The sequence below is a fragment of the Nicotiana sylvestris genome, chromosome 10 (genome assembly GCF_000393655.2).
Source record: "Nicotiana sylvestris chromosome 10, ASM39365v2, whole genome shotgun sequence".
In the NCBI taxonomy this organism is placed as follows: Eukaryota; Viridiplantae; Streptophyta; class Magnoliopsida; order Solanales; family Solanaceae; genus Nicotiana; species Nicotiana sylvestris.
The window spans coordinates 7,745,775-7,817,863 of record NC_091066.1 but is presented as its reverse complement, the minus strand read 5'-3'; the positions used below and the strand labels follow the sequence as shown (position 1 = coordinate 7,817,863).

The following is a 72,089-nucleotide window of genomic DNA, read 5'->3' as shown; positions in this document are numbered from 1 at the left end:
ACTAGCGCATTATTATTTTGGGTAGGGCCGTAAAATTTGCTAATCGGCCCGTCCCGGAATCTAAATATTTAATACATATATTTTGTGAGGGCCCCGCAATCTGTGCGTTTTCATTTGGCGAGGCTCGTCTCATTTATATTATTGTTTTTTTTATATATATATAGAAGGTAAGCTTAAGCCAACTACAATTCTCTAATTTGCTTGTCTCTAAAAAGGAAATACTAATTTATTAATCTAACAATGGATGGCTAGTAGAATGTATGGCTAATAGAGAGTATCTCAAGCTTGACGAATTACAATTAAACATGAACTTACAGTTAGCACTAAACCGCATGGTAAACAACAGAATAATGACTAACAAAATTATGATAGAACTTATTAAATCAATCCGACTACCAATTCGGCAAGCTAGTCGCGAACATGAAAACTTTTGTACAACTTTCGTCTAGCATGCCAATTTGAGATAGCAATAACATAAGCACAAAACTAAAACTCAGATAGATTTAGACAAGATCTTCAACATAACATGTATTCAAACTCGGACACGATAGTAACCGATAGCAACTCAAACAAAGATTAGAAAAACGAACCTCTAATGATAAACACTGCTGAGGGTTTTACAACTCATTCGTCAAACCGGAATAGAGCCATAGTCGGCGAAATGAAACAACGAGACCAACGAACTGGAACCTCACATCGGCACTCGAACGGACTTCAAACAGGAAACCATGGAAACAGTCATCACAACTCAAACGGAATAGCTCGCGCTAGAAAACTCGAACTCGAACGAACTGAGCATGAACCATGGCTGCTACTGGTTTTTCCAGGTGATCCTTTGAACGCGAGGGGGGGGGGGATGAACGGAGGTTACTGTTTGGTTGTGGCGTTTGGACGTGAGGGAGTGGGGTCGAGGACAGTGACGACGGAGGGAACTGGTGGCGAGACTACGAGCTGGGCAGCAGCAGTGGGTCGTCGGAGCAGGTGGATGGAGATGGGCGATGGAGGGGGTTGTTCGGACAGTGGTTTGGGGTGAGGGTTTTTGGACTGGTTGGTTTGGTTATGGTGGTTTCACGGTGGTGGGGAAGTTCGGAGGTGGTAACGACGATGGTGAATGTTCGGAGGAGCTGGGCGTCGTTTGTCGTGGTGGGTTTGGACGTGGTGTTTGGGTCTATTTATGGTGGTTCCGGCAGCTGGGGCGACGAATGGAGCTGGTGGTTATGGTGGTGAGGCAGACAAGGGTTATGAGGTTGGTCACGGTGGTTGATGAAGAAGAACGTGAAGCTGTCGCTGCTACTCGACGGGGAAGTTTGGAAAGGTGGAGGTTACAGGTAGTGTCGTTTGGGTGGTGACGACGTCGGGGTTGTTGATGGAGGTGGTACGATGGTGGTTTTTGTGGTGGGAAGGGTCTGTTTGGTGGTGGTTTGTTGGTGGACAGTGACGACGAGGGGGGGGGGAAAGCCGGTGGTTGACGTAGGTGATTTTGGGGTCGTCGAGGGGGGGCAGTCCGGGGCGGTTTGAAGGTGGTGGACGCAGCAGGGTCTGTTTATGGTTGTTTGACGGAGGTGGTGGTTTTTGGGTGGTGATGATGGCGGGGTAGCGGGCAGATGGGACGATGGCTGTGGGCTTGTAGGGTTTTTTTTTTGCCTTCGTTCTCCTTCAGGAAGAAGGAGATAAATAGTGCAAAGTTCAAAAAAAAATTTAAAAAAAAATCCCCCCTTTTGCCTTGGCCTTGTACGTGTATTTGACACACAATGCCAAGAAAAATGAGCCCCACGCGTGGTGGGGTTCAAAGTTTGTGTCCCCCACGCGTGGTGGGGTTCCCCATGTGTCGTGGACTCGGTTTATTATGGGCTAGGTCCAAAAATTAGGCCTAAAACCGGGTAGTTTGAATCCGAATATTATTCTTTTGCCCGGACCCGAGAAATAGGAACACGACGTTGCTCAACTAGTCCTATGTAAGCAAAATAACTAACAAAAATAAGACTAATATTTAAACAAAACTATATCTATTTTTTAAGTATATTTTCCAAGATTTAAAATAGCTACAAAATATTAATAAAACTATTTTTGTAATTTTCGTTTTTTATATAAAGATAAAATATAAAGTAATATTTTTTGTATTTTTCAAAAATTATAATGACTACAAAACATTAATAGAACTATATTTTTTGGTTATTTTCGAAATTATATAAAGTACAAAAATAAAGTGCAATTTTTGTATTTTTTCAAGTTTATGAGAAATACATAAACTAAAATTTATATATATATTTTTTGTAATTTTTCCTTTTGCAACGAAATAAAGTAAAAATAGTTAAAATGGCTATATTAGACCCAATTTCACATATTCACGCTAAAAATGTAAAAATTCTCGGGGAGGGTCAAAAATCAGGTGTCTACAGCTGCCCTCTTTGACTGGAAACACGAAGAGTTTTCCGACAAAGAACGACTAGACATGTTTTTGACCCGACCATTACTTGGACGGACTACACTAAGGAGAGGAAGGGAATGTGACCGAGCCCTGGTATCTGAGCTGCCCACATATCCTTGGTTTTACAGGAATCAGGCCACGTGTAGTTCGGAAATGAGAGAGATGGTAGAGTGTACCGAGGTGAAGAGCCGATCGAGGTGCCGTTCCGTTGAGGTTCCGGTCCGCGGTCCTGTCATTACAACAAAAATAAAAACTGAAAAAGACTAACTAAGCCTATCAGCTACTAGTTACAAGTGTGAGCACGTGATTTTTGTTTCGCGCGACAATCGCTCCAAAAGAAATAAAAAATAATAACAATTGGTCCTACTGTACAATTTTTGGATTTTTACATGGCACTTTGTTAATTATTTATGATTTTTTGCCCATTTTATTTTTATTAAAAACAAAATACAAAAAATGTATGTGTCATGCATAATTTGAACCGTAATCCGGTTGTTAAATAGAAAATCATAAATAGGCATCTTTGTCCGTGATTTTGTTCTTGCTTGATTTTACATGTTTTAAAGTATTTTAAGGTGTGTGCAAACAATTGTATTAAGTGTTTATTTAATTTTAATTTGATTTACTTAGCTTTTTGTTTTTAAAATAGAGGAGAAAATAAAATAATGATAAAAAAAAATAAATCTTTTCGGACTTGGGCCAATTTGAATTGGCCCAAACAAACTCAGCCCAAAACCCCTGTGCAACCCAGTCCAGTCCAGCTGACACCAAGGACGTCCAAACGACGTCGTAATGGTTGAGTCTGATTTGAGCCGTTGATCTCTGAATGATCAACGGCCAAGATCACCCCCCCATAACCCACTGATGACCCCGACCCGTTTCCACCCAGACTGACCCAAACCCTCTGAAGATGAAACGACACCGTCCCCTATCAGCCAAGAGATCCTGACCCTTCATCGCACCCCATCCAACGGTTAGGAATCAACCCCTCACTAACTATATAAACTCATAACCTTACCCTGCCCCCCCTATCCGAACCCCAGCTTTAGGTCGCCTTCGTCCTCATCCCCTTCCCCTTCCAAAAACCCTAGCCGCCCCTGTATCCTTCACCATGAAAACCGGCGGCACGGACGCCGGTGACCTCGCCCTTAACACCATAGAACCCCCTTGCCATCCGGAACACGGATCTGTTAACCACATAACTCGAATCCCTTCCCACCTTCTCGAATCTTCGTTTGAAGATTCGAGTCGGAACTTGACTTACACCGTTTAACCCCAGTTTCACACCAGACACTCCCCAGACCCCCCTCGTGACCAAACCATGCTTGGTTTGGTCCGAATCTGATCAGGGAAGCATGAATCCCAGATCTGATTTTTGGAACCTTAGGGTTCCTCGTCACTGGTCCATATCCGTTCAAGCCGAAGAGATTAAGGTCTAATGGACCTTAATCGAAGTGTTTCTCATCTGAGAAACACTTCGATTAAAGTCCGTTCAGCCTTAAGAAAGGTCTGTTCGAATCCAAGTAAGATTTTGATTTTTCGGGGTTTAAGGTAAGTTTTGCTTTCTTTTCTTTATTTGTTTTGGTTCATCTGATTGTTTTAAAGGTCTGTTCATGTTTTGTTTGTGTCCCTGAATTTTATCAACTGTGCCCTGTCCACTTTGCCTGAACCTCTGTTGTTTGATTGAGTCTTTCTATTGGTTCTGATAATGTGTATGTAAGTGTTGTGCAATTAGCTGATTTTCAAATTTGAACTGACTAATTGATTCCTCGAATACCACTTTGTTTAGTCAGTATAATTCAAATCATGTGTCGATACTGTTAAATGTCTGATTTTTGGCTACGATTGTGCATGTTATGATTAATATAGTCGAGTCGACATGTGTCGTCAATTAGTTTCAATTGCCTGAACAATAACAAATCGATTTACTTCTGGACACATTTGTTTGAATCGATTAGGAGCTGAGTTTGTTTACTTATAGTTGTTAATTTGAATCAGAAATGTAAAAAAGAATGTTTGTTTAACTTCTGAATTGGAGGGCATGTGCACTTTCTGCACAACATGTGCATTTGTGCACCACAGGTGCATTTGTGCACAGCCTGTGCCCTGCATAAGGGCTTTTGAATAAAATAATCGACAGCACATGCTGTCAGATATATTCTGCTGCCCATTACCCTGCTTTAGTTAAGAAGTATTAAACCTCTTTCAAAAGGGCAAGTCTGTCAGGGAATATGATGGGTTTCTAATACTTAAATAGCTAAGTGGAACTGAAAAGGGGAGCACATGGGAGGGGTATCTGATTAATCTAACAAGTTGTAAAAGGGGTGATGTTAAGGCTTATAAAAGGGAGGCACATTGAGAGATAAGGGGATATACATAGACAGAGGGAATTGTGAAGAAAAAAAAAAGAGAGAGAGATCAGATATAAGAGGGAGAGGAGAGAGCTGAAATACATAGATATTAATACACACAGAACAGATAGAGAGAGGTTAAGAGATAGAAAGCATACAATCCACAATCAGAAACTGTTTCTTCCTATTGTTGTTTGGGTTTTATTTGTTTAATCTGTTCAAATCAATTCTGATTCTTTGAAGTTCCAATTGAGTCTACTAGTCGAGTATTTTCATTGGTTTACTACTGGTTTTGGTCTGCCTGGAGTTCTGATTCTACTCTATTGTGTGCTGCTGTCATTTGGCCACTCTCTCTTCAACTATAGTTCCATCCCTTGCAATAGAATCTGCTCTGCTGTGTTGTTTTGATTGCTGTTGTTACTCTGATTCCTGCTGTTGCTGATCTTCCCTGTTATTCTCTTCTTGCTCTTTGCATTTCAGCATTCCAGGTACACATTTCAAGTCCCATATTGATGTAACTGAAACAGTTTGAAAGCATGAAATGAAAAAGGTTGAAGAAGTTCAAGTATTAGTTGTAATATTCATGGTACATTAACGAGTCTATAAAAAAATTGATTAGTTTATAATTCAATAGTGTGAAAGTATGTATTGATACTCGGTTGAGTTTAGCCCTTCATGTTAGTTCGTCAGTTGTTTGTTAGTACGGGGTACGTATACTCCGACCTTATACAATGCTGTTTCTGTTTCCTTTAGTTTTTTTTGGGGTTCCATTAGGCAGTACATAGGGTCACATTCAAAGTCCCATTGGTAACAATATCTAGTAGCTAAATCCTTTAATCTAGCCTAAATAAGTTTAGTTAAGTTCAACTCAAGAAATGTTCGGATTAAGTGTTATATTTCGTTAGCTCGTATGCGATTTCTTGTCAGATTAAAGCATTTTTCTATTAAAGTATAACGTTTTCTTAACTTTGTAAATAATTAATCATAAGAATCCGGATCAGGTCAAAGCATATAATTAAATTAGCATGTACCTTTTCTTTTTAATTTTAGGGACAAATGTATTAGAAATGTAGCCACTTTAGGATATCCTTTCTAAAATAGAGACGAGCCTCGCCAAATAAAAAATGCAAAATTGCGGGGGCCCTCGTTAAATAATCATAATAAATATTTAGAATGCAGGCTAGGCCGTTTAGTGAATCTCATGGCCTTCTCAAAAAATAATAACGCGTTAGGCTCTTTAGGCACGATTAATTAAATCATATTCTTAAATTCGGGTGCACATTGATGTGACCCAAATCCAAATCTCAACGAAGTCAAAATGTGTTGACAATCACGGGCGCATTGATTGTGACGTGGTTCGAGATGCATTTTCACGACGTTGCAATTCTATAAAATAAGTGATAATGATAAAAGCGGTTTAAACTTAATAAAAGCATGTAAGTCATAACATTGTATTTAAGTCAGATATTTAGCCATTATAACAATTTAAGCGACCGTGCTAGAACCACGGGATTCGAGGGTGCCTAACACCTTCCCTCGGGTCAACAGAATTCCTTACTTAGAATTTCTGGTTCGCAGACTTCATTTGGAAAAGTCGAAAATTTCCTCGATTCGGGATTCAAGATAAACCGGTGACTTGGGACACCAAAAGCCAAACCTTTCCCAAGTGGCGACTCTGAATTAAATAAATAATCCCATTTCGAATATTGTCACTTAAATTGGAAAAACTCCCCTCGCGCATTTAACCCTTCGGGGCTATCAGCTACTAGTTACAAGGATTCCTATCTTTAAGTCTTCTGAAACTTGATCTTGAGTCTTGAATGGTGCTTCATACAGACTTTGGATTTGAACCTTGATACTTGCTAGTTGTAGGTGCTAGTCCTTGAGCAGACCACCTCTGTTCTCCACTTCCGTGCTTTGGATTCATTTTTCTCTTTTTTTCTTTTTTTTTTCTTTTTGTTGTTGTGACCAGCTTTTGTTGACCATCTCAGCCTGTTGACTCGCATTCTTGAGGCGAGCTTCTGCTATTTATAACTTGGTTGAATGCTGGGGATTTTTGTTGTCGCCTTCTGCTTCCCGGAGCTGGGGATTCCTGTTGTAACCTTCTACCTTCCGGTGGGGTTACTGATTTCCAAAATCTGCAGTATAAGACTAAAAAGTATTCCTCTTGTTATACAGGTGGGCGCCTGAAACATGAAATGTAAAGACTGAAAATGTATTCCTCTCGTTATACAGGTGGGCGCCTGGCTTCAACACTAGAAATCTAAAGACTGAATGTATGCCTCTGTTATATGGGCGGGCTCCCAACTTCAACACTTGAAAGTAAAGACTTAATGTATTCCTCTGTTATTATGGGCGGGCTCCCAATTTCAACACTTGACATCAGACTAGGTCATTTTTTGTTTTTTGGTTATCTTAGGAGAAAGATTCATCAGACTAAGATTTTGATCCTAGGAGAAGGTTCGTCAGACTAGGTCTCTATCTTAGGAGAAAAATTCGTCAGACTAAGATTTTGATCCTAGGAGAAGGTTCATCAGACTAGGTCATTTTTTGTTTTTTGGTTATCTTAGGAGAAAGATTCATCAGACTAAGATTTTGATCCTAGGAGAAGGTTCGTCAGACTAGGTCTCTATCTTAGGAGAAAAATTCGTCAGACTAAGATTTTGATCCTAGGAGAAGGTTCATCAGACTAGGTCATTTTTTGTTTTTTGGTTATCTTAGGAGAAAGATTCATCAGACTAAGATTTTGATCCTAGGAGAAGGTTCGTCAGACTAGGTCTCTATCTTAGGAGAAAAATTCGTCAGACTAAGATTTTGATCCTAGGAGAAGGTTCATCAGACTAGGTCATTTTTTGTTTTTTGGTTATCTTAGGAGAAAGATTCATCAGACTAAGATTTTGATCCTAGGAGAAGGTTCGTCAGACTAGGTCTCTATCTTAGGAGAAAAATTCGTCAGACTAAGATTTTGATCCTAGGAGAAGGTTCATCAGACTAGGTCATTTTTTGTTTTTTGGTTATCTTAGGAGAAAGATTCATCGGACTAAGATTTTGATCCTAGGAGAAGGTTCGTCAGACTAGGTCTCTATCTTAGGAGAAAATTCGTCAGACTAAGATTTTGATCCTAGGAGAAGGTTCATCAGACTATATCTCTATCTTAGGAGAAAGATTCATCAGACTAAGATTTTGATCCTAGGAGAAGGTTCATCAGACTAGGTCTTGTTTTTTTTTTTTCAAAAACAACTTAGGAGGAAATGCATCTCCTATGGGTAAAACTTAACTTAGGAGGAAATGCGTCTCCTATGGGTAAAACATAAACTTAGGAGGAAATGCGTCTCCTATGGGTAAAAACTAAACTTAGGAGGAAATGCATCTCCTATGGGTGAATCTAAAACAAACTTAGGAGGAAATGCATCTCCTATGGGTAAAACTAGACTTAGGAGGAAATGCGTCTCCTATGGGTAAAACATAAACTTAGGAGGAAATGCGTCTCCTATGGGTAAAACATAAACTTAGGAGGAAATGCGTCTCCTATGGGTAAAAGTGAAACAAACTTAGGAGGAAATGCATCTCCTATGGGTAAAAACTTTAATGATTTCAAATTAGGAAGTGCGTCTCCTATTAATGACATATTCATTTAGGAAGTGCGTCTCCTATGCGTGAACCATTTCCTTTTTTTTTTTGAATTATTTACTTACATGTGTTGTCTTCCCTCGAAACTGTTGGGGATTATTTTGATGGGGATGACTTCCCCCTTTTTTTCTCTTTTTTTTCATTATTATCTTTTTTTTTATTATTATTATTCTTTTTTTTGTTTTATTTTTTTTTCCATAGCTTCTTCCTTCGAAGACTACCTCCCTTGAGAGTCGTTTTGCCTTTCCCCGAAAGGAACTGCTGAGGATACCGACTTTCCAACCTTGTGTTGGACTCCTCGCAACTGCTAGGGATAACGCTGTTGGGAAATTATTTACTTACCTGTTGGGGGTAAAATGTTATCAGCTGGGGGTACTTGACTTCCAGAAAATTTTCTAAATGGAAGGAAAATTTTCTGCCCCAGTTTGATAATATCCCTTGTGGCATGCAGTTCTGGCATCAATGCCATCTCTTCTACCTGCTTCAATTCAAACAAAATTCGTTAGTTTAAAACGCGGTGGTTGGTTGTGATACTCCTGCTGGGATGGTTTTCCCTTTCTCCTTCCTTGCGCTGTGTTCCACAGCTTGCTGGGGACGATATTATTCGCTGGGGATAATCCCTTTCTGCTGGGGCTATCCCTCTTCTTTTGTGGCATAGCTCGGAAACTGGCATTTCCCTGACCTTTTAGTCTAGTATGAATTTCGCCAAATCATGCTCACTGCTCTCCTTGCTCTGTTCATGGGCCTTGGCCTTGAGGTTTATAACCTTGGTTTTGGCAAGGATATCCCTCTTGACACTCGTCAATCCTTTGTCAATTCCCTTTTGCTGGGGATATCTTTCTTGACACTGGCCTCGCGCTTGTTCCTTGCTGACTATACCATTTGGATGTATTAGTCAGATCTCATCTTGCATAATTGGAAAGCTGATGGCATATTTTGAAGTCAATTCACACTTGTTTTGACCAAACAGACTCTATTGGGGATTTTTCTATGAAAGGAAAAAGATAAAAGGGGACATGATAAAAAGACAAAGGAAAAGATGACTCTTTAGCAAAAGAAACTATAAATAAAAACCTTATCAAATGCAGATACCGACTCTAATGGTCATGACATGCACATGTGGCCTATCATCTGCCATCAATCGTACTTCAAGACCTTCCCTTGACGATTCCCCATCTGATTCTCAATCTTATTCGACTTGTAGTGCCCGAAGGGTTTTCACTATCAAGTCTCTCTCATTTTTGGTTTTTCTCTCAGCTTTCATCGCCTTATGGTGCATGTGAAGGTTTTCACCGATAAGACTCTCTCATTTGTATCTCTCTCCAGCTGGGGATTTGGAGTGTTGCCGGTACGACTCTTTCTGTTGGGGATTAGAGTCCTTTCTGTTATGGAACAGAATGTTATGTCCGCCGGTAAGACTCTTCATTTGTCTGACTTGGCATCTTTTGAAGACTGATCAGAAGGTCTTTCTTTGGACCGTAATGTGGGTTTTGGATAGGCTAGAAAGAAAGGGTAAAAGGCTCAAAAATGCATTAATTTTGGGTTATTAGTTACAACCTTCGGAATTAGATTTATTTACAACAAACGCAACATTCGCCCCAGTTTCTTGCTTGGGGATATTTTACTTGATTTTTTATTTTTTTATTTTTCAAAACTATGACCGAGCCGTGAAGCGCCTACGTATCCTCTTTGAGGAATCAGGTCAAACGTAGTTCCCAATTCCTCCCTTTTTTCATTTGACTTTTTTTTTTGTTATCATTTTTCTCTTCTTTTCTTTTTTTTCATTTTGTTGTTTTCTTTTCTTTTTTTCTTTTTTTTTTCTTCGTTGCTACTGATTCCGAACGAGGGGTATGAAAGAAGATAAATAAGGCTCAAAAGGGGTTAACGAAGGATAAAGTGTTTAGGTAGCACAATAAAATGCCTTCGTCATTCCAATCTTCAAAACATGCCAAGTGCAAACAACACAATTTAAATTTGTAGTCTCTTCTGATGGTGCTTGACTTGACAATTATATTCAACATCTGTTTGTTCATTTGTCACTTCTAAAGCACCGTTGGGCGACACTCTTATTATCATGAATGACCCTCATGCCAATTTGGCGAATCTTGCTTTTAACGGTTTTCTTTGTGTTTAACTTGCCCCAGTTCCACATGACTCGGGCTTCAAATAATCCAAAACCGTTCTTATTTCCTTTGAATGCTTTGATCACCTTCCTATGGTTTTATGATTAACTTTTAAGATTAGGCCCAAACTGGGTGCGCATGTCATGTCCCTAGAATCGGCATTGAACGAAATGATAGAAGGACTAAACAAAAGACGACTGGAAATAACAAAAGACCGATTTTGTATTAGACTACCGGTGAAATGGTTTGAATAATAAAATAGACAAAACAACCAGAATAAAATCCTAACACCAACTGGACAAACTTTAAACAAACTGCTATGACAAAAATGGAAAGATATGAAAGTTTGACACAGGACAAAATCCGAATTACAATCCTAATAATCCGAACAAAAGAAATGACAACAAAATAAGCCACCAATGCCTCTTTCTTGTTAACCAAGGAACAGAGCGTCCTCCCACTTTATCAAAACTGGCATCTTAGCCACTGAGCTTTGCATCAATACTGCCAAGACCATTACCAGCTTCAATATCATCAACCTCCGTCAACAAGTTCCCACTAGGATTCACGTGCTTTTGTTATCAGGCCTGATCCCCGCAGAGTGTGTATCATGAGGTGCAAGTAAAGGATTCTGAGTGTCATTGTCCGACTTACAACAAACCAACCACCTTAACTTTATTTGTGAAACAAACAGGTTAGAATGGACTCAGTCGGTCCTCATTATTAACAACATCTTTTTTCTTTTTCTTTTTCTTTTTTTGGATGATGTTTTTTTTTCTTTTTTCTTTTTTTTCTCTTTTTCCGTTTTTTCTTTCTCTTTTTTTTTCGATTTTTTTCATTTTTCCTTTTTGATTTTTTTTTCATTTTTTTTGTTGTGGTCGAATCTTATGGAGATTGCCTACGTATCATGACCCCGCATGAATCAGACCTTGCGTAGTTCGGACCGCTGAAAGATAAACAATACTAAACATTTTTCATATTAGAACAAACTGAGTTTCAAAGGTTTGAATATGACCTACAAACTCAAAAATCAAACAACCCACATATTTTAATCAAAAGCTTTACAAACTCAAAAACAAAAGGCTAGCTCCCTTTCTCTGTTCGACAAATGCAACCAAACGGTTATTTTTGCAAATGTGGCCCCTTCCAAATTTCACATGAATTTTGAGGCCGGGGAGGATTATTTTATGACACTTTACAAACTTGTCCGTTCTTTTACGAAAATAGCCTTTCGACAACTGAAAGATACTCTAAGGCTATTTCGGCAAGAACGGTTTAAGACGCGGCCGAAGCTGGCTCGGCTTATTTTATTTTTTCATTTTTTTTACTAAACATCCAAACGGCATTCACCTGACCGTTTACTCTTTGTTTTTTTTCAAATTACGATAAAAACCTTGGGTTGCAAACACGACCTTTCGACGTCTCGGGGACGAAGCTTTTTAAGGCTGTGTGGGTCAACTGGACCAAACTCCTAGACATGACCCAAAAGGTGGCTGTTTACGCAAAGTCAGCCTTCCGGCGTCCCTTTCGGGAACATTCGGCTATTTATGACAAACAACATCTCCTGACTTAGTTATGACTCTTTTATTGTTTTTTCAAAAATAGGAAACTCAATATTGCAAACACGGCCTGTCAACGTCTCGGGGATGAAGATTTTTAAGGCTGTGTGGGTCAACTGGACCAAATCTTAAAATGACCCAAAGGTGGCTGTTTATGCAAAGTCAGCCTTCCGGCGGCCCTTTTCGGGAACATTCGGCTATGTCTTGATAAAACAGCGTCACCCGACTTCTTTATGACAAAAACTAAAATTTGACATGTATTTTTTTTATTATTATTATTATTATTTGTTTTTTGGCTTTTTTAGCAAAAGGTGGGGTTGGACCCGATGAGGGTTGCCTACGTATCTCACATCCGGTGAGAATCAAACCCGCGTAGTTCGGGCAAATAAACTATTTTTGAGAAGACCCTTTTCCATTTTCTATTCTTTTTTTCACAACAATCAAATAGACTATTATTTTCATTCATAACAAACAAACAAATTAACGAAAAACATAAAACATTATTCCCTCTTTTTTTCATTTGTTTTCTTATTCTAAAGAAAAAAAAATGTTTTTTTGGAATTTTTACCTTTAATAAAAGAAATGCTTAAAAAAAATATTTTTTTTGAATTTTGAATTTTTAAAGAAGAATCAAAATATTTTTGAATTTGCTTTTGAACTTTTTTTTTTGGATTATATATATATTTATTTTGGAACAGATAATAAAATCACGTTCAACGCCCGACTCTTTATATTTGTATTTGGCATTTTCATAGACAGCCAAAATAAGATAAAAAAAACATTTTAAACAACCAGACTCTTTTTGATTTGCATTTAATGGCACAACAAACTATTTTCTTTTCAATATTTTTGAAAAAAAAAACAAGACAGAACAATGATGATTTTTTTTTCTATTTTTCCTTTACTTTTAATATAACAAACTAATAAGACATTTTTTTTCATTTTCTCAAAATTTCGGCAGAGTTTCGATACTACTCGGACATTGGTTTCTTTTTCTAATAAGTAGCCACATCTCTACACTGTTATTTTCTCCTCTTTTCCACTATTTTCTAATTTGTGGAAAATGATGACAACATACAAAATCCTTTTTTGAATTTTCATGCTTTGTTTTTATTTGTAATTTTATTTTTTATATTTATTATTTCTTTCAAAAATGTGGCATGGGAGACATAACGATTTCCAAGACTTCTTGGATTCCGCAAATGCTCCCCATGCGCTTTTCCCAACCTATGAAGCGTGGGGGACATATGGGAATTCCAAGACTTCTTGGATTCCACAAATGTTCCCCATGTGCTTTCCCAAAAAGCAAGCGTGGGGGACATAGGGAATTCCAAGGCTTCTTGGATTCCACAAATGTTCCCCATGCTTTGATTAAAATAACATCATGCTGGAAATGACCAAATGACCCATACGCCCTTGACTAAATACAACATGTAGCACATAGGATGCCGAAAGATTGTCTATTATTTTCAGGTTGCTTGTCCTAGACGGACCCAACCCCTATGTTGAGTCCCCTAAGTCAAATGCACATGATGCAAATAAACGTTCCTACTAGGGATCCGGCATGTGGCTTTGTTATACTAGGTTCAAAAACCTGGGTCGGTGTTCTAGACAGTGTACCCGAGCGGACAACTCGAGCTGAGGAAGGAGCTCCTTTCCGGGAACCAAAAGGCCAGCCGGCTTAGAAACTTTCCGAGCCTCTTTTATTCAGGGTATGACACTAACAGAATAGGGAGTCTCAACCAGTAAGCACATCCCCGGAGGTAAGAAGAGAAAGGTTTCGGCACAGTTTATATACAGTTCAAATAATATCAAAGCGGTAAAAGCAGCATTTAGCACATTAGGCTCAAAACATGTAATAATCAGATAATAAATAAAGCCAAATAATAACAATTATTCTAAGCTCGAATTCTTAACCCTGAACCAGTGGTTCTGGGTGTAAAGTCCCCAGCAGAGTCGCCAGAGCTGTCACACCTCCTTTTTCCGCACCCGCGAGGAGGTAAGGGAGTTTTTTCCAATTAAAGGACAATCGAAAGGGGATTTATTTATTTATTTCAGAGTCGCCACTTGGGAGATTTAGGGTGTCCCAAGTCACCAATTTTAATCCCGAATCGAGGAAAAGAATGACTCCATATTACAGTCTGCGTACCAGAAATCCGGATAAGGAATTCTGTTAACCCGGGAGAAGGTGTTAGGCATTCCCGAGTTCCGTGGTTCTAGCACGGTCGCTCAACTGTTATATTCGGCTTGATTATCTGATTTTATACAAGTGTGAACTTATGTGCAAAATTTAACTTTTAACCGCTTTTATCATTTATTTTAAGGAATGTGAACATCGCTTAAAACATGTCTTTGGACTGCGTCACATGAAATGCACCCGCAATCCGGAACATATTTTATTTGACGTTTTGGGATTTGGATTTGGGTCGCATGAAATGCACACCCAAGTTTAAGAAAGTAGATTATTAAACACGCGCCTAAAGAGACTATCGTGTTATTATTTTGGGAAGGCCACGAAATTCGCTAAGCGGCCCTCCTGAATTCTAAGTAATTCAAAACAAGTTTTTACTGAGGGCCCCGCAATTTGTACTTTTTATTCGGCGAGGCTCATCTCATTCTTATTTTTAAAGGAATTTGCAACGTCGTGGACATGCATCTCGAACCACGTTACAATCAATGTACCCGCGATTTAGAGACACATTTCAACTCCGCTGAGATTTGGATTTGGGTCACATAAATGTGCACCCGAGTTAGGGAGAATAAATTACTAAAGGCGCGCCTAAAGCAACTAGCGCATTATTATTTTGGGTAGGGCCGTGAAATTTGCTAATCGACCCGTCCCGGAATCTAAATATTTAATACATATATTTTGTGAGGGCCCCGCAATCTGTGCGTTTTCATTTGGCGAGGCTTGTCTCATTTATATTATTGTTTTTATATATATATATAGAAGGTAAGCTTAAGCCAACTACAATTCTCTAATTTGCTTGTCTCTAAAAAGGAAATACTAATTTATTAATCTAACGATGGATGGCTAGTAGGATGTATGGCTAATAGAGAGTATCTCAAGCTTGACGAATTACAATTAAACATGAACTTACAGTTAGCACTAAACCGCATGGTAAACAACAGAATAATGACTAACAAAATTATGATAGAACTTATTAAATCAATCCGACTACCAATTCGGCAAGCTAGTCACGAACATGAAAACTTTTGTACAACTTTCGTCTAGCATGCCAATTTGAGATAGCAATAACATAAGCACAAAACTAAAACTCAGATAGATTTAGACAAGATCTTCAACATAACATGTATTCAAACTCGGACACGATAGTAACCGATAGCAACTCAAACAAGATTAGAAAAACGAACCTCTAATGATAAACACTGCTGAGGGTTTTACAACTCATTCGTCAAACCGAAATAGAGCCATAGTCGGCGAAATGAAGCAACGAGACCAACGAACTAGAACCTCACATCGGCACTCGAACAGACTTCAAACAGGAAACCATGGAAACAGTCATCACAACTCAAACGGAATAGCTCGCGCTAGAAAACTCGAACTCGAACGGACTGAGCATGAACCATGGCTGCTACTGGTTTTTTCAGGTGATCCTTTGAACGCGAGGGGGGGGCTGAACGGAGGTTACTGTTTGGTTGTGGCGTTTGGACGTGAGGGAGTGGGGTCGAGGACAGTGACGACGGAGGGAACTGGTGGCGAGACTACGAGCTAGGCAGCAGCAGTGGGTCGTTGGAGCAGGTGGATGGAGATGGGCGATGGAGGGGGCTGTTCGGACAGTGGTTTGGGGTGAGGGTTTTTGGACTGGTTGGTTTGGTTATGGTGGTTTCATGGTGGTGGGGAAGTTCGGAGGTGGTAACGACGATGGTGAATGTTCGGAGGAGCTGGGCGTCGTTTGTCGTGGTGGGTTTGGACGTGGTGTTTGGGTCTGTTTATGGTGGTTCCGGCAGCTGGGGCGACGAATGGAGCTGGTGGTTATGGTGGTGAGGCAGACGAGGGTTATGGGGTTGGTCACGGTGGTTGATGAAGAAGAACGTGAAGCTGTCGCTGCTGCTCGACGGGGAAGTTTGGAAAGGTGGAGGTTACGGGTAGTGTCGTTTGGGTGGTGACGACGTCGGGGTTGTTGATGGAGGTGGTACGATGGTGGTTTTTGTGGTGGGAAGGGTCTGTTTGGTGGTGGTTTGTTGGTGGACAGTGACGACGAGGGGGGGGGGAAAGCCGGTGGTTGACGTAGGTGATTTTGGGGTCGTCGAGGGGGGGCAGTCCGGGGCGGTTTGAAGGTGGTGGACGCAGCAGGGTCTGTTTATGGTTGTTTGACGGAGGTGGTGGTTTTTGGGTGGTGATGATGGCGGGGTAGCGGGCAGATGGGACGATGGCTGTGGGCTTGTAGGTTTTTTTTTTGCCTTCGTTCTCCTTCAGGAAGAAGGAGATAAATAGTGCAAAGTTCAAAAAAAAATTTAAAAAAAAATCCCCCCTTTTGCCTTGGCCTTGTCCGTGTATTTAATACACAATGCCAAAAAAAATGAGCCCCACGCGTGGTGGGGTTCGAGGCTTGTGTTCCCCACGCGTGGTGGGGTTCCCCATGTGTCGTGGACTCGGTTTATTATGGGCTAGGTCCAAAAATTAGGCCTAAAACCGGGTAGTTTGAATCTGAATATTATTCTTTTGCCCGGACCCGAGAAATAGGAACACGACGTTGCTCAACTAGTCCTATGTAAGCAAAATAACTAACAAAAATAAGACTAATATTTAAACAAAACTATATCTATTTTTTAAGTATATTTTCCAAGATTTAAAATAGCTACAAAATATTAATAAAACTATTTTTGTAATTTTCGTTTTTTATATAAAGATAAAATATAAAGTAATATTTTTTGTATTTTTCAAAAATTATAATGACTACAAAACATTAATAGAACTATATTTTTTGGTTATTTTTGAAATTATATAAAGTACAAAAATAAAGTGCAATTTTTGTATTTTTTCAAGTTTATGAGAAATACATAAACTAAAATTTATATATATATTTTTTGTAATTTTTCCTTTTGCAACGAAATAAAGTAAAAATAGTTAAAATGGCTATATTAGACCCAATTTCACATATTCACGCTAAAAATGTGAAAATTCTCGGGGAGGGTCAAAAATCAGGTGTCTACACTAAGTTGAGTGATATTTTATTAAGGTATGTATCATTATAATCATTTTGTTTATGGCAGTATATATCATATGCTCACTGTTTGTAGATTACTTGTGCGCTTGGGCATCTTAAATAGTTTAAGTATATTGCAGTGATAAAATAACTATTTCCTTCCGTACTCAACTCTTAGAGGACCTCAAAGTCATCAAACTAGCTATGCACTAATGTCATACTTATAATATTCATGGACTCCTTGGATCAAAACATATCTTTAAGGCATTTTGAAGAACTGTGAGAAATGAATTGACAAGCAATAATTTTTTAGTTTAATTACTTTATATTTATTGGAACATATAAATAATGTTAGTCACGTTCGATTCTATTAACACATATATATCAATAATATAAAGTGAAATGAAACAAGTATGTAATTTCTACTTTATGGCAAGAATAAAATGAAATAGTAGATTGTTAACATGATATAACTCTATTTTCATTTCTTTTACCTTAATCGTTTTGTTTTCATTAATTGTTTATTATTATAATTATTTCTCTAACTTATTCATCTTTTATGATAGTTTTCACTATGTCAAATTTATCAAAACTTGAATTTGTGGCACTTGACATCACCGGGAGGAACTATTTATCATGGGTTCTTGATGCTGAAATTCACCTTGACGCTAAAGGTCTTGGAAATACTATTATACAAGGAAATGAAGCATCAAATCAGGATAAAGCGAAGGCCATGATTTTCCTTCGTCATCATCTACATGAAGGGTTAAAAACTGAATATTTAACCGTAAAAGATCCACTTGAATTATGGATTAATTTGAAGGATCGATATGACCACCTAAAACTTACGGTATTACCGAAAGCTCGGTATGAGTGGATACATTTAAGGTTGCAAGACTTTAAAACCGTAAGTGAGTATAATTCTGCTATTTTTAAAGTAAGTTCTCTATAAAAATTATGTGGAGACACTATCACAGATGAAGACTTATTGGAAAAAATATTTTCTACTTTTCACGCTTCAAATGTGGTGCTACAACAACAATACCGTGAAAAAGGTTTTAAGAAATATTCTGAGTTAATCACATGCCTACTTGTGACTGAGTAGAATAATACTCTATTAATAAAAAAACATGATACTCGTCCCACCGGGTCAGCTCCATTTCCGGAAGTGAATGTTCTAGCAACATATGATAAGTTTGAAAGAAAACAAAATAATTACCGTGGTCGTGGACATGGTCGTAAACATGGACGTGGTAGGGGGCGAAACAATTATCGTCATTATAGTGGAAATAAATTAGAGAACAATAAGGGTTCTCAAATTAATTATTCAAAAGGTAAAGCTAGTATGTGTCACCGATGTGGTATGAGAGGTCATTGAGCACGCATTTGTCGTACGCCAGAACATTTTGTCAAACTTTATCAAGCCTCCCTCAGGAAAAAAGAAAATAATGTGGAGGCACATTTGACCTTCCAAAATAATGATGATGAAGTAGGTCTCTGAAACAAATATGATTCTAAGGCACATCTTGTATATAAAGATGATGATTTTGAAGTCCTAATAAATATTACTCATTTAGAAGTTGGAGACTTCTTTGAGAATATTGATTGAAGAACTAATCATCTTACTGGGGAATGAAACTATAAAAGTTGTTATTTTTATGTTTGCAACTAGTTTATTTTTCTTGAGTGTATTTTCCTAATGCATCACGTGTTGCTAGTTTCTACATTCCTAATGTATTTCTTAATGTTTTTTTTTGCTTGTCTTTAATATTTCTTATGATGTATTATTTATATTTTTTTTTATGAAGAATATGAAAATTCCCCAGTCTTCAATTGGACTCAAGATTAATAAAGATGATATATGTCTTCTGGATAGTGCTACAACACACACTATTTTAAAAGATAAGAGATATTTCTCTTATTTGGTAATGAAAGAAGCGAATGTTAATACAATATCCGATAGTACAAGATTAATTGAAGGTTCTGGAAGAGCCAATTTATTGCTACCAAGAGGAACAAATTTGGCTATTGATGAAGCACTATATTGTAGTAAATCTCAAAGTAACTTATTAAGTTTCAAAGATATTCACCACAATGGCTATCATATTGAGACTACAAATGATGAAAAGATTGAATATCTTTATATTACTACAATAATGTCCGGTAAGAAATATGTGCTTGAAATGTTACCTGCTTTTTCCTTCGGCTCATATTACACAAGTATTAGCAGGATTGAAACACATGCCGTAGTAAACGAGAAGTTTACTAATCAAGATAATTTTATTATTTGGCATGACCGGTTGGGTCATCCTGGTTCTAATATGATGCGTAAAATAATTGAGAATTCACATGGACATGCAATGAAGAATCAAAAGATTCTTCAATTTAAGGAATTCTCTTGTGTTGCATGTTCTCAAGGAAAATTAATTATTAGACCATCAACTATTAAAGTTAGGATGGAATCTCCTGCATTTCTGGAACGTATACAGGGTGATATATGTGGGCTCATTCACCCTCCATGTGGACCATTCAAATATTATATGGTTTTGATAGATGCATCTACAAGATGATCACATATGTGCTTACTATCAACTCGCAATATGGCATTTGCGAGATTGTTGTCTCAAATAATAAAGCTAAGAGAACAATTTCCAGATTATGCAACTAAGACAATTCGTCTTGATAATGCTTGTGAGTTTACATCCCAAGCCTTTAATGATTATTGTATTTCAACCGGGATAATAATTGAGCATCTGATTTCTCATGTTCATACACAAAATGGTCTAGCAGAATCATTGATTAAACACATCCAATTAATTGCTAGACCAATGCTTATGAGAACAAGACTTCCCATTTCAGTATTGGGTCATGCTATTTTGCACGCAACAGCACTTGTGCGGATAAGGCCCACAAGTTATCATAAAGTCTCCCTATTGCAATTGGCTTTTGGTCAGGAGCCAAATATTTTTCATCGTAGGATCTTTGGTTGTGCGATATATGTTCCAATTGCTTCACCACAACGCACAAAGATGGGTCCTCAAAGAAGGTCGGGATATATATTGGATTTGAATCTCCTTCTGTTATAAAATATCTAGAGTCGATGACTGAAGATTTATTTACGGCAAGATTTTCTGATTGCCATTTTGATGAATCAGTATATCCAATATTAGGAGGAGAAAATAAGCAACTGAAAAACAAGATAGATTGGAATGCATTATCACTGTCTCATTTAGATCCTCGAACAAATCAATGTGAACAAGAGGTTCAAATGATTATTCATTTACAAAATATTGCAAATCAATTGCCAGATGCATTCACTTACCTACCAAGGGTGACTAAGTCACATATTGCAGCTGCTAATGCTCCAATTCGAGTTGATATCCCGGCAGGACAATAAATTAAAGCAAATGAGTCTAAGCCATGCTTGAAACGTGGTAGACCAATCGGTTCTAAAGATAAAAATCCTCGAAGAAGAAAATGAGCAAGTGATCAAAATGAACATAACACAGAGGTAGTGGCTCAAGAAGAGCCCCAAGACGTAACAAATGATAAGACCTTAGGGGAGGTCCAAGTACCTGAAAATAATGAGAATGAAGAGATATCATTAAGTTACGTCTCAACCGGAATAAGATGGAACCGAAATAATATTGTTATCAATAACATTTTTGCTTATAATGTTGCTGTTGAAATAACGCAACAAGATGAGGATCTTGAACTAAAATATGTCAATGAATGTAGACAGAGAAATGATTGGCCAAAATGGAAAGACGCTATCCAGGCAGAGTTAACTTCACTTAGAAAACATGAAGTCTTCAGACCCATAGTTCGAACACCTGAAGGCATAAAGCCAGTAGGGTATAAATGGGTTTTTGTGCGAAAACGAAATTATAAAAATGAAGTCGTTAGATATAAAGCGCGACTTGTGGCACAAGGGTTTTCCCAAAAGCCTGAAATTGATTATATGGAGACAAATTCTCCTGTAGTGGATGCTATCACCTTCAGGTATCTTATGCATATAATGGATGTTGTTACAACCTATTTGTATGGATCATTAGACAACAAAATTTTTATGAAAGTACCTGAGGGATTTAAAGTGCTAGAAGCATATAAAAGTTTTCGAGAAACTTGTTCAATAAAGCTTCAGAAATCTTTATACGGATTGAAACAATCAGGTCGTATGTGGTACAATTGCCTGAGTGAATACCTGTTGAAAGAAGGGTACAAGAATGATCCAATTTGTCGTTGTGTCTTTATAAAAAGGTCTGGATATGAATTTGTTATAATCGCCGTGTATGTTGATGATTTAAATATCATTGGAACTCCTGGGGAGCTTCCAAAAACAATAGACTGTTTGAAGAAAGAATTTGAAATGAAAGATCTTGAAAAGACAAAATTTTGTCTTGGTCTACAAACTGAGTATATGAAAGATGGAATATTTGTCCATCAATCAACATACACCAAAAAGATTTAAAGCGATTCTATATGGATAAAGCACATTCATTGAGTACCCCGATGGTTGTGAGATCACTTGATATAAAGAAAGATCCATTCCGACCTCATAAAAATGATGAAGAGCTTCTTGGTACCGAAGTACCATATCTTAGTGCAATTGGGGCATTAATGTATCTTGCCAATAATTCCCGACCAGATATAGCTTTCTCAGTAAGCTTATTGGCAATATTTAGTTCTTCGCCAACACAAAGACACTGGAACGGTATTAAACATATATTCATATACCTCCAAGGGACCATTGATATGGGTTTATTTTATTCAAATGAATCCAAGCCATCATTGATTGGTTATGCAGATACAGGATATTTGTTTGATCCACATAAAGGTCGATCTCAGACAGACTATTTATTTACAAGTGGAGGTACAACCATATCATGGCGTTCGACAAAACAAACTGTGGTTTCTACTTCTTCAAATCATGCAGAGATAATAGTCATTCACGAAGCAAGTCGAGAATGCATTTGGTTGAGATCTATAACTCAACACATTCAGCAAACATGTGGTCTTTCTTTGAAAGAAATATTCCAACAATATTGTATGAAGACAATGCTACATGCATAACTCAATTGAAAGGAGGATATATCAAAGAGATAGAACAAAACACATTTCACCGAAATTCTTTTTCACTCATGATCTTCAGAAGAATGGTGAAATAGATGTACAACAAGTTCGTTCAAGTGATAATTTGGTTGATCTGTTCACTAAGACATTACCAACCTCAATATTTGAAAAGCTGATATATAAGATTGGATTGCGTCGTCTTCGAGACATTAAGTGATTTTTCATCAGGGGGAGTAACTACACGCTGCACTCTTTTCCTTAACCAAGGTTTTGTCCCACTGAGTTTTCCTGGTAAGGTTTTTAATGAGGCAGCAAACAATGCATATTATAAATTACTATGTACATCCCAATTTTTTTTTTTTGTAAATTCTTAATGAGGCACATTATCTTACATGGACATCCAAGGGGGAGTGTTATACATAGTTTGTACATTGGATGCTACATTGGATGTCCATGTTGTGAATAACTTAAAGATTAAATCTCCTACTTTATGTCTATCATCTTTACTTTTTATGCCTATAAAATGCTATGTAATTGCAATGGAAAGATACACCAAAATAAAAGAAGAAAACGCTTCTCCCTTCTTTCTATCTCTTCTTATTTACATTTACTGCATTGCTTTTATTTTATAACATAAACAACTATATTTACTTAGAATTTATAATTTGTCTTTGGAATTGTGGGTAACTGTTGGTCATAATCCAACATTCCACCACTCTGTTCCTCTATAATACAGTTAATAAAATTAATTTTTAAAAAAGGTTTATTACTTGTATGTTGCTCTGATTTACCTAGGTTAAGCAGCGGATTTTAATTTTGCTTTTGTCAGTTAATGTTTGGAATTTATGCAAATAAGATTCTTAAACTCTTGGTGGCTCAATATCAACTGCACTCAATATTAGTAATGGAGTGGTTAAGTCTTTTTATTGTTTATACTTTCTTTTTAGTTAATACAAGAAACTTTTGATACAATTTCGAACTCTAGTCTCTTGTCCATGGAATTGAGCCAAGTGGTCCTCGAAAATACTTATATGCATATTCCAAGTTATATTAATATACTATGATATAAGTAATGAATACTGGAAAAATATGTATTAATTAACTATAGTTAATGATGACAATCTATATGGAAGAACACATATTATTAATTTGACGTAAACACCAAATGAGGTAAGAGCCATGATATGGTGTTAGCTCCTTGCAAAGCCACACCTAAAATGAGTATAAAAATTAGAGTTTAATTTATATATGTTACGAATAGTTTGTACATTGGATACTACTTTGGATGCCCACGTTATGGATAACTTAAATATTAAATTTCCTATTTTATGTCCATCATCTTTACTTTTTATGCCTATAAAAGGCCATGTAATTGCAATGGAAAAATACACCAAAGTGAAAGAAGAAAATACTTTTCCCTTCTTTCTATCTCTTCTTATTTACATTTTACTGCATTACTTTTATTTTATAACGCGTTATCAGCACGAAGCTCTAATTTTATTTTTAACTCCCGCTAAGTTGAGCCATATTTTATTAAGGTATGTATCATTATAATCATCTTATTTATGGAAGTACATATCATATGCTCAGTGTTTGCAGATTACTTGTGCGCTTGAGTATCTTAAATAGTTTAAGTACATTGCAATGATTAAATAACTATTTCCTTCCGTGCTCAACTCTTAGAGGACCTCAAAGTCATCAAACTAGCTATGCACTAATGTCATGGACTCCCTGGATCAAACATATCTTTAAGGCATTTTGAAGAACTGTGAGAAATGAATTGACAAGCAATAAATTTTTAATTACTTTATATTTATTGGAACATATAAATAATGTTAGTCACGTTCAATTCTATTAACACATATATATCAATAATATAAAGTAAAATGAAACAAGTATGCAATTTCTACTTTATGGCAAAAATAAAATGAAATAGTAGATTGTTAACATGATATAGCTCTATTTTCATTTCTTTTACCTAAATCGTTTTGTTTTCATTAATTGTTTATTATTACAATTATTTCTCTAACTTATTCATCTTTTATGATAGTTTTTACTATGTCAAATTTATCAAAACTTGAATTTGTCGCACTTGACAACACCGGAAGGAACTATTTATCATGGGTTCTTGATGCTGAAATTCACCTTGACGCTAAAGGTCTTGGAAATACTATTATACAAGGAAATGAAGCATCAAATCAGGATAAAGCGAAGGCCATGATTTTCCTTCGTCATCATCTACATGAAGGGTTAAAAACTGAATATTTAACCGTAAAAGATCCACTTGAATTATGGATTAATTTGAAGGATCGATATGACCACCTAAAACTTACGGTATTACCGAAAGCTCGGTATGAGTGGATACATTTAAGGTTGCAAGACTTTAAAACCGTAAGTGAGTATAATTCTGCTATCTTTAAAGTAAGTTCTCTATTAAAATTATGTGGAGACACTATCACAGATGAGGACTTATTGGAAAAAATATTTTCTACTTTTCACGCTTCAAATGTGGTGCTACAACAACAATACCGTGAAAAAGGTTTTAAGAAATATTCTGAGTTAATCACATGCCTACTTGTGACTGAGCAGAATAATACTCTATTAATAAAAAAACATGATACTCGTCCCACCGGGTCAGCTCCATTTCCGGAAGTGAATGTTGTAGCAACATATGATAAGTTTGAAAGAAAACAAAATAATTACCGTGGTCGTGGACATGGTCGTAAACGTGGACGTGGCAGGGGGCGAAACAATTATCGTCATTATGGTGGAAATAAATTGGAGAACAATAAGGGTTCTCAAATTAATCATTCAAAAGGTAAAGCTAGTATGTGTCACCGATGTGGTATGAGAGGTCATTGGGCACGCATTTGTCGTACGCCAGAACATTTTGTCAAACTTTATCAAGCCTCCCTCAAGAAAAAAGAAAATAATGTGGAGGCACACTTGACCTTTCAAAATAATGATGATGAAGCAGGTCCCTCAAATAAATATGATTCTAAGGCACATCTTGCATATAAAGATGATGATTTTGAAGGCCTAACAAATATTACTCATTTAGAAGTTGGGGACTTCTTTGAGGATATTGACTGAAGAACTAATCATCTTACTGGGGAATGAAGCTATAAAAGTTGTTATGTTTATGTTTGCAACTAGTTTATTTTTCTTGAGTGTATTTTCCTAATGCATCATGTGTTGCTAGTTTCTACATTTCTAATGTATTTCTTAATGTTTTTTTCCTGCTTGTCTTTCATATTTCTTATGATGTATTATTTGTCTTTTTTATGAAGAATATGAAAATTCCCCAGTCTTCAGTTGGACTCAAGATTAATAAAGATGATATATGTCTTCTGGATAGTGCTACAACACACACTATTTTAAAAGATAAGAGATATTTCTCTTATTTGGTAATGAAAGAAGCGAATGTTAATACAATATCCGGTAGTACAAGATTAATTGAAGGTTCTGGAAGAGCCAATTTATTACTACCAGGAGGAACAAATTTGGCTATTGATGAAGCACTATATTGTAGTAAATCTCAAAGAAACTTATTAAGTTTCAAAGATATTCGCCAAAATGGCTATCATATTGAGACTACAAATGATGAAAAGATTGAATATCTTTATATTACTACAATAATGTCCGGTAAGAAATATGTGCTTGAAATGTTACCTGCTCTTTCCTCCGGCTTATACTACACAAGTATTAGCAGGATTGAAACATGCCATAGTAAACGAGAAGTTTACTAATCAAGATAATTTTATTATTAGGCATGACCGGTTGGGCCATTCTGGTTCTAATATGATGCGTAAAATAATTAAGAATTCACATGGACATGCAATGAAGAATCAGAAGATTCTTCAATTTAAGGAATTCTCTTGTGCTGCGTGTTCTCAAGGAAAATTAATTATTAGACCATCAACTATTAAAGTTAGGATGGAATCCCCTGCATTTCTGGAACGTATACAGGGTGATATATGTGGGCCCATTCACCCTCCATGTGGACCATTCAAATATTATATGGTTTTGGTAGATGCATCTACAAGATGGTCACATGTGTGCTTACTATCAACTCGCAATATGGCATTTGCGAGATTGTTGGCTCAAATAATAAAGCTAAGAGCACAATTTCCAGATTATGCAATTAAGACAATTCGTCTTGATAATGCTGGTGAGTTTACATCCCAAGCCTTTAATGATTATTGTATTTCAACTGGGATAACAATTGAGCATCCGGTTGCTCATGTTCATACACAAAATGGTCTAGCAGAATCATTGATCAAACGCCTCCAATTAATTGCTAGACCAATGCTTATGAGAACAAAACTTCCCATTTCAGTATGGGGTCATGCTATTTTGCACGCAGCAGCACTTGTGCGGATAAGGCCCACAAGTTATCATAAAGTCTCCCCATTGCAATTGGCTTTTGGTCAGGAGCCAAATATTTCCCATCTTAGGATCTTTGGTTGTGCGATATATGTTCCAATTGCTCCACCACAACGCACAAAGATGGGTCCTCAAAGAAGGTTGGGGATATATGTTGGATATGAATCTCCTTCTATTATAAAATATCTAGAGCCGATGATTGGAGATTTATTTACGGCAAGATTTTTTGATTGTCATTTTGATGAATCAATATATCCAACATTAGGGGGAGAAAATAAGCAGCTGAAAAAGAAGATAGATTGAAATGCATTATCACTGTCTCATTTAGATACTCGAACAAATCAATGTGAACAAGAGGCTCAAAAGATTATTCATTTACAAAATATTGCAAATCAATTGCCAGATGCATTCACTGACCTACCAAGGGTGACTAAGTCACATATTCCAGCTGTTAATGCTCCAATTCGAGTTGATATCCCGACAGGATAATTAATTAAAGCAAATGAGTCTAAGCCATGCTTGAAACGTGGTAGACCAATCGGTTCTAAAGATAAAAATCCTCCAAGAAGAAAATGAGCAAGTGATCAAAGTGAACATAACACAGAGGTAGTGGCTCAAGAAGAGCCCTAAGATGTAACAAATGATAAGACCTTAGGAGAGGTCCAGGTACCTGAAAATAATGAAAATGAAGAGATATCAATAAGTTATGTCTCAACCGGGAAAAGATGGAACCGAAATAATATTGTTATCGATAACATTTTTGCTTATAATGTTGATGTTGAAATAATGCAACAAGATGAGGATCTTGAACTAAAATCTGTCAATGAATGTAGACAGAGAAATGATTGGCCAAAATGGAAAGACGCTATCCAGGTAGAATTAACTTCACTTGGAAAACGTGAAGTCTTCGGACCCATAGTTCGAACACCTGAAGGCATAAAGCCAGTAGGGTATAAATGAGTTTTTGTGCGAAAACGAAATGATAAAAATGAAGTCGTTAGATATAAAGCGCGACTTGTGGCACAAGGGTTTTCCCAAAGGCCTGGAATTGATTATATGGAGACATATTCTCCTGTAGTGGATGCTATCACCTTCAGGTATCTCATAAATATGGCAGTGCAAGAAAAACTTGATATGCATCTAATGGATGTTGTTACAGCCTATTTGTATGGATCATTAGACAACGAAATTTTTATGAAAGTACCTGAGGGATTTAAAGTGCCAGAAGCATATAAAAGTTTTCGAGAAACTTGTTCAATAAAGCTTCAGAAATCTTTATACGGATTGAAACAATCAGGTCGTATGTGGTACAATCGCCTGAGTGAATACCTGTTGAAAGAAGGGTACAAGAATGATCCAATTTGTCCTTGTGTCTTTATAAAAAGGTCTGGATCTGAATTTGTTATAATCGCTGTGTATGTTGATGATTTAAATATCATTGGAACTCCTGAGGAGCTTCCAAAAACAGTAGACTGTTTGAAGAAAGAATTTGAAATGAAAGATCTTGGAAAGACAAAATTTTGTCTTGGTCTACAAATTGAGTATATGAAAGATGGAATATTTGTCCATCAATCAACATACACCGAAAAGATTTTAAAGCGATTCTATATGGATAAAGCACATCCATTGAGTACCCCGATGGTTGTGAGATCACTTGATATAAAGAAAGATCCATTCCGACCTCATGAAAATGATGAAGAGCTTCTTGGTGCCGAAGTACCATATCTTAGTGCAATTGGGGCATTAATGTATCTTGCCAATAATTCCCGACCAGATATAGCTTTCTCAGTAAGCTTATTGGCAAGATTTAGTACTTCGCCAACACAAAGACACTGGAATGGTATTAAACATATATTCAGATACCTCCAAGGGACCATTGATATGGGTTTATTTTATTCAAATGAATCCAAGCCATCATTGATTGGTTATGCAGATGCAGGATATTTGTCTGATCCACACAAAGGTCGATCTCAGACAGGCTATTTATTTACAAGTGGAGGTACAACCATATCATGGCGTTCGACAAAACAAACTATGGTTGCTACTTCTTCAAATCATGCAGAGATAATAGCCATTCACGAAGCAAGTCGAGAATGCGTTTGGTTAAGATCTATAACTCAACACATTCAGCAAACATGTGGTCTTTCTTCGAAAGAGAATATTCCAACAATATTGTATGAAGACAATGCTGCATGCATAGCTCAATTGAAAGGAGGATATATCAAAGGAGATAGAACAAAACACATTTCACCGAAATTCTTTTTCACTCATGATCTTCAGAAGAATGGTGAAATAGATGTACAACAAGTTCGTTCAAGTGATAATTTGGCTGATCTGTTCACTAAGGCGTTACCAACGTCAATATTTGAAAAGCTGATATATAAGATTGGTATGCGTTGTCTTCGAGACATTAAGTGATTTTTCATCAGGGGGAGTAACTACACACTGCACTCTTTTCTTTAACCAAGGTTTTGTCCCACTGGGTTTTCCTAGTAAGGTTTTTAATGAGGCAGCAAGCAATGCATATTATAAATAACTATGTACATCCCAATATCTTTTTTGTAAGTTTTTAATGAGGCACATTATGGACATCCAAGGGGGAGTGTTATAAATAGTTTGTACATTGGATACTATTTTGGATACTACATTGGATGTTACATTGGATGCTCATGTTGTGAATAACTTAAAGATTAAATTTCCTACTTTATGTCCATCATCTTTACTTTTTATGCCTATAAAAGGCCATGTAATTGCAATGGAAAAATACACCAAAGTGAAAGAAGAAAACACTTCTCCCTTCTTTCTATCTCTTCTTATTTACATTTTACTGCATTACTTTTATTTTATAACAATATACACATTATTGTTCATATTAAGCTAAATAAGTAACATAAAAAATAAGTTGAGTTACCTGCTATAATTTTTAAAAATACAATAATAGTGTTAAAATCTTTTATACCGTCAATATACAAAAGTTAGATCCAAAAAAATCATATTCTAATGAGGGTGGTTGGGATAGCGCCCAGTGCCGTCTCTAGGAGAAAACCACTAATGCAATTGCTTTGGGCCCCTAGAATTGAAGGGGCCCAAACTTTTCAAATTATATAGTATTAAATATTATAAAATTATTAATAAAAAATACTAGATTTTATACATACTTCTTTGTTTGAAATATGATAAAGGTTATTCAAATAAATAACTCGAGTTTTATAATGACCATGCAATATATGAAAATAAACAATTTGATGACAACTTTGATAATTAAAGAACGAAGTCTATTGTAGTATTATAGTTGATTATTTCTTATAAAAAGTAGATTAAGACATTTTGTCACTTCGAAATAGACTTGAACTATTTTAAATGCATGAAATTATACTGACATTTATTTATTGGTATGATATTATTCAATTATGAGAATTTATAAAAATATTATCTTAACCGTCAATATATATTTCTTGTATAAATATTATCTAAGCCTTGGTGAGTTGAATTCAGTGACGAAGTTAGAAATTTACTCAAGGGTGTTCAAACTTAAAAGAAGTGAAAAAAATTCTCCGATAAAGAGTGGTCAATATATGGTATATACCTCTAAAATCTAATATTTTACCTATATACATAATGTAATTTCCGACGAAGACTTCAAAACATATAGCTTTGCCCCCGGTTGAATTACAAAATATTTTCAATGGTGAGAGCTAGCAAATAAATGAGTGAATGATTAAGATACCCAAACGATGGTTAGTATACCATCGTTACAAAAAAGAAAAAGGAAAATAATATATTAAATTTTATTAAATAAATTTAAGGTCTTTCATTATGGTTTGGTTTTAGACCACCAATATCAGTCGTCTTTAGATAACGCCTCACAAAGTGTCTATGAAAGCTACTATTCCTGTCCTTTAATCTTTCTAGCCTTTTTTGATGGGACATATTCTTTTATTACATTAATCAATGTACCACAAAAACAAATCAAGAATTATTATGGTTTTAAGTTTGTATAATATTTAGCAGAAAAACATAGAGTGACGCTTTGAGCATAACATATTAATTAAGAATTAGAACTCCGTACAAGTGATTAATTAAATAATTGAATTATTGGTACTTTTTGTGACGATTCGTCTAAGGAATTAAATCATTTTGGAGGATATATAAAAGGATTTTATGCCATCTGCAGATGATTTGAGCGTCATTGTGGCGCTATCAAAGTATTTTTTAGGTTCCAAAAGCTATCAAAGTATTTGGCTATAGATTTTATCTATATTTTCGCAAATTTCCAAAACTCAAAACCCAAATCCCAAAAAGCTGGTAGCTGGTTTTGGCCCAAATTATCACTATTATATTTTTTTAAAATTACTTGAAACTTTTGTATTTTATAAAAGAGCCCACAATTTATTATTTTATAACAATGCTGCCTCGTCTTCTCGGTAGTGTATCATATAGTTCATTATAAAAATGATAATTTTGTACCAAATATTTATTTATGTTCAGTAATATGGGTTGCGATAATATAATGAATGTTATTGATAAATGTGTTGTTGGGTATTTGTGATAGTTTTTAGAACTTGTGGGTATAAGTCATGTTTCATGTTTTTAAAAAAAAAAGTGAAATATGCTTTGAAAACTTATGTCCAAACACATTTTCATCTTCAAACTAAACTTTACCCCATCAGATTTTTCAAAACAAATTTGGAAATGTATGGCCAAACGCTAGCTAAGTGTGCGACCATCTCATTCGTAATTTTAAGTTGTTAGAGATATTAAACTTTTAATGTAATTATATTATTATGTATCGACATGCTCCCTCATGTGGTGGAACGCGTGGAAATATTGTCTTTTTGTTGCGGTGAACGGACTTTTAATTAACTTAATTATATTATATATCTAACTCTCAAGACACCTCCTCATGTATGTGCTTGATTCTTTTTCATAAATCAAATATACTTGAAAACATTTCTTTTTTAATTGACGCGCTGAGATGTGAATACCATATTTAAGTTTGTAACTTTTTCATTCAAAAGCTTAAGCTATTAGAGAGAACGCACTTTTGACTTAATTATATTATGTCAGAACCGTAGGAAATGATATATCTTTGTATATCTAAAGCATCATTTTCTATGACATCTGAAGTCCACCTGAATGCCTATTCATAGAAGAGAGTGGTTATTGTTCTATATGTCTCATTCCTGACTGATCAGCAGCATCAAGTTGCATGAATAAAAACTAGTAAGGCAATCATATTCTTTTTTTTCGTTTTTGAAAGGAGTCTAGGCGTAACTGGTAAAGTTGCTACCATGTGACCAAGAGGTCACGTGTTCAGGCCGTGGAAATAGCCTCTAGCCGAGATGTAGGGTAAGACTGCGTACAATAAACCCTTGTGGTCTGGTCCTTCTCCGAACCCTGCGCATAGCGGGAACTTAGTACACCAGACTGCCCTTTTTTCCCCAGGAGTATTGACAATACTTCTAGACTCACAGTTTATGAAGTAATGTTCATAATTCTGATTGTTCATTAGTTACTTGGTAATGTTTTAAGCTTTCAAATGTGTATTTCAACTGATTGCAGTTTTTTCTGATCTATATATCAATCTCTTCAGTTGTATAAATTCCCGTGTCAACTATAGCAGTTGCTGAGTAAATAGTTGGAAAATCGGGCTGCAGTTGAGTGATGGCAGAAGAGAATGCTATCGAAACAGGCATCGATAACAGGGAAACGAGAGTCTTAGAATCCTCAGAAGGTTCTAATTTTCCACGAGAATCGGACAAGACTAAAAAGCAGAAAGACGCTGCTGCTGCTACTGCCGAAGAAGTTGCATACTATAAGCTGTTCGCCTTTGCGGACCCCATAGATCATGCATTGATGGTTATCGGTATGATCACAGCTGTTGGTAGTGGAATCTGTTTTCCCCTGATGGCTGTTCTGTTTGGGGAGTTAGTTGATTCCTTTGGAATGACCGTGGATAACGCAAAAATTGTTGGTAAAGTTTCTAAGGTACAAGCTTTGTTATACTTACCTTTTTAAGCTCCACCATAGAGTGTTATTTCATTTTATTGCTTCCTCTTGTGTCATACTTTTTTCAGGTAGCCCTTAAATTCATGTATCTGGCATTCGGTTCAGGTCTTGCTACATTTACGCGTAAGTATTTTTAACTGCCAGAATGATTTACCTGTTTCTATTCGCATGCCATTGTTAAGTGAAATAACTCAGTACTTACATTAGCATCTTTTCAGAGGTGGCTTGCTGGACGGTCACAGGTGAAAGGCAGGCTGCTCGGATTAGATACTTATATCTGAGAACAGTACTAAGACAAGATATTGGATTTTTTGATCAGAAGGCTAACACTGGTGTGATTATCGAAAGCCTGTGTAGTGATACTCTTACTATTCAAGATGCCATCGGCCAAAAGGTATTCTGAAAGACAAAGCTATGTACATCATTACCATTTGATATATCTAGAAGATTTAGCATGAACTCTATTCACATTAAACTGCAGGTTGGCAAATTTATTCAGGTATCAGCTACATTTTCTGGAGGATTTGTAATAGCTTTTATTAAGGGGTGGCGTCTATCGTTAGTCTTGTTATCTTCAGTTCCTCCACTTGTCATCTCTTCTGCTGTCTTGACAATCCTTCTGGCAAAACTAGCATCACGCGCACAGACTCATTATTCAGAAGCTGCAACTGTGGTTGAACAGACGATAAGCTCAATTAAAACTGTATGAAAAGTTGGAAAGAGTCATTTTTCTTATTTACTTTTCAACTGTTTCATAAGTTTTTTTTCACCAAGCGGCTTGATTTTTCGTTCAGGTTGCATCATATACGGGAGAGAGAAGAGCTATTTCTGAATATCAAAATTCTCTAAACAAAGCTTATCATTCTGGTGTACAAGAGGGTTTGGCTTCAGGGCTCGGGTTCGGTGTTTTTATGTTTGTGTTCTATACAAGTTATGCTTTAGCTATATGGTATGGTGCAAAAATGATTTTGGACCACAACTACACTGGAGGAGATGTAATGAATGTCATTATGGCTACACTAACCGGCTCCTTGTAGGTTCCGTTCTGCCTTTTCTTTGTATGTTTTGCTTCTCTCACTTGGAGCTTCTTTATCTAACATCCAAAACTCTTTGCAAACAAATGGCACGTATGGCATACGAAAGCACACAGTTCCACATGTATTGATGACACCGATATACTAAGCCTTAATGTCATTCGTCTTTTTAACTCCTTTGTTCCTTTTTCTTCTCTTAATTGCAGTTCTTTAGGATATGCATCTCCATGCTTGCGCGCATTTGCTGCTGGAAAGGCTGCAGCATTTAAAATGTTTGAGACGATAAACAGAAAGCCAGCTATAGATCCTTATGATATGAATGGCCAGAAGCTTCACGACATTAGTGGTGACATTGAACTTAAGGATATTTATTTCTGTTATCCAGCAAGACCACAGGAGAGCATATTTGACGGTTTTTCTCTGTCGATACCAAAGGGAACGACAACAGCTCTAGTAGGGCGAAGTGGAAGTGGAAAATCGACAGTGATAAGTCTAATAGTGAGGTTCTATGATCCACAGGCTGGTGAAGTTCTGATTGACGGTATAAATATCAAAGAATTTCAGCTTAGGTGGATCAGGGGGAAAATCGGGCTTGTTAGCCAAGAACCTGTGCTGTTTGGTTCAACAATAAAGGATAATATCGCCTATGGGAAGGACGATGCAACTCTTGCAGAAATTAAAGCTGCTGTTCAACTTGCCAATGCTTCCAAGTTCATTGATAATTTACCTCAGGTCAGGCTTTAGACTTTGGTTGTAAACCATACTTCCACCTGCAATTTTACTGATGAAATTTAATATTGTGACATTAAATTTTTCATCTAAGTTATAGATAACTAATATAGAAGTGGAACCTTGGCATAACTGGTAAAGTTGTTGCCGTGTGACCAGGAGGTCACGGGTTCGAGCCGTGGAAACAGTCTCTTGCAGAAATGCAGGGTAAGGCTGTGTATAATAGACCCTTATGGTCCGACCCTTCTCTGGACCCCGCGCATAGCGGAAGCTTAGTATATCGGGCTGCCCCTTTATAGCTAACAAATTTTCTTCTCGCTACTTAGAAAGTTTAGCTTTGTCCATTATTCCTTCAAATTTAGGGACTAGACACCAGAGTGGGCGATCACGGAAGTCAGCTGTCGGGAGGCCAAAAGCAAAGAATTGCTATTGCAAGAGCAATACTGAAGGATCCCAAAATTCTACTTTTGGATGAAGCTACAAGTGCTCTTGATACAGAATCTGAGAGGATTGTTCAAGAGACATTGGACAGTGTCATGATTAACCGAACTACAGTAATTGTTGCGCATCGCTTAAGTACAGTTAAGAATGCAGATACAATAGCTGTAATCCAAGAGGGAAAGATCATTGAAAAAGGTTTGTGTCATATAAACTATCTTTTCCAGTACACCGGATTCAAGATTATTAGCTAGTTAATTTAAATGAATGTAATTATAAAGATGATAGCAAAAAATGTACAACAACAACAACAACCCAGTGAAATCCCACAAGAGGGGTCTGAGGATGGTAGTGTGTACGCAGACCTTACCCTTACCTTGGAAAGGTAGAAAAATTGTTTCTGATAGACCCTCGGCTCAAGAAAATGAAAAGAAACAGTAGAAACAAGCAATATCAACATAGAGGGCCAGAAAGATAATAGTAACAACGAAAGAAAACAGTAGAAACGAGCTGTAACAACAACAGAATACTAAGAAACTGAGGCGAAAGATAATAGGAAAGCAACATGAACTACTAGAGATCCAAGACAAGAAAAACTACCAGACTAACCCTAAAACCAACGGTACGGAACAGAAATGATAGCAAAAAATGTATGATTATATTTCTTATCCTTTTCAAACTTTCAGGTTCCCACATGGAACTGCTGCAAAATAGGGAAGGAGCATATGTTCAGCTTATACAGTTGCAAGAGCTTAACAAATGTTCAGGAGAACAAGATTCAAATGAACTGGACAAGGAAGAGATAATCTTAACTCCTGAAAACAAATCAAATAAGCAGAATATCCTAACAAGATCAGTAAGTAGAGGCTCGTTCAGGATCGAGAATAGCAGCCATCATTCGTCGTCCATTTCAGTTAGTGCAGCAGAGAAAGAAGTTAGTGAATGTCATGATCTTAATTCAACAACAGCTGTATTAAGGAAGGATAAAGACAACACACTTTGTCGCTTAGCCTTTTTGAACAAACCAGAGATTCCAGAATTATTACTTGGTTGTATAGCTGCAGTGGTTAATGCTATAATATTACCTATTTTTGGGGTACTTCTTTCTAATGTTATCAAGACTTTCTATGAACCAGCTCATGAACTCAGAAAACATTCAAGATTTTGGTCATTGATATTTGTTGGCCTAGGATTGGCTACTTTATTGGCAGCACCCTTGAGGACATTCTTTTTTGCTGTAGCCGGATGTAAGTTAATTAAGCGGATTCGCCTAATGTGCTTCGAGAAAGTAGTTTACATGGAGATAAGTTGGTTCGACAGAAAGGAGAACTCAATTGGTGCAATTAGCACCCGACTATCTACAGATGCCGCATCTGTGCGAGGTATGGTTGGAGAGTCACTTGCTTTGGTTGTGCAGAATACGTCGACAGCTATAGCTGGTTTAGTTATTGGACTTGAAGCAAGCTGGCAATTGGCACTCATAATGATAGTTATGTTGCCTCTAATTGGATTAAATGGATATCTTCACATGAAATATGTCAGTGGTTTCGCCGCTGATGCTAAGGTTAGCTCCAAACTTCCGTACTAACGAAAAGTTGCAAGATGAGTTTTCTTAATGCAATTGAAATTTTTCTGCAGAAATTATACGAGGATGCAAGTCAAGTTGCCAGTGAAGCAGTTGGAAGTATAAGAACAGTAGCTTCTTTCTCTGCTGAAGAGAAAGTGGTGCAACTATACAAAAGAAAATGTGAAGAACCAGTTAGAGCTGGAATAAAAGAAGGGTTATTGAGTGGTGCAGGCTTTGGTTTTTCAATGCTCTGCTTGTATTCTGTCTATGCTGCCAGTTTTTATGCTGGTGCTCGATTGATTGAGTCCGGTAAGGTCACATTTGCTGAGGTTTTTCGGGTAAGTCTTGTGAGCTAAAGATAAGATTTTGTATCAAGTTTCTTCTCTTTGTTGTTTTAATTTTCCTAGTTCTGAATTTCAGGTTTTCTATGGTCTTAGCTTGACAGCTACCGCGATTTCTCAATCAGGTGGCCTTGCTCCTGATTCCACCAAAGCCAAAAGTGGTGCATCTTCTATCTTTGCACTTCTTGACAGGCAATCCAAGATAGACTCAAGTGATAACTCAGGAATGACATTAGAAAATGTGAAGGGAAATATTGAGTTTCGACATGTCAGTTTCAATTATCCAAGTAGACCTGAGGCTCAAGTTCTAAAAGATCTATGCCTAATCATTAGCTCTGGTGAGGTAAATTCTAATGCATTATTCCAACTTTTTTTTGCGGTCTTATGACACGATTTGTCAATGATTCTGATGTAAAAAATGTATTTCTTTATGCTAGACGGTTGCGCTAGTAGGAGAAAGTGGGAGCGGAAAATCAACAGTTATTTCTTTGTTGCAAAGATTTTATGATCCTCATTCAGGCCTAATCACATTAGATGGCATAGAAATTCAAAATCTGAAAGTGAAATGGTTGAGACAGCAAATGGGACTGGTAAGTCAGGAGCCTATATTGTTCAATGACACAATCAGAGCAAATATAGCATATGGAAAAGAAAGTGATGCCACAGAAGCAGAAATATTAGCTGCTGCTGAGTTAGCCAATGCTCACAACTTCATCAGTGGCTTACAACAGGTAACATTTTGTGGAATGAAATTGTAGCTGTTACAAGGGGAGCCTTGACGTAACTGGTGAAGTTGCTGCCATGTGACCAGGAGGTCATGGGTTCGAGCCGTGGAAACAGCCTCTTGCAGAAATGCAAGGTAAAGGCTGCGTATAATAGACCTTCGTGGTCCGACCCGGCGACCCTTCTCCGGACCCTACGCATAGTAGGAGCTTAGTGCACCGTGCTGCCTTTTTTATTGATCAGATTCACTAAAATAGGTTCTTGGTCACCTTTCTTGTGTGTAAGTTCACATACACACTAAGGGATGTTATCCGGCATTGCTTCGAATTTTTTGTGTGTGCTTGTAATAACACTTTTTTCAAAAAATAATATGTATATATACAATAGACCGAATATCTATCTTGGACATGATGTAGACTTTAAACCATCATAGTTCTAGACCAAACCTACTTACAAGATGAATTATGACAATAGGCCGATACTGCTTCTGCAAGCATACGGCATTGCATTATGTCCTATGTTACATGGATTCATTACGTGTACAAATCAAATATGAATGCATGGAGTCTTTTTAACTTTGGGTGTATCTCGAAAAATTTACATGAATATCTAAAGTCATAGCCGTTCAACACGCGTATGTCAAGACATATATATAAAGAATCATCTAAGATAGACTTAATCTATGTCCTTTGCCATTTCATTCTCAACTTCTTGCCTCATAGACTATATGCAATTTGCTTCCTTTTCACCTTAATGTGCAGGGCTATGACACACTAGTTGGTGAAAGAGGAATACAACTATCTGGTGGACAGAAGCAAAGAGTTGCAATTGCAAGAGCAATAGTGAAGTGTCCAAAGATACTACTACTAGATGAGGCCACAAGTGCACTTGACTCTGAGTCTGAGAAAGTAGTTCAAGATGCACTTGATAGAGTAAGGGAAGGCAGAACTACAGTTGTGGTGGCTCATAGGCTATCCACAATTAAAGGAGCGGATGTTATTGCAGTAATCAAAGATGGAGTCATTGTTGAAAAAGGAAATCATGAAACTTTGATTAATAGAGAAGATGGTATTTATGCTTCTCTAATATCAAAGTCTACTAGCACTATGAAGTAGTACATGTTTTTTATATAATAATAGTGTCACGGGTTCAAGCTGTGGAAACAGCATCTTACAGAAATGTAGGATAAGGCTGCGTACAATAGACCCTTGTGGTCCGGCCTTCCCCGGACCCCCCACATAGCGGGAGCTTAGTGCACCAGCCTGCTTTTTTTAGTGTCTAGTCCTTTCTTGAGCCGATGATCTATCGTAAACAAGCTCTTTATCTTCACAAGGTAGGTATAAGATCTGCGTATATACCACTATCCCTAGACCCCACTTGCAGAATTTCGCTGGTTCTATTGTTAAATGGTATTCAGTCTAGTTTATGCATCTATCGATTGTTTCATCGGGCACCTGCTATTTCTAACGAAGCAGTACATATTAAGGTACAAGGAAATGTAATGTTGGCAAGGGAACTACAATTTCTTAATCTCTTTCATTTTCTCTTTTGTTGAGCATATTGTGCAATTATTAATGGAGTATTCCATATTCTTTCTTACTCATGGAGGAATGAAGCATCAATACTTCTCTCTTTTCTTTCATAATAGCTTTTGGGATTGCTTGGACATTTGACTAGTAGGAGAATGAAAGATGGAAGACATGGCTACAACCTTATACTTAAAATGATACTCCTCTCAATTTATGTGACATAGTTTGACTTGACACGGAGTTTAAGAGGAAGAAAAAAAGAAAATTTTTAAAATTTGTGGTCTCAAAAACTTAAAAGATAAAAGTTGGTAGAACCATAATATTTGTGTGGCTATAACAAGCTTTTCATTAAGAGTAAAATGGATAAATTAAATTATTTTTTTAAAATATAAAAATGTGTCGTTCTTTTTAGATAAAAGTAATAAGGAAAGTGCGGCAAATAGATTGAAACGAAAGAAGTATGTATTTAAGTTATATAATAACAGTGTCAATTCATTTTTGACATTGTAAATTCTTAAAATTATAGGCATATAGTAGGTTATCATTCTATCTTTTCATGTCACCAGATCAGACTCTATATCAAGAATTACTTGTTATTGTAAGCTAATGTAACCTGATAGTGTCAAGAATCTAAATATTGTTAGTGCACAAAACCTAAATTCAAATAAAATTACAACTGTCAGAGTCTACTTTCAATCCATCCTGTCAGTCGTTATTTTTTCTTCTATGGTGATACTTATTTTCTATGTTTCTCGGACTAGCTCTGAAAATAACTTTAACCTCACTCTAATTATAGTTTTTGATTTGATAGTAAAAGTAATGTTTAATTTTATTAAAATAGATAAGGAAAGTAATTAAAGAAAAATAGAAATAATTTTATATTGTTTCATAAGTGATTACTTAAAGGACTAATCCTTTTCAAATTTGGAGAATTCTTAAGTCGTCCAAGCAAAGATTTCGTAAAAAGGGGTACTAACCAAAGCCTGGCCTATGAGATATCGATCACTTTTCAAAGTCGACAAAGCATATATAAAAGCGTATATTATATTTTTTTAATTTTTAAATGGCAGTTTCAAATCAAAAAAATGCGTTCGTAAAGAAATATGGAAAAGAAAGGAATATTCGATAGCATTAAAGGCTTTTTCCGTAGCAAAATCTCTTTCTAAAAGTTTTTTTTGTACCCCAAACAAATATAAATAAGTAATAAAAATGTTAGAATAATTTGAATCAACTTGAAAAAATTATTCAATTATTATCTAATTGAATAATTTAACAATTTCCTTTTCATATTAGAAAAAACAAAAACAAAAGGGAACTTAATAAGTTAATATGGTTATTGTTTGATTTTTCAATCCTCTATTAAAGCTCGACATAAAAGTACATTTTAATCACTCAAAATAGAAAAATACAATATTTTTATTGCCTTTTAATTACCTTTTTTTATTTATAATTTTAATCACATTTATCTTTCAATGTCTGAATCATATTTATCTCTACATCTCACTATTATATTAAAATTTTCTAAATAAATTACAGTTAACCTTTTGTTCCCACTTTACGATTTCTTGTTATTAATATCACAACCAAAGAAGCAAGAAAAAAAAAGTAAAAACAGCAATTGCCACGTAATCAGCAAGCATTCCACGTGGCGTACACAAGGCAAAATCCTAGCCGTCGATTTTAATAAATACAATCCAACGGTCGTAAACATAAGAAAAAGCATGGCGGGAAGAAGGAAAAACGTGGGTAACCGAAAATGGTAGCAAGCTCACCTGCGCAAAGCACAAATCCACTGCCACGTAATATTCAACCAACCAATACCTTCCACGTGTCATAAAACAGTTAGTGAAACTTCTCCGTTATTACATCGAACAAGGAATAATTCTTTGTATATATAAAAACCAAAATCTTTGTTCGGTTTGACGGTGAAGCTCAATCAAAAGAACTTCAGCGTCTAAACAAAAAATGGAAGCCTCTACCGGAGTTTTGCGCCGATTTCCTTCCGTCGCCGGCGCTGTTGCCGGAGTTAACAACAACCGCTTTCACCATAACTCTTCTAGTTCAAAATTGTCCATGTTAAGTTTTACAGAAATTAGGGGAAGTTTGAAATCGAAAAAGTTAATGGTTTCTGGGTTTAAAGATGAGGGTTATTTGGAGTATTATAATTCTTCTGGTAGAGGTAGTAGTAGGATTATTAGGTGTGGGAAGAAAGAGAAGAACAAAGAGAATGACGTGGCGTTGAAAAAGACGAAGAAGAAGATGAAATTGCTTAAGGGTTTGTCTAGGGATTTGTCTAATTTGAGTGAGATGGGAATTGGTTTTGGTTTTGGTTCTGATATTGGTTTGGTTGATCAAGTTCAAGGGAAGACTATTTCGGTAAGTTCTTAATGATTTAATTTTCTGTATTTCTCAAATTTGAATTGTGTTGTTATTATCTTGTTTGTTTAAATTAAGTTATGCAATTATTCAATCTGTGTAAAGTTATTGTCTTGTTTGTTGTAATAAATCAGAAGTTAAACTGATCTTGTGAGATGATCAACTTTTTGTTGGTGTTCAGGTTTGAGCAATATATATTAGTATACAAATATATAATTTTACTAAGTTCAAACCTAGTTTTGCACCTATGTTGTCTATAGATCTACAAATCTAAAATCCTAGATTTAGCTTACTGATTTGGTATTTGACACCCAGAGGTAGAAGCCGGATTTTCACCAAGGGGTTCAAAAAATGAAAAAAAGTAAACATGCGAAGAAGTTGAGAGGATTCAATATCTAACATATATACATGGAGGAAAAACAATGTATTTTTTGGCGCCTTCTGCACACCTAGCTCTGCCCCTGTTGACACCCGTATCCCTGTTTTATGATCTTCATAGTTTAATACTCCAAAATATAATTCTGCTCAATCAATTGCTCGAATCGACCAGTTTAGTTGTATTAGGTTTAGACTAGTTAATGGGCACACAAAATTGCACAAGTTAGATAGAAGTGCAAATACACAAGCGGATTCTCAAGTTTGAACTTCACTATGCTGTTAAAATTATGGGTTCAAATCTAATATTTGTTGAGATTTTAGTAGGTTTTTAAATATATATATCTGTGTCAAAAGTTATTATTTCATGTGAAACCGTAGCCCTAAGGCTACATCCACCCTTGCAATTAGATGTGTTAGATGACTAACCAAATATTAATATAATTTCTTTTATTTCTATTCTTGTGGTAGTAAATAAGTTAGAACTATATGGAATATTTCTCTTCCAGTTTGTTTATGTTGCCTTTCCTCTCTATTCAGGAAACGGCAGAGCTATTGTTAGGACAACTTCAACAGCTAAAGGCAGAGGAGAAAGAGTTGAAGAGGAAAAGAAAAGAAGAAAAAGCACTCATGAAAATGAAAGGAGCAAGTCAAGTACAAGGCATAACGAACCGTGAAATGTCATCATCTTCAAGCTCTTCTTCCGAATCAAGTGAATCAAGCGATGATGAATGTCAAAATTTGGTTGACATGAAAAGCCTGAAAATAGAATCTCTTGCCCAAACAATACCGGAGGCATGTGAACGTGCACTCGAGAATGCAACATCAACAATAGAGAATCATATGATTGAGCCTCGGACTCAACATCCGGAAGTGGATACATCAGTAGAGATCTCAAGCAAATCATCAACTTCCAATGAGGACTCAACAGAGAGGATGACGAGTCTAGTAGTACCTGTCCCTACTATTTTAGAGCGAAGCGAGGAACACTGCTTGGAAGCTAGTGACCGCTACATTGGCAATGTAGGCAGCAGCCCTAATGCAGCTGTAGCTGCTACAACAACAGCAGCGGGGACGAAGAAGATTGAAGTATGTATGGGGGGTAAATGCAAGAGATCAGGCGCTGGGGCGATATTAGAGAAATTTCAGCAGATGGTTGGGATTGAAGCTGCAGTCTCAGGATGCAAATGCATGGGAAAATGTAAAGTTGGTCCCAATGTCAGAGTTTCAGGGTGTAGTAGCAGCAGCAGCTCCGCCGCGTTCCTAGCTGGTGATTCTGTCTCTGTTAACTCTGCTCCTAGCAGTAATAGTTCTTTGTGTATTGGGGTTGGTTTAGAGGATGTGAGTTTGATTGCAGCCAATTTGCTTGGTAGATATCCAGAAGTAGGGCTAGCCAATGCCGTGCGTTAAGATGTTCTTTTCTTTCAATGCATTAGGTAGGATATGAAGTGATTTTTAGGATTAGCAATGGGTTTTGGATTGCTTTTTGATAATGTAAATATTATCATTATTTACTACGTTTGCTATATTCCTTTGTAAATAGTATATTATTATTTACTGAGACTTTAGTGATTGTTATGTCATGCTATACTGTACTTTGGTCAATTCATTTTATATGGCACCTTTTTTTTGATCCGTTGTAGCAACATTATTTACTTTTAAATTTTCTCTTCTTTTGGCACTAGTATTTACTAGTAGTTGATATGGGAAAAGTCATTTTTCTTAATGTTTGTGTTCGATCAAATACTGTTGTCAGTGACTTACAGTTTTCGTGTTCAGTCGAATACTATTCATCTAAAATATACCATACGGACCTATTTTTACCTGCTCGTTTTTACAGTTTCACCATGTTAAAGCATACAGAGAACTGATAACACCATCTCTTCCCATTGACTTAATTAAGCATATTTTAAGAATAGGCATGGCTAACAAAATAGGGGAAGGGGAAAAAATGATCAAAAGCATCTCAGGTTTTTTGGGATTAAGGCGTAGTTGATTGATATTAAACGTACATTCTATATCCGAGATATTGAGACAGTAAGGCATAACATAGTTGACAAATTGAAAAGGTGTTAGATAGCCCAAAAAGGAAACATAGCATATTACTACCCTCTATCAAACAAAATGAGGGAATGCTCCGTACTACTGCTAAACAAGTATTCATAGACTAGTCGAATATACACACCACCGATTTCCTCTACTGTGTATATGAGACGGGGGTTTAATATTTGTTCTTTGAGTGCTCATTGCTCACTGATGACAATGTTTTTTCCTGAGCTCATGAGGTGGTGAGTTATTACACCGCTTTATGAAGGAGTCGAGGGTCTTCTGTTTTGAAGGGCTGCTGTAGGACTGATTAGTCGAAACTTCCAAGGACTTCTCGTGGCCATCAAGCATCTGCATACACATTTGTAACTTTATTAGCGAGGGTGCTAGTTTTGTACCTCAAGTATTCAATAGAGAATTAAGTAGAAGACCTGTCCGAGATTTTCCAGCTTGCTCTGAACAACATCCCTGTACAAAAGTCATAAGAATAGCCATTACACCAGAACTTCTACCTTTAGCATGTTCACTCTCAAATAAATTAGAAAGCTCTATTAGTAACAACAGGACGTACCAAATAATGTCATCAACAGTGTCATTTGCCAGCAGATAACACACATTGACAGAGGACACCTAGAAAGGAAGCACATCCATTAAAGTTCTGACTCCTGAATATATTGATTTCTTAGAGAATTAACGCTACTGTAGTCTGCTAACTTAACATGCAGAGACACCCATAATTTAGTCGTTATTTAAACCAAAATTACTGGAATACAGATAGGAAATAGCGAAATACTGCAAATGAATCAGTGTCTTCCAACTTATACTCCTTTTATATTCCTATTTTTGGTTGCATTAAGTGCTAATGAATCGCCGAGGTTCTCCCGGAAACAACCTCTCTACCCTTCCGGGGTAGGGGTAAGGTCTACGCACACTCTACTCTCCCCAGACCCCATTTTACTGGGTATGTTGTTGTTGTTGTTATTGTTGCTGTAAGTGCTAATGAATCACAACAGCTTGCTACAACAGCCAATTAACCAAGCCATGTATACTAGCGGATTTGAAAATAATTCAGGAACGAAAAATATCTTCAAACAATTATCTAACATTATGTTGCTCACCTGGCCAATTCTGTGAGCTCGATCCTCGGCTTGAATAAGGTCACCTGGTGTCCATGATAATTCTGCAAATATCACTGTACTTGCTGCTGTTAATGTTAACCCGACACCCCCAGCTTTGATGGATAGCTATAATACAACAGTTATAACAATATTATTTCCCATTTTGCATAACCTCCCTTTTGCACTTTATTTATAGATCAACCAGGAAACCAGTCATATGGTCAAATTACACAGTTTCTTTGACTAATTATAATAGATCCATGACATTACCACTGCAGCCTTAATTGTTTCTTTTTCCTGGAAATCTGTTACCAATGCTTGTCGTAATGCTGATGGAGTACTGCCATCAATCCTAATACAACCAACCTTCTTCTTCTGCAAAACAAAGGGAACATTCAAATAGTCTACAATTCTCGAATTTCAACTAAAACATGCAAATCTTACAAGTAAATAGTTGTGTATCGATTCAATCATTGGTTGATGATGCGCAAATATCAGGAACTTGCAGTCTGCCTGCATGTTTGAAAAAACTACAGTTATTACACCAAAAAGAACAAGAAGGATATCGAAGCTTATATGAAGAAGCAAGAAGTTGGCATATTGGAGAGGACGTGCAACTGCTCTATAGACAAAACATAAATCATTGTGTTGGATAGAAGGACAGCCACTTTTTGCATGACAGAGCACTCTTTGGTGTAAACAATGGAACTGATGCAAGGACCCTACGAGCATCACTTAACAACTTGAAACTCGCACTTGACTCGAAAATAAGTTTATATGAGAAGTTGAACTCGCACTTGACTCGAAAATAAGTTTATATGAGAAGTTGAACTCGCACTTGACTCGAAAATAAGTTTATATGAGAAGTTGTACATCAGACAAGTTTTAGTTGACATGTGTTGTCATTATTAGTAAGGTCTCAAACACCTAGACCTCAAGTTGCAACTTGGTTGTTTTGAGTAAACTCACATCGAGTTAAAACAGCGCTTCCAATATCCTTATTTATCTGTAGGTTGTGTATCTGATACTGGAGTTCCCTTTCTTCTATCTAATGGAAAGGCAATATCTTTCTAATTTCCAAAGAAATTCAACGGCCAATATTTTCTGATTTTATCTTCCTTTTTGGCTCTTCAACATGAGAATAGTGCTTCCTTTTCCCTTTGTACTCTTCTCCCTTACAGATGGTATTGTCTTTTAATCCAACGTGATGAAAGAGGTAAAGAAAGAACATTCCAATAGAGCAGCTGGAGATGCTTTCACTTTGTATTCTGAATATCTAGGATGTAGAAGAAACCAAGGCCATACCTCAACCATGGTTCCTAGGTAATCCAAAACTGCTGGAATTTTGGCCTCAGCAGAGGCAGTGTAAATCTGCAGCCCAACAAGCAAAGAATAGGGTTTAGAACTTTGGTAAAAACAAAGCAGCCAAATCAAGTTTTTAGAAACAAAAAAAATCCAAAAAATGGCAGTGAGCAATGTAAGAAACCTAGAGCAAATTTGTAAAATGTCATTATTACGCACCAGCAATTAAAGAAATAGGGCGCCCAGAGAAGTCTAAAGCAGCCCCAGAAGTATGGGCAGCATGCAGGTAAAAGATGTCTGAGATTAGGCACTGTTAACACAAGGTGACAGTAATTTAAGACTAACAGAAGATTTCCAGGTTTATTCCAGTATCTCTGTAAATTATAGTAACATTTACCTTCTCCAAATAAAAACTTCATGCACATTAATCTACCCTATCGGGCCAACAGCAATTCAGCTCATATTGTATTAATCGGTGGGTATTCCAGTTGATCAAATAAAACTTAGCCAACATGAACAATGCAAATGATACGGAATTTTTTTTCAAACAACAATACTTTCTATGTGCCAGATACTATGATTGAGACTGCAGACAATTCTTAAGTGGTTTTGCCATTATTTTCTTGGATGGTCTGTTCTTCTAGCATTAACTTTTAGTAGTTGTCAACTTTTTATAGGACAATTGTGCATGGATTTGACAACAAGGTCACAAAGACTCAGCTCCTATTACTCTAGGAGACTGAGGAAGCTCATTATGCTTTCTACATCAATCACATCGCTCATTTTACACAGAAACACTTAGGTGTGTGCCCCTAGCAGCACATTATGCCAGAACAGAATATTGTTGCGTCCCTCAATTTGACTTGAGTTCAATCTGCAAATTTCTCTTATAAACTCCTAATTTATTTGTGGTCTACTTACCTTCCCAGAGGACAAGTTTTTCAATCGGCCTACACACAGGAGCACTATTCTGACAGCAGAAGTTTTCGGAGAAAAGGGATATATTGTGAGTCAAGTGCTCAAGGCGCAAGAGGCAAAGAGAAGCATATCATGCAGTTAAACCAGGATAAGATCAGTATAATTTTCAAGAATCCTTGATATAGCACTCAACTCTCCAAACTGATTAAAAAGAAATAAATAAGTAATCATAATCTAAATTTGCAGATGTACCTTAGTGATGAGGCTCTTCTCTGCAAACTTAAGAGATTTAGCCTCCTCCTCGGACTGAGCTAATTTATATTTCCCCTTAATGACCTCCAACTACAGGATGCAACATTCGATTAAGTAAAAATGCTTCCTCAAAGATCAAGGACTGTCAGGCATCATTATCAAAGAAAGTTCTTTACAATCTTTGAACCGGACTATCAAGCATCATATATTTCTCTAAATCCGTTTCTTTAAATTCAAATTAGCAAAAGGAAGTTTCAAGAAATAATAATAAGTTTCCAGTAAGAAGTACCACAAGAGACGTTAAGGTATTCATAGCTGAAAATTCAAAAGGAGGTTAACTGGAATAAATAAAGGTCATTGAATGCATAAACCAAGATGATTAAAAACAGAAAAAACAGCATTTCTGGTCCAAAGTCCCCTTCAAGTTATTGGGTGGGAAGGGGCCAATAAAGTATAATCACAAAGGTATACAAGAATACCTCACGAAATAAAATATTAACATGTCTCATCTCCTTCTCCCCCAAGTCTAGGAAAACCTGTAACGAAGTGAGAGAGAATGAGATGAAGTCATGTGGCCAGAACCATCAAAATGTAAGTCCAAATTTTATACCTGTTGCCTCCGCTTCTGAGGGAGCTCAGAAAGAACATCTTTTTTCAGTCTCCGAATCATCAGCGTTGCTTTCATTAGACTGTGCAGCTCTTCGTGATTACTTGCACCTTGATAAACTCCAAAGATGCCCTAGAATGTCAGCAAACCTGTTAGAGCACTTCTTTGTTATTGTAAGATGTCAGAAAAGGCTTCTGATGCAGGGGAGTTTTGACTTACACCCTTGCAATAGCGGTTGCCATATTCATGCACATTCTTATATACATTAGGATACAAGGCCTCCAGCTGTCAAGCACACAGTTTTAGATCACAAACCCCCAATAAATAATTTTTTTCCCTTCTATTTGAAACTTGATAGTAGTTAAGAACTGTATGCAGAGTACCAATAAAAAACTTTTTTATCAATATATTGTATACCTGTTTGAATAGTTCAATTGGCCTTGATAAAGCAGGAGTTCCACTGAGCAATATCACATACTGAGCTTTCTGCAGTAGTCAAAATGTAAGTTCATCAGAACCACTCCTTTCCATTTATAGATTTGGTAAAAAATGTTGGAGCTAAGGTCCAATATATGGAAGAAACAAGCGTTTCCATGACCCTATCACCCAGTCAATTCTGTTCCACTTAATCCCTCTTTCATGCTCACCAACTTGGATGGGAGTATTCAACCAATTTCCCACCAAGTTTTCAAAGAGTCATTTGTTCAGAGGCCAACTGATACTTTTGTTTCTTTTCTTTCTTGTTCATTTCGATATGTTTCATACTACAGAAAGATTTAGACAAAGCAGATGTGAAATTTCATCTGAACTTTGTCAACTTGATAACCATGAGTTGAACTTCTCTGTTGTGAACTGTATCTTGAAATATATATTGCATACAGTTCAGGGTGGTGCACTGAACTAATTGATGCGTGCCTCTTTTCCATTTACCATTTTTTTTTTAGATGGATGAAGGTTACTGTAAAAAGTATCAAGAGATGCCTCCATGTATCGAGCACAAGTAACTACAATGATATATATCCATCTTCTTTTTTCTTTTTTTGGAAAAAAGTAATACATCCATCATCATTGAGTGAGAACACTATAGAACAAACCCACCCCTGAACACAGTGAGAATGCACACAGACCTTTTCTTTATAAAAGAAAGGAAGCAGACCTGTAATAAGGGAAGTGAAGCACCGGTTCTTTTTGCTTGGGCATTTTTCAAGAAGTGTGATTCATCTGCAATAACAACCTGAATAAACATATCATCACGGATAACAGTCATTAAGTAGCATGAAAATGCCAACCATTAGGGGAAATCCAACACAAAGCACTTAATATAAACACAATAATCAAGAGGTTAGAGAAGTATCAACATCCAAAGACTGAAGATCTTAAGCCTCTATAACAAAAGGGTATCCAAGCAAATAAGAATGCAATAAAATCCAGATAACAAAAAAGGTCTTTTAACTTTTCAGTCATGTTATATCACTCACAATAATAGACAAATACATATACTGAGCCATGTTGAATACAACGTCAAGGTCCATCAAAAGATAAGGTACTAAGGATTCAAATTGTTCAGGTATTAGAGAATTGAATTACAGCAGATGTCAGATCCTGTAGATAATGTACTGTACTTACCTTAAAAGTTGATGCCATAAGTAGATCTTGAAGCTTAGGGACTATGTCGTACGATACTATGTTGAACACACCATCAAGGTGAACGGACTTCTTAGTGTTTGAAGGCACTATTTTAAATCCTGCCTTATTTGAACCACCCCATTGAGATAAAACCACCTGTGTAATAGAAAAATATTAATTATCTGGGAACTTGAAATGCGACTTGTTTGTAACATTACATTCCTCTCTAGTGGCACTTGCTCTTTAAGGTTCCATTGCACGTAAACATAGAACTGTTAATCAACTTACCTAGTAATTGAATAGCAATGAAAAGCTTCTCATAAGTTACCTCAAAGTAGGCAGTAACATAATTAGATTCTGCGATAACTTAAGGTGCAACATTAGAAAATTTTGAACCAGAGTTAAAAAGATGGCCCATTAGAAACTTGCCTTCTTACATCTATAACATTGTGGTAGACAAAGAAGATAGGGCACGACAAGTATTTCTATAGTGGGGAACAATGATATTTGCAGTCCAATTTGTAGAATGAACTTAGAAGACTAGAAGGCACCTATGGCCTTACAGAAATTTGCCAAGACAAAAGATTGCTCTTAATACCAAATGAAGAAATCATTGATGAAGTGTGCAGTCCAGATCACTGACTACTGATTCACAGAGGAGATTGAACTGAAAGTAGGTGTCAAAAAAAGGGGAGAGCATGGCTATTGCTGGAAATGGAGAACCAAACATGGGGGTCTGACCCTGCGAGCCATTGTCTTCCACGTGGAAACCTTTGGCCACTGTTGTTGCCGCAGCGATAGAGATTCGTGAAATTTGGCGAGAGTAATTTGAAAGCTTTCCTTTATTTATTGTTGAGGGTATTTTATTCAGTACCCATTAACAAGAAACTGCAGTAGAAATATTTACAAAGTAATTTGAAAGTTGAACAAAAAAGCTATGGAGCGAGGTAGAAAAAGCAAAGCCAGTTCACAGAATAGTTTTTATGATGAAAGTTTGAGAAATGAGGAACAATGTCGGATTTATTGATGAAGATAACTAATTTGTGTATAACTTGATTTTAAGAAAAGTTTGAGAAATGAGGAACAATGTCGGATTTATTGATGAAGAGAATTAATTTGTGTATAACTTGATTTTAAGAATACAAAGAAATACTCAAATTATTAGGCAGAAATACAACAAATTAAACCATATTAATTAGGTTAACCAACATTAATTTTTCAGATTGGCACCTCGGGCCCATCCTTGGCTTTCACCTATAACCTTTATGTTTTTTTTCATTTTCTAGTAATTAAAGCTTGTGAGGGGTTGTTCTGATGGTAAGCAACCTCCACTTCCAACCAAGAGGTTGTGAGTTCGAGTCTACCCAAGAGCAAGGTGGGAAGTTCTAGGAGGGAAGGATGCCGAGGGTCTATTTGGAAACAGCCTCTCTACCCCAGGGTAGGGGTAAGGTCTGCGTACACACTACCCTCCCCAGACCCCACTAAGTGGGATTATACTAGGTTGTTGTTGTTGTTGTTGTAGTAATTAAAGCTTGCCGACCCCAACTTGGTTGGGACTGAGTTATAGTTGTTGTCTAGTAAATACAACTTCTCTTTAAGTGATTAACCAATTTAATCATATATGAAGAAAGCTAAATTTTAAGTACAAGCACAAGAAATACTAATTATCTAACATCTTTAATTATCCCAAAATCTAGTGTAATATAGTAAATATCTATAACACCAGACTAAATTAACTTTATTATGATATTTACACCTTATTTCCTTGTGTAACATTCAAAAACGTGAAACTTCTACTTGAAGTGAAATTGAGGATTTAAGAGCTCGGGTGAATTCTTTCATGTAAAAACAAGGAGTGCACAGAGCTAAATTTGAAGTATAACCAACTCCACAAATTGAATTGTAAAATACTAATGCAGCAATTGACATGATACTATACATATTTGTGAAATCATCATATTTAGATCTCAAGATATCGAACAATGCTAAAACATCAAGAAACTCAACCCGTCTACACAAACATTAATTTCATTCAACTGTTCTAAATTTCACTGCGCAATCATCAGCAACTTACTTCTCTATAAAAGAAAAATAGGAAAAAAGTTATCGAACCATACAAGTATTTCCGATGATGGAATATTCAGCCACTGTTGAATCATCTGCATTAAGCACCAAAAACAGTGAGTGCAAGGCAAAACTCCTGATAACATACAAAAATTACCATGACTTACAGAAGCCCAGTGAAGCCGTAAGGAAGATGGAACAAGAACAAGAACTGGCCATGATTCGCGGATGCATGAAACCACAGCGATAGCCTGCAAATGTGAAAAGAAATAAAACATGTATGATACATAGAGATAGGGCAACCAAAGATCCATGTCAAAGAAAATCCCGACCATAAAAAACTTGATTATACGTATGTCACACATTTGGTCATATAATTATGCATATCAGTTACGGATTGAGGTGTGTAAAACACATGCTAACTGAAAATATAAAACCATCTATGTCAAATATAGTTGAGAGAAACAAAAAATGATCACTTTTGACAAGGCATATTTAGGTAACCAATTGGCTATCAACTGTCAACATTGACTCTCAATCAGCTTAAGTTCATAGTTTGAAGGCAAAAAAAGATCTGACAAAGTGATTTTGGGTTGTAATGCAAGAACAAAGTCAGACTAGACATTACACAATAGAAGGAAGGAGCAAAATAACAACATAATCATAACCCAAGACAGGAGAACTAAAGCGGAAATGCAAATATAAATAGCAGCAGAGGAGCAGCAGTAGAAGAAGTACATGACTGTCGAAGCTTGCAGATGAGCCACAATTGTTGACTCAAATTTGAGTAAATTCTCGTCCTATTCACTATTTTTTCTTTAAGAAAGAATTTTTGTCCACAGTTCAACACGCACATATTTGATGCCATGACATTGTGCTTTTGAGCCTGGAACCTATGTTGCGCAGACTCTCCAAAACAGTTGCCGCACCCGTGTCGGATCCTCCAAAAATACACTATTTTTGGAGGATCGGGCAAGCACCCATCTATATTTTCGGAGAGTCCGAGCAACATAGCCTGAAACAGTCATTTTGTTAAAGCACACACGTGAATTTAACACAGCCTAACACTTGCGAGAACGGCTTACCATAGGTTGGCTCTGTTACTATGTAAAATAATATGAACATCCAAACCAATTTTTAAGGTAAGGTGGGGTCCACTAGAACCCTTTATATCATCCATGCCGGACAATTAATAACTCAACTAGCTATCAAGCTAGAACTTAGGGCCTAAAGTGAGACATCATAAGAAAAAAAAATACAATACCATAACCAGTAAAACGTTGTACCCTGAAAGAATAAACATTAAATTTGCTACTAACTTGATATTGCTGTTATATGAAAATATCAGCATGTAGCAGGTAAATGACTAAACCAACATTCAATTTGGCATAGTTTTAGCCAAAACCTGAAGAGTCTTTCCAAGTCCCATCTCATCAGCCAATAGGATACGCCCTCCATGCTGTAATGCAAATCTGAACAGAAAAATGTTATACCTCCTTTTTTAGTCAAAGAACAAAGAACAGCGTGCCCTTCCTACAGATCAAATTGACTAATAAAGGAAAAGCTCAAAAACTTCAAAAGAATTGTATAACATACCTGACCCCTTCACGCTGAAAAGGCATCAGCTTTGATTCAATACTATTTGGAATGAATTCATAATGATCTGGTGAAAAGAGAAAAACTAAATACACATACAAAGCTAGACGAACTGCTCTTGTATACAAAATGAATGTTTTATTGATATATAAAAGCAGGTGCTACATAGATGAGGATAAGATGTCCTATCAAAATCTAGGAAATGGACAGAAAATATGCTAGCACGACCCTTCTAATACGAATTGTATAAGAGCTACCAAAGGTGTTTATGAAGGACTAAGACTATTCGACCCGTTGCATTCAGATTTTGGATTAGATATTCATATTCTTTCACACGGTACGAAAATGTGTGCTAAGCCATTTCTCACACTCGTAAGTCTTGTTACCTGTAAACCCAGAAATCAGTTTATATGTGTGGAAAGGTGTTTTGAGTTACATAATTGTCCCAAATTAATTGGGTAAAGGATCACAAAGGTGTATTAAGGTCTTGACATACTCCACCCATTGCCTAAAGATTTTGGATTGGATGCTCAAATTCTTTCACAATACATACCATGAGAAATGATTGTCTAATAGGTATTGACGGCAATACATGGGCCTAAGATGACACAAGTACCAGCATAAAAGAATTCGTTCAAGGTGGCGTTGAACCAGCTGTTCAACTTGTACATTGTCTAATACTTGAATTTACTATCTACTCTGCACAGTAATCTCAAAGCAAGCACCTAATAGAAAATTGCAGTAAAAATCTAGCTCATTTCTGTTATTTCTTGATAATCTATTTCATGATAAGCATCGCCATGGAATTTCCACGGCAGTATAGCAGAGCAGCAGTGATTTACCTCGAAGGTCAGGCATCGCAGAAGCAGCAGCAATGGCACGTTGTACCAGAGGATCTAAATTCTCCAACTTACATGTTAAAGATGAACCAACATTAGCTTAATTAAATGGAACCAAAGAAGATTCAAGATATTTAAGTACCGGATTCTATGGAAAAAAACATATGCACAAGGTCCACCAAAGCTAACTCCTAATTTTTATTGTATTCTCATCAGAAGTTGGGAAAGTGATTTGAGGAGAGCAAAAGAATTTTCAACTCCTCACCTCCAGATTGGAGCCTGAAATTTCACGAAGAACTTTTCCTGCTATGGACAACGATGACAAAGGAAACATCCATAACCTGCAACATATATATAGAGGGACTCACTGCATTTGAATTTCGAATTCAACCCTGGCAAACATGATTTAAGATACTTGGCCAACTGACAAACTAACGGTTGATAACACAACAAAGCCAAAAACAAAAGTGTTGAATTGTGTAACCATCTTAGCTAAAAGCTTTAGCTGTTAGAGAGAGTACACTTTTATTTACTTAATTAAATCTCCAACACGTCCCCTCACGTGTGGCCTGATCTTTTTTCATGAGCACATGAAAATTCTTTTTGATTATGGCCGGCGGTGAGACTCGCACTCAAGACCTCTGCCTACTCCAATAACATGTTGAATTGTATAACCATCTCAGCTAAAAGCTTAAGTGCTTAGAGAGGGTACACTTTTATTTACTTAATTATATCTCCAACAAAAAGAAAAAATGTGAGTGCTAAGGATGGTGCTATTCAAGAGATGGGAGAATAGTTCTTCCCCGGGGAAAAAAAACATTTTTTCATTTGCCCTTTCTTTTGGCAACACAGAATACAAATATATTTGACATCCACACAATGGTTGTCTTCGGTCATGAGAGAAAAGGATACAATGAAATGTCATTTGCTATCAGTTTGTCTACTTGGATGAAATCTAGTCGCAGAGAACAGGAGTGCTTTTTGTTACTTTTAGACTTTTAATTCCCATATCTCCTCTTTTTCGAAGTTTATTGGAAATGAGGATTGGTGTTGCCAACTACAATTAGCTTGGGACTGAGGTGGAGTTGTTGTGGGGAGGGGGGTATTGCGTAGCAGCAGTTTCGTTGCCTGCTTCGACTATATTTGAAAGGAAAAGGAAATGGGTGGAGGGCGGCATAATAAAGAAAAGGACAAGAATACCTCTCTTTAGCACTCCAACTGGCTTTAGGGATTTTACGGCAAGCTTCAACAAGGATCTGGTAGAAGATAAGATCCACATTGTTTCCAAAAGCCAAAAAGGAAATCTTCAACAGAATGACATGATGCAAGTAGGCCAATAGCTACCTGGTCATATGAAAACTTTGCTGCAATATTTCCACTTGCATGAAGGAAAAATTTAACAGAGCGCTTTTCTTTTAGCTGTTTCACATGATTGCCATCATGAGGTCCAGAATTTCCAGCAGAGCTTGTTCCTTTGTTTTGTCAAGGGTGTTTAATGGACAGGCATACAGGAGTCAGGAGTCAGGAATATCTGAAAATCAGATATAACCACCTTAAGATGGGAGATGCAAACACTCACCAGAGACCTTATCTTCCCCTGATGAAGACTTTATTGTAGGTGCAGCAGATGATGCTTCTTCCTGCAACAGAAAAAAGGCAGTAATGGGAGTACCCAATAAGCTATTAATTCAGTTACAACTACTACTACTCAGTTGCAAACAAGTTGAGTAGGCTATATGAATTCTCACTGATCATGTTTCCCATTAAAATTCATCTCAGGCCATCATGCAAAATAAAAATAAAAATGAAAAGTATTAGAAATTCACTAGATTTCCTACTGGCATAAGAATCTCTAATAGAGCTAAAAGACTCCTAGAAAGTATAGGACCTAACATAGATGTATCAAAATGATTAAAAAATATTCCCAACTAATTGGTATCGCCTGTATAAATATTTTTCTTCTATTGTGTCTTGTCTTGTTGTTGTTCTTACTTGTTGCCATTACTTTTTTTCATCCTTTTTCCAGCCGAGGGTCTATTGGAATCAACTTCTCTGCCCTTCCAGGGTAGGGGTAAGGCTGCATACATCTTACCCTCTCAAGACCACACTTGTGAGATATCACTCACTTGTGAGAAATCACTAGGTTTGTTGTTGTTGTATTGCGTCTTGTCTCTCGTGAAGTCTGCTGATTCTAATAAATTAGTTACTTATCGAAAAAGAAATACTAACAATTTAGTTGGCAAAATATACAAATAATGTCAAGAAAAATCACCATAACACCAATGATATTGAGCAACCGTTTTAGCTATAGGCTCACCAGTGATGCACATATACAGACAGTTACATAACATGGACAGCACAGCTAAATTCTCCAAAGATGTAAGAAAACACAGACTAAACATGCAAATATCTGTAACCTAAGGAGTCAAACAGATGTATTCAACCTAAAACCTTAACGCCATAGCTGGAGTAGATCAATAACTCATTTCAGGTCTCATTCTTTTCGTTGGTCAAGCCAAGCCTGTACAAATATTTTGTTGAAAGGTGGTGGTGGTGTTATAGCAACAATTATGCCCAAAATATTAAAACTCTTGAAGACATAATTAAGTATGAAAGACAGGGAGAAACCCTGAGCAAACAATTTATTTACTTGGTTTAATTCTGAAAATCAAATCAACTCGAACCATATCACCAGCAGAAATCACAAATATATTTTACAGAGTGCAGATAATATGCTTGAAGAAATGCCTAGGAGAAATTAAAATCAAACAACGGTGAAAAATCCCAAATGGGTATGATTAAAAACGAAGTAGAAATGAAACTGAGTAGAAAAAACTGACTCTTTTATATGTAGCTGGAAAGGCAGAAGGGAGTGTAGATTGCAGAGAAGCGGCACTAGTAGTAGCAGTAGAAGAAGATGCGTTGCGCTCAGCTATTTGTTTTAGGGCATCTCTTTCGAGATTGTCCAATTCCTCTACACTCAATTCCCAATCATCCAAATCCATGGTTAATTGGTGTCTCCTGTTGCTTGCTTGCTTCTACTCCAATTTTGAATTCAAGAATTGCTGCCGGGTCTTTTCAAATTTTGGGGTTTTGCACTAGAGATATTTTGCAGAACAATTTGACAAATATGGTCCCTTACCTTTGGAATAGATTTACAATAGTCCCTTATATATACTCTTGAACAGGTTTAGTCCTGTAAATTTGCCAAAAGAAATCACTTCTAGTCTCCATCAAGTATTTAATTTGGAGTGTTTATGGTTCGGTTTGGGACAAAACCAAACAAATTAATTTGATTTTTCAAATACTAAAATTAAACCAATTAAGTTTTATCGGTTTAGTTTTGTCATTTTTATCGGGGTTTTCTTTGTTTCGGTTTTTCTTAAGATATGAAGCATACAGTGCTAGGTGCATATTTTGGCCACTAAATTCTACATAACACTGACAAACAAATTACTCATTGAGAAATTTTATCATTTATCAAAATATCTTAATTATAATTGAATTAAATAGTGATGAATAATTTAATGTCCCAATTAAAGATATGTTATTTCTAACATGAAATAAATTATTGAACTTAACAAAACAAGGACTACCAATCAAACTAGAATATAAAGACAATGAACTAGATTACTATAAGGCATAGAACTGAATTACAAACCAAGAGTGTGTTTACCCTTAAAATTGGATAACAATTAAACTTAAGTGGTTTTAAGGATATGTGATTTCACTTGGCACAAACTGATAAATATGAGAATTAATGTTAGAAATTAACAATAAATAGAGCAAACCAATATGATGAACAATTGTGGCCCTCGAGCTAAACCGCCCTCGAACCAACTGAGTGTGCTATTGAAAAGTATGAACTGAACAACAGAGCTTGTAAGAGAAAAAATATAATATATTGCCTTGTTATGCGTGAATATATATTGATTACAAAATGATTAGGACCCTCTTTATATAGTAGAGGATTCCTATTTATGGTATAATTCTAATTACAGAAGTAAATCTCATGATAGGCCAAATAACCGGTCCTGACTTGATACGTGCCGAGATTTTCGCCACTATTCTTGCCCGATCACGGATATCTCGGCTTTCTGTTATTTGACTAAGAAGGCTTCTTCAATCTCACTCAATCTCTTTCTCGCTTCGGTCTTGATCACGGCTAGGCTCGATCTTGATCGACCATTGATCCACGAGTTTCCCGATCCATCTCCGTACCATGGTCTGATATAATTGAGGCCGAGCCTTGATCTGCCACCCTGAGTTTGTTTAGTCATACAAAATTAGGCAAGCCTGATTTTGATCGTATACAGATAGTCCCCTCATTTTTTGGAGTGTACTGATAAGGAACGAATTGAGTCTTCGAACCTGCCCTTGGTTTACCATGACGTAAGTGTTGTGATGCAAGCGGCAGAGGTTACCGAAACGTCCCGGCGGTTCAGTTCCTCGGGTATTTAAGGCGCGTCAATTGCCGGTCGGCCACTACCAGTATTAAACTGTCGTCTTCAACCTATAAATGCATCGTTTTTTCATCTTTCAAACTTTGGTTACAAATCTCCTTCAGTCTAATCTTCAAAATCTTTGCCTTCTTCAGAGCTCTATATTTTCAGATCTCTGAATTTTCTTACTTTTTTTGTCGCAAAACACTAAGCGTTTTTCCCCCGTTTCATCATTCTCTACTCATAAGAATGACTAAAACTTTAAAAAAACATTCCGTATAAGGAAGCCGCCTCTTCATCAAAGTCCGCCGGGGCCGCAGTCGTGGCGAAACATCCCCTCGAGGACTTCGTTTCGACGAAGTGTGCCACTATTGTTGATTTCAAGGTGGAGAATACACCCTCGACACCGGGTTGATGTGAACCGATGTTGAGGTACATATGTACGATTACAGAAGATCTCCTCGCGAAGGTGAAAGAGGAGTGCAATTAGGTAGGCAAGGATGTAGTAGTTCCTAGCCCCGAAGAATCCATCACAGCTCACGTGGAGGGGTATCTGAGTGTCTATACCTACCCCTTCACAATAGGTCCCTTAGACCCTATCATTGTTGCTTGTCGCAAGAGGTACGATGTCACTTTAGGTCAAATCCATCCATCGTTCTAGAGGATCGTGATCCTCCTCCGATTCTTTGCAAGCAAGATTGAGGGGCATCTTTTTACCCTCGATCACCTCATGCGCCTTTACAGCCCCCGGCTTTATCGTGGAAGCATGATCAAGCTTTACTACCAAGCCACCAAACCCCCATTCTTGAGCATAGACGAGACCCAAGACCGAGGTTGGATGGGCAGATTTGTCTGAATAAAGACTTCGGACCTAATCCCCGCCGAAGACATGTCGTTCCTTGAAAAAATGGAACATGAAGTGTAAGTATTGCTTTGCCTTTGAATATCTATTTTTGTTGTTTTACTTCTTATCTTCCCCTCATCTAAGTTTTTTGCATTACAGTTGTGGCCGTTGTGTCGGAAGTGATCCCCAACCTGAGGCAATGGGTCAAGGGATTAATGTCACAAAAATCTTACTCCAAGAGTGCTTGGATGGAGTTATCAAAGGGTCAATGGGAGGCCTGTAATCATGGTAATCTTCTTTCCTTAGAACGGTTTTCATTCGGGCTTCGTTATCGTACTTATTTATATTTTCCTTTTTGTAGGCCTCGGTAAGGATGTACCAATGAGGCCCCCATTTGCTAAAAAAGAGGTACTTCTTTCATCATCTGCCCCAAAGCAGGGCAAAAAAAAGAAAAGAAAGGAGGCTCCGAGTTCCCCAGGCCCGAAAAAAAAAGGCCGGCTAGGAGGCCCCGTAAGCCCAAGAGGAATATCATCCATGTAACTCTGGAGTCCGTCCAACAGCAAAAGGACGAGACCAAAGACGAAGATGAAGAAGAAGAAAACTCTAGGCTGGTGACTCATGTGCGAGATGGCATCGAGATTCAAGGAATCAATGGACTGGCGGGAGCCGAAACTACTTTGCCCCGACCTGATGAGCCCGAGCGAGAAAAAGTTGAAGATACCTCACCGCGAGGTGGGAGGGCTACCGAAGATGCGATCGATGTTAACGCAGAAATCGGGCTTGAGGCTCCCTAGAACAAAGACGATGTTGCGAAAGACCCACTTGGGGAAATAGAGATCGGGGGTTCCCCTTTGTTCCCTCCAGTTCCTGAATCGATGATACGTGACGCTCAAGCTGTGGAGACTTGTCACGGGGAGGTAGCCCGTGGAAAGGAAGATTTCTTCCAATATTATTTCATTGAGGTAGAAGATGTCACCAGTCTAGGTGATTTGGACGTACCGAGGAAGAGCTCAAGTGAAGCTTCCTCGAGCTTTAAACTGACCAACCAATTCTTAACCCACAGTGTCGATCCTCGGGCGTAAGCAGCCACTCATCATCTTGGTTCTGGAGGATGCTCGAGTTTTCTCTGCCCCCATGGGGGTGGCTAGTTATCTTCGATGCTTGGTTACTAAAGAGGACCAAGCAAAGATAGATGAAGTGGAAGTTGTTTTATTGTTCGACGAAGCCCAGCACGCTCTGAACCGGGTAAGTTCGAGGGGCATTCCCTTATCTCTTTATGACTTTGAGTCATAGATATTTCTAATATTTCCTTCTTTCCTTGAAGGCTTCGGTGTTGCATCATGTGGCTTTTCTTCTAATTCGAGAGGAGCGCAAGGCTGAGGTTCAGGGCCTCACCGAGAAATGTGATTCCTATAGGCTTCTCACTGAGAAGCTTCAGGAAGACTTAGTGACGGCTCGAGATGAACATGCTGAGATAGACGAGCAGGTATTTCAAGTTTTTCATGATAGTGAGAATGAGTTGGAAATAACAACTAATGATCCAATTCTGCAGGTCTGACAGAGGCTCGAACAAATCAAGGACTTCTAAAGGCAAATAGATAAAGTGCAAGCCAAGGCTGAAGAGTTCAAGGGATGTATGGACATATTGGCTGCACAGAAAAGGGCTGTCCAAACAGAGATAGATTTGGCTGAGTCTCAGCTTCAGTTAGCAAGAGAGGATGCCTTGGTTCAGGCAAAGAGGGTCGAGGAGCTCGAATCCCATTCATCCAATTTGTCCAAAGAGCTCGAAGTGGACAAATCTGAGTTGGTCGCGGCCAATGTCAAGGCTTAGTCTAGCGCGACCTAATACAAAGATGATGATGAAGCCACCCTGGCGCAGTCCAAGAGCATGGTGAACCATGCGAAGTGGCAGGCTCGAAGGGAGGCCCTCGAGGGGTCCGTGATCAAAGCTTCGATATGTCTACTGAAATCGAGGTTGCTAGGGCAGAGGAAACGAAGGCTCGAAAGCTGGCCTTTCACGAGGAGGACTCAGAGAGTATGGGCGGATCTGGTGAAGAAGACTCCGACGGGGAAGATACTTCCTCCAGCAAGGATCATGCTACTTAGGCTTAGTGATCTTTTTTCCTTTTTTCTTTTTTTTTTCCGCTAAGGTCGCCCGACCTTTGTAAAGAATTTTTGACCGGGCCATATGGCCCTTGTAAAAATTTTGATGAATATATGAAACTTTTTAAATTTATGGCTTTTGAATCGGTTGCCCCTTTGTTTTTGTTATTTCTTGTAAGGGTAGAAATGCCTTAGCGTAAGATTTTGAAGTTGTTTTCGAGAACTCTAGGTTCGGGATGGTGAAGACCAATAACAAGCCTTACCCTTGACCGTTTTCAATCGATGAACCTAGAATGATTACTCGAACTTGAATTTACGTAGCCCTTAAACTTAGTGGTTGAGTGAGGACCTGATCGAACTCGAAATAAGGTAGTCCTTAGGCTTTTAGTCAAAGTGAAAGTAGCCCTTAGGCCTTTGTAAATTTTGTATTAGGTCGATCTGGCCTTTGTGAAATGATAGTTTAATCATACATATATAAGGCTTTTCTACCCTTTTCGGCTTTTAAAGTTTTCCCTTTATTTATCATTCATGTTCCCAAAGGATGTAATGCCTTAGCACGAAGTAAGGAATCGTTCGAGAGTTTGAACAATTTTGTACTCATTAGAGTTTTAGAGGCTTGATATTACCGAAGCCTTTTGTGATTTTGCCGGGGGTAGCCCTTTTAACCGGTTTTATGAAAGAATTTGAAGGCCTGTTTTGTTACGAAATTCGGATGTCTCCGAACTATGTTAATTTGGCCGTAGACTCTTTGGTCCGGGATTTGCCTTTTGGGCTTGTTTTCCCGTTTTACTTCGAGCTTTCCCGAAGTGTCAGTCCCTGAGTGGGGTAGCTGTGGCCTATAAAACCGAGAGTTGCCTAAAAGGTCTTATGATCTCAAAGTTTTAATAATCTGATCTCTTTTATTTTTCGGACGGCAGTCCTCGAGCGTGGGGGTAATTATCCGAACTCTGGTTATGATCTACCCTTAAGCCATAATAAATCGAGAGTATAAAATTGTAAAGTAGAAAAAGTACAAAATTTTCCCAAAGCATGAGATATTGGCAAGGAAAAATACTTCTCTTTATAATTGACTATACATGTGTACATGTTCAGTGCTAGGGCTCGGGCAAACTATGCGGGCACGGTTCGTTTGATATTTTAGCCCTTACAAATCTTCCTTTTCGAGACCCTGATGCCATGAAGTAATTTCCTCGCAACAAAGTTGACATTCGAGGGTAATGCCCCCCAGTATTCGAGGTTAATTGTAAAGAAGCCTAGGATACTGTTGGATTGTTCTAAGCACGATCAATGGTTGCCTCGTTAAAAACCTCGCCGGAAAACCCTTTTGGGACAAAACCGGTCTAAGGGAAAAAGAGTGCAATGCTTGCTTTCAGACCTAAAGTCTTCGTGTCGAGGAGTCCAATGTTGTTTCTGATTGAACACCTGTAGGAGTTAGTTTAAAATATAAATGAAAATGGAAAGGGTCGTACCTTAGCAGTAGTATCGTTTTAGGTGCGATATGTTCCAGTTGCTCAGTAATTGTTCACCATTTATTGTACCGAGCTTGTAGGACCCTTTTACGGTAATTTTGAGAACCTGTTACGGTCCTTCCCAGTTTGGACCCAGCTTCCCTTCATTTGGATTTCGGGTGTTGAGGGTGACCTTTTTTAGCACCAAGTCCCCGATGTTAAAATGTCAAAGATTGGCTCTTCGATTGTTATACCTTTTGATCCACTATTCTTGAGCGACCAATCAGACGATGGCAGATTCGCGTCTTTCATCTAACAATTCCAGGCTCGTATTCATGGCCTCGTTATTTGACTTTTCTGTTGCATATCGAAATCTGATGCCGGGTTCTTTGACTTCGATCGGGATTAGAGCTTTGGTGCCATAAACCAATGAGAACAGTATTGCTCCAGTACTGGATTTCGATATCGTGCGGTATGCCCATAGAATTTCGGGCAGTATCTCTCCCCATTTCCCTTTGGTATCGGTAAATCTCTTCTTAAGGTTCTGAATGATGGTTTTATTAGTCGATTCAGCCTATCTGTTTCCGCTGGGATGTTAAGGCATCGATATGATTCTCTTGATCTTGTGATCCTCAAGAAATTTAGTCACTTTGCTGCCGATGAATTGCTTTCTATTATCACATACGATCTCGGAGTGTATCCAGAATCGACATATGATGTGATCCAAGATAAAGTCTATGACTTATTTTTCTCTGACTTTCTCGAATGCCTGTGCTTCAACCCACTTAGAAAAATAATTAGTCATAAATAAATAAACTTAGCTTTACCTGTGGCTGATGGAAAAGGACCGACGACGTCCATTCCCAATTTCATGAACGGCCATGGGGATAAGACCGAATGGAGCTGTTCTCTGGGCTGGTGAATCATTGGCGCATACCTTTGGCATTGGTCACATTTTCGAACGAACTCCTTTGTGTCCTTCTCTATATTGGTCCAATAGTATCCCTCTCTAATTACTTTGTGGACCAATAATTCGGCACCAGAATGATTTCCACAAGTGCCTTCATAAACTTCCCGTAGGACGTAATCTGTATCTCCCGGTCCTAAGCATATTGACAACGATCCATCGAATATCCTTCTAAACAACATTCCGTTTTCAGACAGAGTAAATCGGGTTGCCTTTGTGTGCAGAGCTCTCGACTCCTTTGGATCTGATAGGAGCTTCTCGTTCTTTAAGTACTCTATGTACGTGTTTCTCCAATACCAGGTCAAACTCGTGGATTTATTTTGGCGTGGCCTTCTTCGAACACCGACCTCATGAGTTGGACGATAGTCCCCGAGTTGAGTTCGTTATCTTCGACCGATGAACCTAGATTAGCAAGAGCATCAGCCTCACTGTTCTGTTCTCGAGGTACATGATACAAGGTCCATTCCTTAAATTGATGTAGAGTCATCTGTAGTTTATCCAAGTACCTATGCATTCGGTCTTCTCGAACTTCAAAAGTCATGTTAACTTAGTTTACCACGAGGAAGTAATCACACTTCACCTCTATGACCTACGATCCCAAACTTTTAGCTAGTTCAAGACCTGCAATCATGGCCTCATATTCGGCCTCATTGTTAGTTAATTTCGTAGTCTAATAGATTGTCTAACTATATTACCTGTAGGTGATTTTAGTATGATGCATAGTCCGTACCCCTTCACGTTTGAAGCACAGTCCATAAAGAGGGTCCAAACTCTCGAAGATATACCCAATTTCATCACTAGTTCTTTTTCAACTTTGGGTACGAGGGTCGGCACAAAGTCAACCACGAAGTCTGTCAAGATTTGAGACTTGATAGCGATTCGGGTCGGTACTCAATATCGTACCCACTGATTTCAACGGCCCATTTGGTTAATCGACCCGTAAGTTCGGGTTTGTGCAAGATATTTCGAAGAGGATAAGTTAAAGTATGGTGTTAGTTTCCTAAAGGCTCTTATTAAAGCAAGCGCTAATTTTTCTAAGTGTGGATATCTAGTTTCGGCCTCACGTAAGGTCCGACTAACATAATAGACAAGGAATTGTGTACCTTGTTCTTCTCAGACCAAGACTCCACTTACCGCTATTTCTGAGATGGCCAAGTACAAGTAAAGTTGTTCGTCCACTTTTGGGGTATGGAGTAGTGGCGGGCTCGATAGATACCGCTTTAGTTCCTCCAACGCTTGCTGGCATTCCGGAGTCCATGAAAAATTGTTCTTCTTCCTAAGCAATGAGAAGAATCGGTGACTCCTATCTGAGGAGCTCGAAATGAATCGCCCCAGGGCGACTATACGCCCAGTTAACCTCTGCACAATCTTTACATTACCTACGACCTTGATATCCTCGATAGCTTTGATTTTATCGGAGTGGATCTCGATGCCCCGATTGGACACCATAAAGCCGAGAAACTTGCCCAAGCCAACCCCGAATGCACACTTTTCTGAGTTGAGCTTCATATTGTACTTGCTCGGTATATTGAAGGTCTCCTACAAATACTTTAAATGGTCATCTGCTCGCATGGAGTTAACTAGCATGTCATCAACATAAACTTCCATATATTTCCCTATTTTTTCTTCGAACATTCGATTTACTAGGCGTTGATAGGTTGTACAGACATTTTTTAGTCTGAATGGCATTACATTATAATAGTAGGTGCCATACTTCGTGATGAACGAAGTCTTTTCCTAGTCTTCTGGGTTCATTTGTATTTGGTTGTACCCGGAATAGGCATCGAGAAAATTGAGAGTCTCGTGGCCGGCCGTGGCATCGGTCATACGATCGATGTTAGGCAAGGGAAAAGAATCCTTTGGGCATTCCCTATTCAAGTCTTTATAATCTACACACATTCTGAGATTGTTTCCCTTCTTAGGGACCACAATGTTTGCTAGCCATTCGGGATACTTTACTTCCCAAATGGATCCTATTTTGAGAAGTTTGGTTACCTCGTCCTTGATGAAGGCATGTTTAATCTTAGACTGGGGCCTTCTTTTTTGCTTTACCGGGCAGAATTTAGGATCGATGCTCAGCTTGTGAGTGGTAATTTCCGGTGGGATCCCTGTTATATCGAGGTAGGACAAAGCAAAACAAGTCATGTTAGCTGTAAGAAAATGAATAAGTTTTTTCCTGAGCTCGGGGGTTAGCCCTGTGCCTAGGTATACCTTTCATTCGGGCTGATGGTTAGCGTGACTTGTTCTAGCTCTTCGACCATTGATTTGGTGGCGCCGGAGTCATCGGGAACTATGAAAGACCGAGGTATCCCATAGTTGTTGTAAGCACGTGATTTTTGCCCTATATGAGAATTACTCCCAAAAAATTCAAAAATAAAATAATTTTTCTTGGTGTGCAATTTTTGTGATATTTTGTGTAACTATTTGTATGTTTGTCTATGCATGTTTATTTGTTAAATTAATAAAAAATACAAAAATAGGCATCTTTTGCATTTTTAGCATTTAATGTCCAAATGAACAATTTTATGCTTAATTATTACTTAATTGTGCGTTAATTGTTATTGGAAGTTAATTTGCGCTTTTATAACTTAATTTAGTTCTTAATAATAATTTAAGTACTTTTATAATTTAGTTTTAGAAAAATAAAAGAAGAAAAGAGAACAAAAATACAAAGAAAAATCGGATTGGGCCACTTCTTCAATTTCAAACCACAGGCCCAAATAATTGCCCAACTTTCCCCATGACCCGGTCCGTTTCAAACCGGGTCGATCCGGTCCGCTCCATTAACCCAACACCCCTTCTTCATTTTTGTCCAACACAAAACAAAACCGAAAAAATAAAAAATAAAAAGTGAATTATCACTATTAATAGTTTTATTTTTTGTTTTTTATATATATAAAAAAAATCCGAAAATATTTTATTTTATTTATTATTTTTATTTAAAAAAATATATATATATAGTAATTTCGGAAATGATTTTAAAAAAATAAAAAATAAAAAAATAAAAAAAAGTAAAAGAATGTAGAAAATTTAAAAAAAGTAAAAAGTTTTAAAAAATTTAAAAGTAAAATAAGGTTGGAATTAAAAAATAAATATAAAGGTATCTGAAAATTTAAAAAATTTAAAGTAATTGAAAGTAGCATTTTTAAAAGAAAAAGAAAAGATAGTGGTTTGTTTTTTAAAGAAAAGTTAAATAAAGTGAGATTCTCTTTTAAAAAAATAAAAAGTGGGATTTTAAATAAGATAAAGTAATTAAAGTTGGAATTTTAAAAATAAAAGTAAATAAAGGTGGGATTTCGTTTTCTAAAAAATAAAAGCAATTTGTAAGTGGGATTTCTTTTAATTAAAAAAATAATAAAATAATAAAAAAACAAATCTGAAAATTTCGAAAATTTTGCTATAAATAGAAGAGAAAATTTAGGAAGAAGGGGTGGAAAAAAAAGAGGAAAAACTAGATAGAGAGAAGAAAAAAAGAGGGGGCGGAGTGAGAAGTATACACCCGATATACATTCTGGATACACTGAATATACAGGGGCAGAATTCATTTTGGAGAGTTTTGAAGTTGAAAAAGAATAGTTACTGTTTCATTGCCTCGCTTAAGATCTGAAATAGTCAGAACCTTCCTGCCTTTTACTTCTTCTCTATACTTGGAGTCGTTTATAGTCTCCTGGGTTTTCTACTATTCCTACTGTTACTGGTCTATTCCTGTGTTGCTGGACTGTCGTTGTTGTGCTACATTGTTACTACTGTTGCTGCTTCTCAGCTTCATCTTCTCTTGTTTTCCAATACCAGGTACACGAATGTAATACTAGTTATTGCAAGCTAAAAATGTGGAAGCATGAATACATATGAAGAATCGAATTTTGAAGTTTTAATTTCGCTTTTTCTCTGTTCCTTTTATTGATTGTATTTAGGCTATTTTATGTATTATTGAATAATAATTGGAATAAGAGAAAATAACATAAGTTAGTCTTTAATGAATCGGCTTGGCAAAACGGGTTAATTCACTAGCTATGAAGGTTCTAAGATTATCAACAGTAGGTTAATTGTGAACAAGTACTTAAATTTAGCTAAGGCATGAATTTGAACTAAATTTCGTGAATTAGGTATTAAGGCATGATTTGAGTTCAAACAAAATTAGAAGAACGTTTAAGTCTAATAAACTTTCTATTAAGCTTTAGGTAATTATGGTTAAATCCAGTTTCAAATGGTTGTGAATAATTAATTCCAATAGTTTTTTTTATATATAACAATGCGAGCTTCAATCTAACTATATTTGATTCTTTTGAATATTAGTTGTCAAATTTTTATTTTATTTATAATTTCGAATTTTTTTTAGTAAAATTCTTGTTCATCAATATTTGTATTAATATAGCAATTAGTATGCCATGCTTTCTTAAATAAAAAAAAGCTCGTAATTAATTAGGATTTTCTTTATTTATTTTAGAGACTAATTTTAATAGAAAAGATGTAGTCGCTTTAGGATTTGTCCATTTAAAATAAATGAGATGAGCCTCGCCTAGTAAAATATATAGATTGCGGGGCCCTCACAAATGTATGTGTTAATTACTTAGAACTCGGGATCGGCCGCTTAGCGAACTTCACGGCCTTTTCTCAAAATAACCCTGCGCTAGTCGCTTTAGGCGCGTATTTAATAATGTTATCTCCTTAAACTCGGGTGCACATTTATGTGACCCAAATCCAAATCTCAACGAAATCGAAATGTGTCTCTAATCACGGGTACATTGATTGTGACGTGGTCTGAGATGTATTTCCATGACATTGCAAATTCTTTTTAATAATGAATGAGACGAGCCTCGACAAACAAAAAATGCACAAGCTGCGGGGCCCTCTAAATGTATATATTAAAATACTTAGAATTCGAGGACAGGCCGTTTAGCGAATTTTACGGCCTTCCCCAAAATAACAAGACGCTAGTTGCTTTAGGCGCGCCTTTAATAATTTATTTTCCTTAACTCGGGTGCACATTTATGTGACCCAAATCCAAATCTCAACCGAGTCGAGATATGCCAAACAACTACGGGTGCATTGATGTAACGTGGTTCGAGATATGTTTCCACGACGTTGCAATTCTCGTAAAATAATAACAATAAGTAAGAAAGCGGTAAAAAGATAAAATTTTGCACATAAGTTCATATTTGTATAAAATCAGATAATCAAGCCGAATATAACAGTTGAGCGACCGTGCTAGAACCACGGAACTCGGGAATGCCTAACACCTTCTCCCGGGTTAACAGAATTCCTTATCCGGATTTCTGGTGCGCAGACTGTAATATGGAGTCATTCTTTTCCTCGATTCGGGATTAAAATTGGTGACTTGGGACACCCTAAATCTCCCAAGTGGCGACTCTGAAATAAATAAACGAATCCCGTTTCGATTGTCCTTTAATTGGAAAAAACTCCCTTGTACCCTCGCGGGTATGTAAAAAGGAGGTGTGACAGCTCTGGCGACTCTGCTGGGGAATACTTTGACCCAGAACCACTGGTTCAGGGTTAGAAATTCGAGCTTAGATAAATTGTTATATTTGGCTTTATCTGATTTTTACATGTTTTGAGCCTAATGTGCTAAATGTTGCCTTTACCGCTTTGATATTATCTGAACTGTATATAAACTGTGCCGAAACCTACTCTTCTTACCTCCGGGGATGTGCTTACTGGTTAAGACTCCCTATTCTGTTAGTGTCATACCCTAAATAAAAGAGGCTCGGAAAGTTTCTAAGCCGGCTGGCCTTTTGGTTCCCGGACAGGAGCTCCTTCCTCAACTCGAGTGGTCCGCTCGGGTACACTGTCTAGAACACCGACCAATCCTTTTCAAGACAAATTTTTAGAAAGAGAAATAAAAAGATAGAAAAGGAGAAAATCTTTCTGAACCAATACTTGGCGGGAAAAGAAATTCAGAAGAACTTATCTGGATGACATGACTGGTCCCCGTGATCATGACGTGCACCATAGATTCCCGACCCAGTCTATTTGTATTAATCAACTTGCCCGATGGTCTTACTTGCTGGGGATAAATGAGTGTCCATTTCTTTGCGAATGTGGACCCTTTTGTTGATCTGTCTTGTCGCCTCATAGTGCCCTTCGAGGGGTTTTCACTAATGAGACTCTCTCTTTTCTCTCAACTCCCGGCGCCTTATGGTGCCTGTGAAGGTTTTCACCGATAAGACTCTCTCATTTTATATCTCTCATCTTATGTCGCCTTTCGGTGCCTATGAAGGTTTTCACCGATAAGACTCTCTCATTTTATTTCTTCATCGAGGAATCGGGGTGTTGTCGATGTGACTCTCTCTTCTGGAGATCCCTTTGGACTATCAATTCATTTCCAATTTCATGATCCTCTTCTTTGCTGGGGATCGGCGTATTATTCTCGGCTTTATTTGCATGACTTGGCACCTCTTGGATATTGATCGGGAGGTCTTTTGGACGTCGATGTTGGTTTTGGTGTGGGGCTAAAGCAAGGCTATCAAAATGAAATAATTTGATGGGTGATCTGCTACAACTTTTGGAATCTAACCTTTGTTGGAATTTTTAAAACATAACCTCTGCCCCAGTTTTCTTGCTTGGGGGATTTTATTTTTACTCTAGGTTGAGCTACGTGCGTTATGCACACTGTGCCTATTATGCATACTTATGGACATTATGCACACTATGACCGAGCCGTGAGGCGCCTACGTATCCTCTTCGAGGAATCAGGTCAAACGTAGTTCCCACGGTTTTGTATTTCTTATGATTTTTATCTTCTTTTTCTTTTCTTTCTCCTTCTTTTTTTTCATTTTCCTTTAATGATTTTTTCTCTTTTTTTCTTTCATATCTTTTCCATTAGTGATTCCAAAAGAGGGGTATGAAAGAATAACTTAAGGCTCAAAAGGGGGAAACAAGGGTTAAAAGTGTTTGGATAGAAGAAAGAACTGCCTCTGTCATTTCATTATCCAATAAGCACCAAGTACAAACAAACGAACCGATAATTGCCATAATTAAAGAAATTACGCATAATATATCTTGACTGCATCAGAATTGATAGCCATGTCGACACATCTCCCCTCGATATCTGTCAAACACACAACACCGTTGGACAACACTCTGGTCACAATATAAGGCCCTTGCCAATTTGGGGCGAACTTGCCTTTTGCCTCGACCTGATGCGGGAGGATCTTCTTTAACACCTGCTGCCCTACTTCAAACTTCCTGGGGCGTACCTTCTTATTGTATGTTCTCGCCATTCTCTTCTGATACAGCTGACCATGGCACACTGCTGCCAATCTTTTCTCATCTATCAAGCTCAACTGTTCCAATCGAGCTCTGACCCATTCATCATCATCAATCTCGGCTTCAGCGACAATCCGAAGGGAAGGAATTTCGACCTCTGCCGGTATTACGGCCTCAGTTCCGTACACCAACAAATAAGGAGTTGCACCTATGGAGGTCCGGACGGTAGTGCGATAACCCAACAGAGCAAAGGGTAATCTCTCGTGCCATTGTCTAGATCCTTCCACCATCTTTCGCAGTATCTTCTTGATGTTTTTATTGGCTGCTTCGACCGCTCCATTCGCCTTGGGACGATATGGGGTGGAATTGCGGTGTGTAATCTTGAATTGTTGGCATACCTCTCTCATCAGGCTGCTGTTAAGATTCGCACCGTTATCCGTGATGATTACTTTTGGGATCCCAAATCTGCAGATGATATGGGAGTGCACAAAATCCACCACCGCCTTTTTAGTTACCGACTTGAAGGTTTTAGCCTCAACCCATTTGGTGAAGTAGTCAATGGTTACTAAAATGAACCTATGACCGTTGGACGCTGCTGGCTCGATAGGTCCAATGACATCCATGCCCCATGCCACAAACGGCCAGGGTGCTGACATCGTATGTAACTCTGTTGGCGGAGAATGAATCAGATCTCCATGTATCTGACACTGATGGCATTTCCTTACGAAAGTGATACAGTCGTGTTCCATGGTGAGCCAATGATACCCTGCCCTGAGGATCTTCCTTGCCAATACATATCCGCTTATATGTGGCCCGCAAACTCCAGCATGTACCTCTGCCATAACCAT

At 37.3% G+C, this 72,089-nt stretch overlaps 3 protein-coding genes across 8 annotated transcripts; 2 read left to right on the top strand and 1 right to left on the bottom strand.

Moving 5' to 3' along the window:
- Positions 1 to 31,856: 31,856 nt before the first annotated feature.
- Positions 31,857 to 38,925, top strand: LOC104247446 (ABC transporter B family member 4-like). Of its 4 annotated transcripts, none has more exons than XM_009803468.2 (13): positions 31,857 to 31,944; positions 32,315 to 32,709; positions 32,799 to 32,853; positions 32,949 to 33,124; positions 33,212 to 33,433; positions 33,525 to 33,763; positions 33,971 to 34,496; positions 34,856 to 35,129; positions 35,618 to 36,495; positions 36,570 to 36,836; positions 36,919 to 37,182; positions 37,277 to 37,570; positions 38,324 to 38,925. In XM_009803468.2, exons 2-13 carry the CDS (start codon positions 32,386 to 32,388, stop codon positions 38,675 to 38,677), a joined length of 3,873 nt encoding a protein of 1,290 aa, XP_009801770.1. In that variant the 5' UTR covers positions 31,857 to 31,944; positions 32,315 to 32,385; the 3' UTR covers positions 38,678 to 38,925. The 4 variants fall into 4 exon arrangements, with proteins under 4 accessions (XP_009801770.1, XP_070016908.1, XP_009801769.1 ...); XM_070160807.1 differs by lacking the exon at positions 31,857 to 31,944 and adding an exon at positions 31,957 to 32,070; XM_009803467.2 differs by lacking the exon at positions 31,857 to 31,944 and adding an exon at positions 31,957 to 32,203.
- A 2,058-nt stretch (positions 38,926 to 40,983) lies between these two features.
- LOC104247447 (diacylglycerol O-acyltransferase 3) lies at positions 40,984 to 43,425 on the top strand. Its single transcript, XM_009803469.2, has 2 exons — positions 40,984 to 41,467; positions 42,383 to 43,425. Exons 1-2 carry the CDS (start codon positions 41,057 to 41,059, stop codon positions 43,250 to 43,252), a joined length of 1,281 nt encoding a protein of 426 aa, XP_009801771.1. The 5' UTR covers positions 40,984 to 41,056; the 3' UTR covers positions 43,253 to 43,425.
- Positions 43,426 to 43,794: 369 nt separating this feature from the next.
- Positions 43,795 to 57,302, bottom strand: LOC104247448 (uncharacterized). 3 transcript variants are annotated; one of them, XM_009803470.2, is made up of 24 exons: positions 57,051 to 57,300; positions 55,790 to 55,850; positions 55,555 to 55,682; positions 55,411 to 55,466; positions 54,476 to 54,551; positions 54,214 to 54,280; positions 53,372 to 53,438; positions 53,181 to 53,247; positions 51,943 to 52,026; positions 51,829 to 51,870; positions 49,712 to 49,867; positions 49,242 to 49,319; positions 48,503 to 48,571; positions 48,305 to 48,370; positions 48,089 to 48,217; positions 47,958 to 48,014; positions 47,479 to 47,568; positions 46,312 to 46,377; positions 45,451 to 45,519; positions 45,277 to 45,381; positions 45,007 to 45,132; positions 44,460 to 44,518; positions 44,320 to 44,356; positions 43,795 to 44,239 (listed from the first exon to the last, which is right to left on the bottom strand). In XM_009803470.2, the coding sequence occupies exons 1-24, from the start codon at positions 57,213 to 57,215 to the stop codon at positions 44,093 to 44,095; spliced, it is 2,067 nt and encodes a 688-aa protein (XP_009801772.1). In that variant the 5' UTR covers positions 57,216 to 57,300; the 3' UTR covers positions 43,795 to 44,092. The 3 variants fall into 3 exon arrangements, with proteins under 3 accessions (XP_009801772.1, XP_070016502.1, XP_009801773.1); XM_070160401.1 differs by lacking the exon at positions 48,305 to 48,370; XM_009803471.2 differs by lacking the exons at positions 43,795 to 44,239; positions 44,320 to 44,356; positions 44,460 to 44,518 and having other exon boundaries at positions 45,004 to 45,080; positions 57,051 to 57,302.
- Positions 57,303 to 72,089: the final 14,787 nt, after the last annotated feature.

Coding starts and splice junctions, on each gene's coding strand:
- LOC104247446 (XM_009803468.2), top strand. CDS start 32,386: ATGGCAGAAGAGAATGCTATCGAAACAGGCATCGATAACAGGGAAACG. Junction 33,125..33,211: donor AAGATGCCATCGGCCAAAAG/GTATTCTGAAAG, acceptor ATTAAACTGCAG/GTTGGCAAATTTATTCAGGT. Junction 36,837..36,918: donor CATTTGCTGAGGTTTTTCGG/GTAAGTCTTGTG, acceptor TCTGAATTTCAG/GTTTTCTATGGTCTTAGCTT.
- LOC104247447 (XM_009803469.2), top strand. CDS start 41,057: ATGGAAGCCTCTACCGGAGTTTTGCGCCGATTTCCTTCCGTCGCCGGC. Junction 41,468..42,382: donor TTCAAGGGAAGACTATTTCG/GTAAGTTCTTAA, acceptor CTCTCTATTCAG/GAAACGGCAGAGCTATTGTT.
- LOC104247448 (XM_009803470.2), bottom strand. CDS start 57,215: ATGGATTTGGATGATTGGGAATTGAGTGTAGAGGAATTGGACAATCTC. Junction 54,552..55,410: donor AGTTGGAGTGCTAAAGAGAG/GTATTCTTGTCC, acceptor TATATGTTGCAG/GTTATGGATGTTTCCTTTGT. Junction 49,868..51,828: donor TTCCATCATCGGAAATACTT/GTATGGTTCGAT, acceptor TCTATTACACAG/GTGGTTTTATCTCAATGGGG.